The sequence below is a fragment of the Danio rerio genome, chromosome 21, assembly GCF_049306965.1.
Source record: "Danio rerio strain Tuebingen ecotype United States chromosome 21, GRCz12tu, whole genome shotgun sequence".
NCBI classification, from domain to species: domain Eukaryota; kingdom Metazoa; phylum Chordata; class Actinopteri; order Cypriniformes; family Danionidae; genus Danio; species Danio rerio.
This window is the reverse complement of record NC_133196.1, coordinates 30,055,854-30,127,942: the sequence shown is the minus strand read 5'-3', so window position 1 is coordinate 30,127,942 and position 72,089 is coordinate 30,055,854. Positions and strand designations below refer to the sequence as shown.

Sequence of the window (72,089 nt, the reverse complement as noted above, 5' to 3'; positions counted from 1 at the left end):
ATTATTTTGACCTGTCAATCTTTGCAACCCAGGCTCATTCTGATTATGTACCCCAATATACATTTATGGAGAGAGCCAAATACGTCCCAGGAGCTATGTTTTTTTTTTTGCTGGTTTTTGTTTTTGTAAATCCACCAGAGGACGCTATGCACACATTTTCAAATCTCAAATTTCACCTGCTATACTTACGTAAATCCACCAGAGGCCACTGACGACTGACTGATACACTGACTGACCAACCAACCGATAACCCCACCCTTCCCCTTCACTAAACCCAACCAATGGTGTTTTTAAAAGCACCAATTGACCCGCCAACTCCCTTCCCAAAACCCAAGTGCAGTGTTTTAAAAAGCAATCCAGAAAATAAAAACCCTCTGATTTTTACCACATTTTAAGATTTTACCACATTCTCACCATATTATTTAGTCGCTTTATTTTATTTTTTAGCTTTTTGTTTTTATCTTTCTATCTTTCTATCTTTTACCGCTTTCTGGAACCATTCTTCACCAAACTCGAACCCCCTTGTCGTGGTGAACTCTATGCGTTCCAAGTCCGCCGACATACATGTTGAGCTACTGGACTAACTGGTAACAGCGAGAAAGCTGTACATATGGAGGTAATCAGACAGCTGGTAAGCGCAAAAAGGAACGGTGTCATACCGCCCCACAGCGATGCGTAGCTCTGGCTATATAAGTGATATACATAATGATATATATAATGATATACAGTGGATTGTAGTAAAAACATTTTATTTGCTAAATAGTTGCAATGCATTTGTGTGCAGTGTTTTAGCTCCAAAATCTGATTCTTGCTCACTAATCATTCAACTTGTAGTTCGAGATTTTACTATGCAAACTGTGAAAGCACAGAAAATGTTCTAGGGCAGGATTTTCAATCATTTAAATTGCACAGACTCTCAAATTTGATCATCTTCATGCATACAATTCCAACCTTAAAACATAAAAGGCAGCAATTCATTTGTTTTGTTTATTTTTTTTGTAAAAGCATAATTTTTAATAATTCATATTGCAACTGTGCCTAAAATATTATCTTGAAAATATTTAGTTTCCATTAAGTCGCGTTTAAGGCCAACAGTTAGCTCTCTGCACACACTAAAGCTAATCAACAGTAGGTTGCTGCTGGAAGTGATGTTAGTGAGACCAGCAGGGGACGCTCAACCTGCGATCTGTGTGGGTCCTAACGCCCTAGTATATTGATGGGGACTCGAAAAAGAGGGTAAACCCCGACATCCTTGCTAAATTTGCCCACTGGCCTCTGTCCATCATGACCTCCTAACCATCCCATATCAAAATTGGCTTTATCACTCTGTCTCCTCTCCACCAATCAGCTGGTGTCTGGCACAATCTGCTTGTTAAGTGTGACGTCACGCGAAGCGGCTTCCGGGTCCAAGCGCTCTATTCAACTGAATGGGGAGACTCATGAGATGGCAATAATAAACGTTTACAAAGCGATTTAACACTTTCGAAAATCAGTATCGCAATATATATGTCCATGCCTAATATCCGATTGCCAGAAAGTAATTCATTTTTTTATAAGTTGTTAAATTTTTGATATTTGTTATGCAGCAAGCCCAGAGATTGTTGTGTACACTATGATTTTATATAAAATTAACTTTAATGTGTGACAGGAATAAAAGGTGATCATAAACGACTGATTTCTCCACTCAAATGAATGGCGGCTTGGACCCAGAAACAGTATTACATACGTCACCACGGATAAGTGGTGGATGCTGCACACTGGTGATGGATGAGGTGATTCCCCCTTAAAAAATGTGTAAAGCACTTTGAGTGTCCAGAAAAGTGCTTTATAAATAGTTTAAATAAGGAATTAATAGTTATTAAAGTGCTTTAATATTCATTAATAATTACATTTTTCCCCATTTTAATCTGATTTGGATTCGTTTGTTAGATTCAATCTTTTTTATTTCATTCAAATTTTAGATAATCTGTTTTAAGTGTTTTTTAATCACAGTCTTGACTCATTGAACTCACATCTCTGAAATGACCTGCTAGATGGAAACAAATTATCATTCTAACTGTCTACAATGCAGATTTTCGGCTGAATTTGCTGCTCTACCTGATTTGCAAAATGTCTTTAGTGGATTGGGTGCAGACCGTGCATGCAAATAAACAGCTCTACCAGTGGGCACAATTCATTCTTAGGGAATTTTCTGTAAAATCGAGTTCTACATTCTCAGCTCTGTAATCCATACAAACTCTGCACAGCTAAGTTGATTTTCACTGTGTCTTCCACTGACAGGAGACTCTAATGATAACAAACCAGCGGTGGGTGCTGAGGAAGAAGAGGTGGCCAAGATGGGCTGTCCGAGTCTGGGAGAGCACACCAAACTGGAGGTCGTCATAGAAGAGTCGTATGAGTTTAAGGTCAGTGATATTTAAGTACCTAATATCATTAAGTAAATGTTTGAGTATCTATAATTATATGATAATATTAATTTTAGAAAACATTTTATTTTACATTTCATTCATTCATTCATTCATTCATTCATTCATTTTTTTTTCCGGCTTAGTCCCTTTATTAATCACCAACTTATCCAGATTATGTTTTACGCAACGGATGCCCTTTCAGCTGCAACCTATCTCTGGGAAACTTCCATTCACACTTATTTACACACATACACTATGGACAATTTAGCCTACCCAATTCACTTCTACCACATGTCTTTGGACTGTGGGGTAAACCGGAGCACCCGGAAAACAGGACACCCACGTGAACGTTCGAGGTTACTAAAGTAACCCTTCGTTCCCCGAGGAGGGGAACGGAAACACTATAAGTGGATTTGATGTTCTAAATCCACGTATGGGAGATTCAGTTCAGAAGCTACTCGTCTGAAAGAGTATTGAACGGGCCAATTAAGAATGAATTGGCAGCGCAAGCCTGCGCAGGTGTGCGGCATACGCAATCAACTGAGTATATAAGCACACCTGGTGCCAGCAGACGCTATCCTTTTTAAGCTGAAGAGACTTTTAACAGCTAAGGGACAGTCATTATGGCGACGGAGTATAGTGCTTCCGTTCCCCTCCTCGGGGAACGAAGGGTTACTTTAGTAACCTCGAACGTTCCCCTTCGGGGGGAACTCCAGCACTATAAGTGGATTTGATGTTCTAAATCCACGTATGGGAGCCCATTGAAAGCGCCATAATGACTGCACCTTACCAACACCCACCATGAGAGAGCGGTCAGGCAAGCGTGACGCACCCAGATCATGAGAGGCGTGGTCCTCCAACGTGCCCTTGGCCCTAACTTATCCCACTTCAAAGAAGCTTTACGGAATAGGTATATTTTTTTTGGGAGTCGCTAGCGTCTAGATAATTCTAGGAATATACGACCACCACATTAACATGCTGGACCCCCAAACATGTAATGCAGTGATCGTGTCCATCATCCGGAGCCAGGAAACGCCATCCTGAAAAGGACGTGCTGCACGACTGTGTTACTCTTTTAGGATGCTTAGCACCAATACGCACCGCTCTTGGAGGACCGGACCCAAAGGGACGCCAGGCAAGGGAGATACCCAGCTCGACCGTCTGCCGCTGCGTGGACTCGCTCTGGACCGGGATGCAATCGTTCGCTCGAAGTGGCTGTAGATCAGCAGGAGGAACCCTCATGAAGCTCGATCAGAAAAGTCTCTGAAGCGAAAAGGATAGCGTCTGCTGGCGCCAGGTGTGCTTATATACTCAGTTGATTGCGTATGCCGCACACCTGCGCAGGCTTGCGCTGCCAATTCATTCTTAATTGGCCCGTTCAATACTCTTTCAGACGAGTAGCTTCTGAACCGAATCTCCCATACGTGGATTTAGAACATCAAATCCACTTATAGTGCTGGAGTTCCCCCCGAAGGGGAACGCAAGGAGAACATGCAAACTCTGCACAGAAACACCAACTGATCCAGCCGAGGCTCGAATCAGCAACCTTCTTGCTTTAAGGCGAAAGCACTACATACTGCACCACTGTGTTGCCCTTTTTACACTTCAAAATAAATTATTGTATATTTTACTGCACATTATAAATGTAGCAGAGTAAAAAAGTTATTTTTAAACAGTGACATCTGATTTATGAATAAGGTGAATTCTGTCACTTATCTTGTTAAATTGGTTCACAAATATTAACTGCACAGAACAATTTATTCATAATTTGACAGATCTGGTAGCACCTGTTCCAAGTTAACAAGTCAGTGAGTCAAAATCCGCTCAAAGTGAATAATTAATTCACTTAATTTTTATGAAATCATTCAAAACAAGTAAAAAATGAGAGGTCTTTACTATTTTTTTAGTGGTCATGACTTTCAGTTGTTTGTCAAGTAATTCTGTTAAAAAATGAGCTGTGTAAACCAGGGGTGTCCTGGAGGGCTGGTGTCCTGCATAGTTTAGCTCCAACTTGCTTCAACACACCTTCCAGGAGGTTTTTAGCATATCTAGCAAGAGCTTGATTAGCTGGTTTAGGTATGTTTGATTAGGATTGGAGCTAAACTCTCCAGGTCACTGGCCCTTCAGGACCAAGTTTGGACACCCCTGGTGTAAACTAATTATGTAAAATCAATAAATGTGGACAGCACATTTGTGTATTACCGATCAAATCGGTAGGTTCTATTTATAAAAAGTAAACATATTATTTAAATAATGCAAATTCATGCTTACAAGTTAGTTTAAATAGGCTTAAAACTTAGAACTGGCATAGAAATCAATTTCTAATGTCTACATATTTTTATATTTACACACATTTTGTGTTTATTCATTTTGTACTATACTGTTTTTTTTTTTTCATTTAAAATCAAAACAGTTTGCTGCAATTATAAATCGCCCATGTCTCGAGGTAGTTCATTATGATGCGATTTATCTCTTTACTTCTATGAGTGATTCTATTGGACAGAAATCACAGGAATGATTTTTCTAATCCCCATAGACAAGAATAATTGAAGTACTGACCGCAAGTTAAAAAAAAGTAGTGGAGTAAAAGTACCATTGCAGCACAAAAAACGTACTCAAGGTAAAGTAAAAGTACACATTTTTTAAAACTACTTAGTAAATTACAATTTCTGAGAAAACCTGCACAATTACAGTAGTAATTTGTAATTTGTTAATTTACACCACTGGAAACCGATCACCTATATTTCTAACCTAAACCTTTTTAGGGGTTTTAAAATGCTCAAAATATTTTTGTGGGACAATGAGTTCAGTTGTAACATCAGGCATAATCATAACAAAAATTAAGCATTTTAAAACAGAAATGCATTATTGTAAACACCACCTCTTAACTCATACTCACATCTTGATTTGCATATACTTCATCCACCACCAGGAAGAAAAATACAGCTGATGTTCAGTCTGAATCCTAACATCCTCATGCTGACAGTCTCAATACCAGAGGTCTCCCAGGTCAGGGAGCTCAGAGACTAAGAAGAGATTTGGGAAAAACTGTGCTACTCTTTCCACAGTCTTTTAAATGCAAACCAGCGAACGGCTAGGACAGAATGACATTGGAGAAAATGAAAATCTGTGCAGAGACGCCCACTGCCTCACTGAAATCAGTTTAGCAGAGACCTCTGAGCGCAGTGGGCTACGAGACAGACTCGTATTAAATCTTGTCCAAGATGAGGACCCATTTTTGTAGGTTTAGGTTTGATTTATCTGCTTGGTGTTTTATGTATGCTTTTGTGTGTTTTTTCAGAATACCGTGGACAAGCTAATAAAGAAGACTAACCTTGCGCTGGTGGTGGGCAGCAGTAGCTGGAGAGAGCAGTTTGTAAGCGCCGTCACTGTCAGTGCAGGTCAGTGTCTCTGTCAGACTGTCTTCATACATGCTCACACTCAATTCTTTTATGTTCAATCAAAGGTTCATTTGAGTGCTATGACTACATTTTAATTATTGAAGGAAATGATTTTTATGTGATTAATAACATTTTACATTCAAAATTCAAGAATAAATAAGGTGTTTTTTATAGCTGTATTCCTTTTACTTATTACCAATTAAAACTATCTTGTAACTTTTAAAAATTATTGTAATCAAATTAAATCTAAAGCCAAAGCTATTTGCACTGCCAGGGCATTTTAGTGATAGTTGAGGGATCATTACATCAGTGGTTTTCAGTTCTTGTCCTTGCACCACACTGCTCTCAGATAACAAGCTTGATAGATGAGCACTTCATTTATGAATTTTGTTTAGAATTACATGTTCCCTAAAGTGTTCCCCAATCTTTACTAACTTGAGCATGGGAAATCTTTACTTCACTTCAGAACATTCATTCACAGATTTGCGCAACCCCACTGCCTACAGCATCTATTATTATTTACTGGGATCGGACATAGGGAACTCGTCTCAAACACATCTTCAAGTAATTCATCTCAAGGGGAAAATTAGCTTTTTGTGAAAAACATCCCATGAGTAAACTACACCATGTGTTTGGTGTGAACTCAGCATTATTTCCATTACGAATGTTGTCATTGGTTGATACACGTGATGACGTCCATCACAAACGAGTACTGTACAACATCCCACCCCTTCTGTGATCATTGTTTGTCTGTGTGTGTGTACTGAGAACCAGTCAGCAACAGACTTTTAAAATAAAATACGAATAATAATAAAAACTGTTAAAATAATTGTCTACATTGATTAATTAAAGAGCGCCTATTTTACCCCTTTTTAAAGATGTAAGTTTTTATGTATAAAGTTTCAGCTCAAAACACCCATCAGATTATTTAATACACATTTTTGAACATGGGGATTTTCAACTTTCCCATGTGTGTGTCAGAGCCATGTTCCTGCTGCGTTAGATAAACAGCACAGTGAAGACAATAAAGAAAAATACTACAGTAAGAACGTATGGTTATTTGATGTATTTGTTGTGGAGTTAATTAAAGCCTTTGTGTAATGATGAGTCACACACAATGTCGTTACAAAGTTTGCGTAACAACACACACACCACACAGCATGCGTGTTTAACTTTCCACTGTTTTTGCACGGCAAATGTGACAGAATACACATTGATATCCATTGCTTTATGGATATCCATTATGTTAATGTACAAAATAAACATGATCAATCGTCAACCACCCGGGATTAAAGCATCTTCTTTTATAATGCGGCTGTGGTGATGAATTACAATTGGTTATATATATATTACAATGGAGACATGTTAATACGCTGCTGTCAATCAAATCGGTGGGAAAACTGTACTCCTACATCATATTGTGGTGGACCTCAGAATTGCAGGGATTTGGATCAGATTTTTACATCAGGAAATTAAAAAAAGAAACTTATTGGGCCCTATCATACGTCCGGCGCAATGTGGCGCAAGGGGTGACGCAATAGTTGTTTACTAGTTTCAGTTAGAGTCGTTTTGATGTTTTGCGCCACGCTGTTTAAAAAGCATAAACATATATATATATATATATATATATATATATATATATATATATATATATATATATATATATATATTGATTAATTCATTTTCTTGTCAGCTTAGTCCCTTTATTAATCCGGGGTCGCCACAGCGGAATGAACCGCCAACTTATCCAGCAAGTTTTTACGCAGCGGATGCCCTTCTAGCTGCAACCGATCTCTGGACATCCACACACGCATTCACACACACACTCATACACTACGGACAATTTAGCCAACCCAATTCACCTGTACCGCATGTCTTTGGACTGTGGAGGAAACCGAAGCACCCGGAGGAAACCCACGTGAACGCAGGGAGAACATGCAAACTCCACACAGAAATGCCAACTGAGCCGAGGCTCAAACCAGCGACCTTCTTGTTGTGAGGCGACAGCACTACCTACTGCGCCACTGCTTCGCACGTCATTTAATTGAAACATTTCATTTCAGATAGCTTTTAACAATAAAACAAAGGGTTGCATTATATTTTAATTGACAATCTCAAAAAACATTCCCATCATTCTCCATTTCTTCTCAGATGGGATGGTGGGCTGAATCAAAGGCTACCATGTGCCAACTTTGGCCCACGGGCACTAATTTTGGCATCATTGCTCTAGATTTACTGGTTGATTAGGTATGGGTTTGAAAAAAAATGTAATGTGTTATGTGTATCTTATTCTATAAAGGTCTGCTAACACTACTTGCTAATTTTAAATAAAGAAATATATTGTCATTTAGAGTTTTTTTTTTATTTTATTTTTCAAAACAATAATAATTGTTTGAAAATGAAGGTTATTCCACCAAATATTGATTTCTTAACTCTTTGGAAGTTAAAACATTGGTATTGTGCGGTCTAAAAATTATTATATGCATTACTTTAAATTTTTTTGCATTTTTATTTTCATTTTGGGAAAAAATGGCACCAGTGTTTTACAGAATAAAACAAAAATTAAGTTTTACTTAAACAAATAACTGTAAATGATAATATTAGAGAACCTGAGAATTATCATGTGTGTTTTTTTCATACAGTAGCTTGTATAATAACAGTATCATACCCCAGTATACAGTTTATTGATGATGCAATTTATGATAAATAGATAACCAAAAATGACACTTGTTTAATAAATTTAACCATTTCAATATCTTGGATTGTTTTATTAAGTACTCATGACTTCAATTTTGACTATAATAAATTTACCCTACTATTTGAATATCTTTGCAGGAGATGACGATGAGGAAGAGAGCGGAGAAGAGCGCTTGCCCTCCTGCTTCGATTACATCATGCACTTTCTGACGGTTTTCTGGAAGGTTCTGTTCGCTTTCGTACCCCCAACAGAATACTGGAATGGCTGGGCCTGCTTTATTGTCTCCATCACACTCATCGGGGTCCTGACTGCTGTAACTGGAGATCTGGCATCTCATTTTGGTTGTACAGTAGGCCTGAAGGACACAGTCACAGCCGTGGTGTTTGTGGCCTTGGGCACTTCTGTACCTGGTGAGTGTTTATTTGTGCTTCTGATGTCCTTTCTATAGCATGGAGCTGATTAGTAAGGGATATTGAACTAAAAAAATCATTATTAACCAATCAGAATCAAGCATTCTGTTTGTTTTACATAAACATTTAAGGTATTGCTTTTTCCAATTGATTCCAAAAAGGTCAGCTGTTGTGTGAACAGCCCAGTTTGTTTAGATGTCATTTGGATGTGTGGGCTATAAAGAGGAGCATGATTTGCTCTGGAGGCTGGAAGAGATCTGTGTGTTTGTCTTGGTGTTAGCTGCATTAGAGGGGATGGACTGATCCTGCACATGCTCAGACTCTGAATGGTAAATCGTGCTCAAGCTCCAACTCACATAATGTAAAATTTCTTTTGACAAGTGTCATCTGGACCGCTGTGTGATTAAATAGAGAGCAAACCACTATTGTACGTTTTAATTCTGCTCAGTTATTACTAATTTATATAGATTTTAAAATACATTTTGGGTTATATAATATTTTGTATAGTGTAATATAATTCATATAATTAATGTTGTGCAAATCACAAGTTCTGTCAAAAAATTTGTACACTAAACATATACACTCACCGGCCACTTTATTAGGTACACCTTAATAGTACCGGATTGGACGCCTTTTGCCTTCAGAACTGCCTTAATCCTTAGTGGTATTGATTCAACAAGATACTGGAAATATTCCTTAGAGATTTTGGTTCATATTGACTTGATAGCATCACGCAGTGGCTGCAGATTTGTAGGCTAGATGTAGATGATGTGAATCTCCCGTTCCACCACATCCCAAAGGTGCTCTATTGGATTAAGTCTGGATCTGTGAAGGAGATTTGAGTACAGTGAACTCCTTGCCATGTTGGCTGTGGTGTTGTCCCCCACACAATTACACCCCCACCAGCCTGAACCGTTGATACAAGGCAGGATGGATCCATGCTTTCATGTTTTTGACGGCAAATTCTGACCCTACCATCCGATTGCTGTAGCAGAAATCGAGACTCATCAGACCAGGCAATGTTTGTCCAATCTTCTATTGTTCCATTTTGGTGAACCTGTGTAAATTGTAGCCTCAGTTTCCTGATTTTAGCTGACAGGAGTGACACCCGGTGTGGTCTTTTGAGGTTGTAGCCCATCCGCCTCAAGGTTTGACGTGTTGTGTGTTCAAAGATGCTCTTCTGCATACCTCGGTTGTCACGAATGAATATTTGAGTTACTGTTGCCTTTCTATTAGCTCGAACCAGTCTGGCTATTTTCCTCTGACCTCTGGCATCAACAAGTCATTTGTACCCATAGATCTGCCGTTCACTGGATACTTTTTTTCTGACCCTTCTCTGTAAACCCTAGAGGTGGTTGTGCCTGAAAATCCCAGTGGATGAGCAGTTTCTGAAATACTCAGACCAGCCCGTCTGGCACCAACAACCACAATGTCACGTTCAAAGTCACTTAAATCACCTTTCTTCCCCATTCTGATGCTCAGTTTAAACTGCAGCAGATTGCCATGACCACGTCTACATGCCTAAATGCATAGAGTTCCTGACATTTGATTGGCTGATTCGAAATTTGACTAGCACTTTGACAGGTATACTTGTTATAAAGTGGCCGTTGAGTGTACAACAATATTTACATTGTGCAAAAGCTATTAAGACTAATATGACAAATAGAGACACCTTTTTTAGTCTTGTTTTCGGTAAATCAAGGTTTAGGTGATTTTTTTTGTAAGTTTTGCATATGTCTAAAATTAATTGGCAAATGTGAAAATGTACATTTAAATTTTGGCAGACACTTTAATCCAAAGCAATTTACACTGTGTTGAAGGTACACATTTTACAAGTTCTTGCTTTCCCTGAATTGAATTCACAACCTTGGCATTGCAATCACTATTATACTCTGCTATTTGAGCTAGAGAAATACTTTGACTCATTTATTTTATTGCCAATTTTGTCAACTCATTACTGCTCTGAATGCTCTGAATTCATGAAACGGATTCATACTGGTAACTCCTTGACTTGTGAGTGCTTAATATTTCAAATAACCAGCTTATATAAAATTTATTTAATGTGATTCATTCTACACTGGTTACACTGATGTTTTTGTGTGCAGCTCGAGAGGAAGATGCTTTTCTGCCATTTATTTTTTGTGGTCTTTTATCTCATCACATTCAATTTAGATTGAGAAGTCAGATTCATAACTCAAGTAAAACACTATGCTCTGTTGCCCATTCTTGCTGTCAGATACTGTATTTACTTTAAAGGAAAGACTTGAAATCTGATGCTTGCCTCCTCTAGAGAATCACAACAGGTCACACTATATAAACTCTGGTCAGATTTCCCAAATTACCAAGCACTACAATCACTCAGGTGTTTTGAATTGACTTTTTTATTTTATTCTCATGGTATGCTTTCACAGCTGGCTCATTGTTGGGAAACATGGAAAAATGTAACCTTTAACTTTAACTGTTTAAGTGAAAATAGCAATTATGTGTGGAGACATTCTGAAAAAGTTAACGTGAATGTGGTCAAATCTACACAGAATGCAGAGTTCATGACAACTGACGCCATGTATTTACTCTTCACGACACCCTTGCAGAAACATGTTTAATTTTTCCCCCAATCTTCATGACGAGTTGCGTCACATGTTTGACACTGGACACATATTTACTTATGGGTGGGTCTTGGGTGGATAAGATCAATCATTGGTTTTGCAAACTTTAACTACTTTCTCTAAAATATTAAAGTGTTTTAAATATAAATACAAATATGCAGATATCTCCATTCTCACAACAAGTTTCTGAGATCTCTCATTCTTCCAACCAAGTTTGTTTTTCCAAAGTAATCTGGAAACACATTCAGTGCTGCAAATACATTGCAAAAGCCTGTCTTGCTTATTCAAAATACTTGATTAAACAAATTAAATTGAAACTGACCGGTGCAATGGATAATTTAGTCATTAAAAATGAAAACTTCTCTGAAACTGTGAATGTTTCACTTTGATTTTATTTTGGCAAAATTTTATTTTATTTAACAAACCAGTTTGTGCTTTGTCGCTGAAGCGTATAGCGGACTGGTTTTGAATCACTTCACCTCAGATGTTATTTAATATTTTTGTTTATCTAGTAGATAACTGACCAACAAAAATACATTAAAATTAAAATACAAATTACAGTATACCACACACAATTTGTTTCAAAAATATTTTTTTCCAAGAAAAATATAATATTTTTGTTTGTGCTAGCCACTACTCAGCTGTGCGGGTGAATGATTTATTTCATGGAAAATAAGGAATAAATTAGTACTTCACTATAATTGTTGTATCACAGACCTCTGTCATATATTTGCAATTTTTTTTAATATGTCATTATTTTGTCTTGAGCATTTGATTTTTCCTTGGTGCTCATTTGCTTTTATTTTCACTATATCACTTGCGGCAAGTTCATACGAGGAAGTGTTTTTATAAGCAACCCGTGGCTGGAAAATATACATTTAGATTTAAAAGAAAATAGTTTTGAATATTTTGAAATAAATGTTTGATCCAATCAATGTCATAATGTAGCCTAGTTGTCAGCAAGCATCAGTTTTTATTAAGATTGACAAAAAATTAAGAATGACATTGAAATTAATAAGAACACTTGTGACTGCTTTGGGAAATAATGTTTGTTGTAGACGTCACGGGATGACTGATTGTGAAGTAGCATGTAGTCTGCACATTTGTTACCCACGACAAGTCAAGAAAACATTGCTTAATCTGACATAGTTACTTTTGTAACAAACAATAAAAGTTGTGTGGTCTGACCGGAGCTTAACTGAAGCTTTTATTCAGAAGAAAATATTTCAAAACAAATGCTGGTAACATAAATATAACGGCTGAGCATTTATTATTGCTCAAAATGAGCTTTGGTCATTGCATTTCAGGTCTTCAATTTCTACTGTTGAGTTAAATCAGGCATGTTAGATTAGGAAGTGTTTGAAACGTCCTGTCTTTTCCAGAAACACGTTTGCCCTAACCTTAAAGTGAAACCTCTTTTAATTAATTTTTCCTGTGGGGCTCTTCCAGTTCTCACCATCTATCTTTTATCTTTCTCTCTCTGTCTTTTTTTTTTTTACTCTATCCAGACACCTTTGCCAGCAAGGTGGCAGCCATCCAGGACCAATACGCCGATGCGTCCATTGGAAATGTGACCGGTAGTAATGCAGTTAATGTCTTCCTGGGTATCGGAGTGGCGTGGACCATCGCTGCAGTGTACTGGCACAGTCAAGGCAAAAAATTCCAAGTCCCACCAGGGTCATTGGCGTTCTCCGTCACCCTCTTCACCATCCTGGCACTGGTATGTGTTGTGACACTACTGTACCGCCGCCGGCCCTCTGTGTCCGGGGGCGAGCTGGGGGGCCCGCGAACCCCCAAGCTGCTCACCGCATTCCTCTTTATCGTGCTGTGGCTCATCTACATCATGCTGGCCTCGCTGGAGGCCTACTGCCACGTGCCTGGCTTCTGAGAAAGTTCCTAAGACAGACGCATTCTTCGCTGTACAACCCCATCATTCCTCTCCATTTTTGTGTTTAAAATGAGTGTTCAAAGATAATTATTGTTGTTAAAACTGAACTCGCCTCCTTTCACTTACACTGCTTTGGGTATCTAGATAGGTGTCAGTGGAGGATGATGGAGGCTCCGTGTTTTCATGCACAGCTTCTCTTTATAAATGGATTTCTCTTACATGGTGTGTTGCCACCACCTGGATATTCAGACGCAGCAACATTTTCCAGAATAGTCTCCAGAGAGCCCCCTCAGCGTTTTTCTTGCTTCAGTGCTGTCTTTTTTTTCCAGGATGGTCCTTTATGCCTCGCTTCAATATTCTTTCAGAAATCCCTCTTATATCATTCTCTGTTCCCTCCCAGTCGCTGTCAATAGATTCATTCCCACTGCAGACATTTGGGCATGCTTCACACCTCTATCTACCCTCAAGACATAAACACTCTGTTTCATCTGTCTGCTTTTGCCTGTTACTGCAACTCACTGCAGACTTATGTACCACCCTAGCCATATTCATTTTTCTCATCTGTAATTTCTGCTCAAGTGATCTGGTAAGGGCTGACTCTACTGTAATTCGAAATTTGTCAATAACCCTAACTAATTGGACTCAAACCACTGACCATGCCCCGATGATACCTACACCAAAACTTTGATCTCACTTGCAATAATGATACCTCTTCGTCACTATTGACCCAGCAGCTTCTTCATCTCTGAGCCCAAAATTTCAGATATGCCTTTTTGATGTCTGATCTGCTCAATTAATATCTAAACCACACCCATTTCAGTTTTGACTCCACCCATTATACTACCTCTACTACGTCTTCTTTATACTTCACCCCATCTCCAATATTACCACCCTTAACTTATTTATGACCCCACCATTTTTTTCACTGCTCATTTGATCCAAATTATTTACCTTATTCTTCAATGAAGAAGTGCATTCGTTTTTGCGATAGTACTTCTGATACAGTTGCATATGGGGGAAATGACTAGGAATAATATACGGCTGAACAAACAAGTGTGTTCATGACTATACAGGCAAAGCAGTATAATATAATAAGAAAATATCAGTTAGCTACATCAAACAGCAAAAAAAATGAATGGAAGTAAATGAGACCTGAAGTCTCAAGCCAAAGAGATTCAAATGGCTGCACTTGCTTGTACGCAAAGAATAAGGTGAATAGATTTGTTCAACTTTATGTGGCGCTGCACAGATCAATCAAAATCCAAAACGAATAATTGAAGCAGGACATGCCGGTTAGAAAGTTTGACTTGATTTGAGTTGGCAGCCGGTAACTCAGTCATTAATTTGTTTATATAGGGTATTAGGTTTATTTATTATATAGGTCCATAGGTTTATTTTGTATCTTTTTTCATATAGAACTTATTTCTGTATTCCGCTGCATAAACTACAGTATTTACAAATGTTTTAATTAAAATATGGTATTGACCTCCAACTGAAGTGTGGTTCAAGTCGAATACACCTATTATCATGTATGATCCCAACCTTACACCACAGCCTTTTCAATGGGTTATATGCACAGCCAGTGTTTTTCGGCCAATGACGAACTTCCGGTGAAAGCTTTATGTGACTATTTTTAATTTCATACGGGTCCTTTTACAGCATCAATGTTGTAATGTAATTCAAATATAATTTGTTAAATACACTTGAGCATGCATTTGGTTGTTACAATATAAAAAGAGACGAAAGACGTCTAGTGTAAACGCTAGCGTCATCATTAGCCGTAGACTAGCACAGAAACTCCATTGAAAAAGCTGGAATAAATTCATTCATATTTTAAAGACATGGTGCGGAGAAAAAATATAATTTACTGCAGTGCATCTTGTTTGGTCTGATAGCCAGTTTATATTGATCTCAGCCAGCCAGTGAAGATTGATTTTTTTTTTTAAGATATCAGATCTTAAACGCGGCCATTTTGTATAGGATGACAATTCATCTGAAACCCTGGGGCTGGCTGACTGAAATAAAAAAACGTGTGCACATACCACATTCTATCGCATCTTTTTTAACATTATTTACCTCTGACCCTGCTCCATTAGTTCCTGCACCAAACCTTCTTCACTTATGACCTTTATACTACCCTTGTCATTTCTTTATACTTGAACCAACACCATTACTATACATGATTCTGCGCCTACACAATATGTCAAAACATTTTTACTTAAGACCCGGTCTTAAAATAATCAAGAGTTTTACAGCTCCTAAAAACCTGTACTATCTATATCACACATTTTCATAGGTCATACAATAGACCACACTCTCTTCATTTACAATGACATAAACCACACCCTTCATCTGCGGCCCCGCCCCAATATTACCTGTACATTCTTTACTTAAGACCTCATTCTTGACACAACACATCACCCTCTTCATATCTATTTATTTCATGTCAAGTGTTGGTGTTGTAAATCTTTTGCGCTTGTGTTTTTTAATTTATTCATTTACTTATTTATTTAGTCATTTTGACCATGCTACCGAAAGCTAACTATGAAGTAAAAAGGGGGAATGTAAGGGGAAAATATTTTTTTCTCAAGGTTTTCGTTGCTAAAAGCAAAAAGAGGCACACATGTTGCATGGCACAACATTAGTGATAGAAGTTGAACGGAGACCAAAAGAAGTAGTTTAATGGTGACATAAGAACCAAGGTGTTGATGTTTATACATGTGATATTTATTGATATTTATTATTAACTATGTATTATGTGGGGAACAATATTGTAGACCATATGTGTGTGTGAGAGAGCATGTATTTGAATGGGCGAGTGCAAAAAAAATCTGACAAAATGTTGTGCACCAATCCCTGTACAATGTCTTTGTATACTGTATGAATATGAGTGTCCTAATGTATGAAAGTGTGCTATACTAAAGCACAGTGAATTTCGTGTGTCACTGCCACGCTCAGGAGTTCCAGGCTCCCATTCTGTGAGCTTATGGATCTTCTCCTAACATCTATGAATCTATAAATGGCTGCAGATTCTATGTATCACATTCATACCCATGTTGTTGGTCCTAAATCATGCAGAGAGTGAGCGGACTGTCCTGTCACTAAACTGTTAATAATATACAGCTTCACTGTGTCAAAACTCTATTTAAATTTGAAGGCATTGCATCGAGTCATGTGGTTGTGTGTGAACACAACATGGGTGCCTTGATATCAAAAGTACATCATTTTAGGCTTTGAAGTAGGTCTGTCACCAAGTTTACATTGTAATCTGTGAGACAAGACGGTGAGTTCATTTTTCGTTCACGCACACCATATGCATTTTACCTGTGAAATGTGAGCCTCTCGCCTTCGCCGCATTAATTCAGAGCTGTATCTAATTTTCCAAGCGCTTGCCTCTCCTGATAGCATCGCCACTACCTAATTTCTGTTTATGTGTGTGGTTTAATGTATAATGGATTGGATTCCAGTTCAATTTCAGTTTGCTCTCTTTAATCAGTGTCCTCCATCTGCTCCTTAACTAATGAGACTTGGTTCATTTCCAGTTAGCCAAGAGTTATGCTAGCTTAGTTAGCCTTTTTCTCTCTTTCCATCTATCCCGCACTCTTCTTAGCTAAGTGATACAGTGATTCACTTTGCAGATATTACATAATTGTTTACAAGGATTTAACACGTCCCCATTTTCCCAGCTATCAGCCATCTGCTTGGTCCAACCTGGGACACGCTATAAGAAATGAAAAGTTATAGCTGTAGGAAACTCTGGTGTTGTTCACTATTAGGAGCCCCGGCAGACCAGCGCTTCAAACTTTTTAATGTACTAAAAAAGTCATTTTAAGTGAGCGTGCAGTCCCATTATCTGATTTACAATGATGCCAGTGGCCAAATGCACCATTTAAGAATGGTGCTATCTGTTAGGATGCTTTAAAAAGGCTGAGCTGCTATAGCTTTTCATTTTTGTGAATGATTAAACAGAGTCCACCAAATCGAGTCTATGGAAAATGACGCAAGTGCTCAGCTCACTTTCTCTCACAGTGTGTGACGCAAAAAATAGTGGGCGAAACAGATGTACATACGGTCCACATTTGTACCGGCATATGTGTATTTATACATTCCAATGATACCGGATTTTAAAAAAAGCACAGAGCGATGTATTTTTAGTGCTTCTTGTTGCTAGGCGACGTCTCAAAGAGTCATTGTCTTTCTGTCATTATGTTGTCTGGTGTCAGCGCTCTAGGGTGGGTGGAGGTGGGGGGGGGGGGTAGTCTATTGGTTTGTAATTACTTTTTAAGGTCACTCTCGTCCTTCTTCTTGTATCTGGTTGCACGAGGTTAATGAACTTAAAAGTTCCTCCCAAATTCAAAGCCGGCGCTTAATTAAGAACCTTAGAGTTTTGCTTTATATTAACATGAGCTTTTTGGAGAATAGAGGAGTGACTGATCTCCCCGAGGTAAACATATTCCAACAAAGCACCCATAGTTGCATCAGAATAATGAAGAAATATAGAGGACTGTGGTGGTGAATCTTTAAGTAATGCATTGTGGGCACTGCATACTGTATGAGACCATATTCTCTTATGTGGATCTGGAAAGATCATCTTTTGTGGAATAAGTCTTTATGGATGGATAGATGAATTTATGACCAAATAACAGTATATGTGCATAGAAACAACACTATCACAATTACAAAGGCGTAGTTCACTGAAAATTTTAATCTGTCATTAACTTTAACCTTTATGTTTAGCACAAAGATAATGCTTATCTAAATACAATATCAGTGGGGACCAAAATAACATTAAAATTATAGTTATGTCATTATTTACGTACCTCCAAGCCATTTGTTTTGTTGGAATTGTGCTTATTTGTTATTCATAAAATGCAAGTCAACATCTACCAACATTTTGATAGCTAAAATAACAAATGGAGGCAAACCACACTGGTCTGGTGTCTTATGAAGTAAAAAGATTCATCTGTAAGGGATTTTTTTTTTTTTTTTTTTTTTTGCATCAACTGATTGTTTGCTTGATAAGACCTCATTGTATAATCAGGAGTAATGTTGTCTTGATTACCAGTTTTAAGGTAAACCATTGTAAATATTTTGATGGTTAGTCTTAGTTTAAAAATGTCATCATCATTTAAACCTTGATTGCTATTTTGTAAACTTACAGTAAATCCTATAACATTGCAATAAGCTCAAAAATTAGCTGTTTAATAAATATATATTCATCTATTCAGTTAAAGTATGTTGTATTCGTTTCATTTACAGTGTGTGCTGCACGTCATTGCAAATAATATAAATATAATCAATTAATATAATTAATAAATATAATCAAAAAATATAATAGTTGGGAATCATCTGATTGGTGAATGCTTTGCTAATGCAGGACCAGCTGTGGTCAAGCATAAGCATATTATCCTCTTGAAATTAGTTTATAAAAAAAACTTCTTTTTGAAAATTGAGCGACACGGTGACTCAGTGGTTAGCAACGTTGCCTCACAGCAAGAAGGTAGCTGGTTCGAGTCCTGGCTGGACCAGTTGGCAATTCTTTTTGCATCTTCTCCCCGTGTTGGTGCATGAGTGTGTATGGATGTTTCCCATCACTGGGTTGTGGTTGGATTTACATCTGCTGCATAAAACATAGTATGCCAGAACAGTTGGTGGTTCATTCCACTGTGGCGATTGCTGATAAATAAGGGACTAATTCGAAGGAAAATTAATGAATGAATTCTGAACATTTTTAATTAGAATTTTTTTGTCAAATGTCACACTTTTTTGGTTTTTATGAATCTGCTTTATGCCATTTTGTGTAAAACTATGAGGTAGTTTTACAACTTCAGGTTTAACAAACTATACTTTAAATAAGAAAATCGCACCAAACAATGTACATGAATTAATACAAATATAAGTAGCAAATCCAAAATGCAGTGATCCAGGGATGTTTATGTAGTTTTTTTTCCAAAATGGCATAAACCTGCAAAATGTAGTTGTTTTTGTTCATTTTTAGATCTTGGCAGAATGCCTTTAGTATGTCTAATATGTATGATGCAACGTTATTTACCAAAACCATGTTAATACTGATAACCGTGATAATTTTGGTCACTATAATTGTGATTTGAAACTTAAGTACTTCCCAGCAAACATTTTTTGTTTTTAAATTATGTCTAAAAGATGTCTGATAGATGTCTAAACATAGTCGTCTTGGCTAAAACAAAGCTAAATTTGGTCTGTCACTGAAAATCTAATAGACGTTTAAGACCAAAACTAGACTAGTCATCAAGTAAACAGAAACGAATGACTACACATATAAAGTCTGTTTAATCTGTCTATCTGATGACTTGTCTAGTTTTGGGCTATTCTTAGATGTCTGTTAGATTTTCACTGACAGTTTAGCCTTGTTTTAGACGTCTACGTTAAAGATGTCTATCTAACACAACATTGTTTGCTGGGTTGTATATGCTTGTATAGGCTTTTTTTTTTTACTCTCAAAGTGTCAATAACTGTTGAATTGCATTTTATGATTTGCCAAAGACCACAGTGTCAGCTAAAAATATTCTTTAGTTTTCTTAGAAATAAAGAAAGAAATGGCCTAGAGGTGAGTTTTTCTTGCTCATTTACTGTTAAGCTATTTGATCATAATATCAGTTGCTTTCCCAAAACACCCTGGCAAAAACAAAACCACCTTGACCATCTAATGTTCACAATCTGTCCTCATGGCATGCTCGCCCCATTGAACGTCAGAGTGCTTGTGTCATGTGAGAGTCCCGATGTCGCGTGTGCTCTCTTGTGATACTTCAATCTTAAGGCATGTCTTTTCTATACGTGTGCATTCGTCTTCTAATATTGCATTTCTCTTTAATCACAAACATTGAAATATTTACAAAAGAAATGACTCGTGCTTGGTTTTGTATGTATTGCTATTTGATAAATTACTGTTTTAAATGACTTTGTTTTCGTTTTTTAAAGCCAAATGTTCTTTTCTTAGTTATACGACACTATTATTGTCTTGAGATCTGTTCTGTACTGAGACAAATTTATATTTTGGGTATAAAACTTAAGTGCTGCATAAAGTACTTTATTATCATCATCACAACAACAACAAAACGGTTCATGTTCTCAGTGTTGTATCTAATGGTATGTGTGAGGACGAAAGGGTGTGATTTTATGTAAACTCATTAAAGCTGTAACTAATGTGACGGGAAACTTCAGTAATTTGCCAAGCGATGGAGAATGAGTCTCTGTTTGTAATGCGTAAAACTTTGTTTCTTATTTTATTTATTACTGTGTATATTAAAGTTGGAATTGTATATTACTAACAGACTTTTTAACTCTTTATTAAAAGGGCTTTTGTTTTCTCTCCAGCAAATGACAGAAAACAAAAACACCTCTCTTCATATACTCTCCACTGTTTCTTTATTGAACGGTCTTTATATATTCTGCATTATTTAAGATAATAAATTAACTGTTTGCTTCAATATCTAACTGCAAAGCAAAGAAGAAGTCACAATCAAACAAAAAATGCTTAGTGGTAACTTAAATAATCTGTCGGAGCTCTTTGGGTAGGGCATTCATCAGAATAAACAGCAATAATCAGTCCAAGGCACTCGAAAATGTAAAAAAGTATAAACAACATTCCATGCAGTGTGTAACAGCTCTAAGTGAAGTGAAATATCCAGCTAAGGCTTAAATTTGAAATTGTGGCGTGTTTAAAACTATTGATCCATCTATAAAAGTGTCGACTCAGAGTGGTTCAAAGGAATCATCCTGGTAACAAATCTTTAGCCGTGTCGGCGTGACGTTGATACAGAACTCAAGCCGTGCCCAGTTGTTGCGCGCACAGACCCAGGAAAATTGAAACCCCTGGCCCCGCCCAGTTGAATCATGTCATGAAGACGCTGTGCTCTGAAGTGTGAGGGAAAGTTAGTGTTACTTTCCCTACACAAAGATGAGGCTGTAAAGAGTCAAGGGTTGAAGTTTATTTTTGCCAAAATTACCTCAACATTATAGCCCCAGCCTTAAGCTGCGTTCCCGTCATTTTTTTAACGAGTGCTTCAGCAATCTACTTGCTAACAATGAGGAATTCGTTAGCCAATTGTTAAAGGAAGGATCAGAAAAGACTATCGATGTAAGCTTGACAGGAACTTTACAGTACACAGTTCATGGATCAGTTTCAAAAACCAGGAACAAAACCATGAAATAAAAGTTACCATGACCGACCTCTAGTTGTAGCTAGATTGGATAAGGTTGCGGCCGAAAATATTTATATTATTTATTCAATTTTCCATTTATTGTATTTTTTAACGTCTACCCCTACCTCAACCCTAAGCCCAACTGTCACGTAACGTAAACAGTAGTTCCACTGACTATTATTTATGCAATCTATTAAATTAGCCAATAAATCGTATTCTTTAACACCTACACCCACCCCAACCATAAACCCAACCGTCACTGTAAAAATATTCAATATTGTTATACAGTGTCATAAAAAAATGCTACTATATTGATGTGCATATCGCACTTCCTGCCATCCGTGTATCTGATCTAGACTTTACTCTGATGTCTGCCACACAATTTCAGTTTTCCCAGAAAACATAAATCGAATGAACAATCACTATTCAGTTCACTTTGCTATTATGTGCCAAGTGAAAAATAATAGTTAATTGACTCACACAGTCTAATCTTCAAGAGGAGCCCACACTTACCTCTTCTGTCATGTTTTCTGGCTGACTTGGGATCGCTTTGCTTCTGTATGGCATGGTAGCAAGTTTAAAGTCTTATTTTTACAAATTAAAAGACTCATATGTAAAAAATACTTTTATATGAGATTTAAACACAGTAGTTAGACAACAATGTGTGAATATCGCAGCCTCTAATGGTAGAACATTAATTTTATTTTCTAAAATCACACATAAGAACAGTCTAACAAAACACACTTATTGACACTCTCCCTTGGTACATGTTGGCGGAGAGACGCAATAGTGATGATCTCTCCCTCATAGATAGCCCTGAGTGAGAAGCAATCATCCCCCATAAAGCCTCATTCACACTATGAGCGACTCGCAGCAGCAAAGCAACAACCGACTGTTCATTTCAGTGAAGAGTGAGCAACTTCCAGCGACCTCCGTCTACACGTGCAACTGGGACCGTTGGTGAGCTGGTGGACGTGTCGAGCGGCACGACAAAGTTGAAAATGCTTCAACTTTATGCAAATGAAGAGTGACTTTCTTGAGTTACAGCCAATAGAAGCACTAGTAGAGCTCACATGATCCTCTGTCAGCTCGCTCAGAGGCCGGTTGTATTCTCTGAGCTGTAGACCTACACAGACCTGTGTTTGCAGCAGGTTGCCACCAAGAGCTACAGACAGCTACAAAGTCGCTGCTAGTGTAAATGAGGCACAAGAGTTTTCACACCGTACCTGCCCAGGATAATGTTGGAGACTAAAAAAGATTTGTTGTTTTTTTAAAGGGCCTGGAACACAATCTCATTTGAATTAAAGCGACAGTTACCAAAATGGATCATGTTTGAATTGTTCTGGTTTATGTGCATCATATTCGTTGTTTTGTTAGTGTACTGTCTTTTTACTATGCTGCCCCACCTCTTGCTCAACGCTGATGTGCAGGTAAAGCTAGTTTGTGCCTGTAAACACCACCTCTGTGAGGAAGTGTATCACGATTTGTTCAACATTTCTACTGGTTTGAATAGTCACATATTTAAATTGATTTTCAAAGGCCCACAGTAAATCCTTACATCCCTATTTGTGGGGTTTGTTGAGCTGAAACACCACATACACACTCTAGGGACATCCGAGAATTATATTTTATATTATAAAAAAAAAAGTGCATTGGGCAATTCCATCACTTGTTTCTTATGCAATACTATAAAATAAGCATTAACATGGGGTGATGGAAACCTAGCTGTTTTATTACACACTATGTATGTTTATTAAGAAGTTTATATAAATATTTAAAAGAACCTATATTTAATATTAAATATCTTAAATATTTAATTTTAACCTATAATGAAAGTCATTGGGGCACAGAACAAAATGTAAGTCCAAAGCATACTTTGTTTTGTTAGCCCTAATTCAACCTGGTTTTACCACATGCATTGTAAATGTTCCGATCATACATTGTCAGCCTAACCATCACCGTTTTCACCTTTTATTAGCTTGCCAAGTTCTAAATGAACATTGTCAACCTAGTTTACAGATGTAAATATCAAATATTCATTTTAATACAAGCTGCACACAAGCCTTTTATGTGTATGTTGCTTTACACGCACAAATGAGCAGATTTTCATTTCCCAAAGCTTTTTATCTTAAAGGATCGAGGGAAATTAGATTGAATATCATATGACCCCTTTAAAGAATGTACGCTTGAACGGTGACACTTCTTTTCAAGCTTTTGCATTCTCCAGAATGTTTGACAGATGGTTCCTGACTCGGTTCTTTCCCCCTGCAGACCGATGAACAGCACAGAACTACAAAACAGTCATTAGAGGGAAAGAAAGGAAAGGAGGAAGACAGGGGAGAGGAAACGCTGTGGAGTGGAGAATGTAAATTACAACAACAGAACAACACTGCAGACAGCCTCATAGGGGAAGAACAGGAGGCAAAGACGCTTTTTTATTTATTATTTTTTTTATAATGCCTGTTCATCTGAAGAGCTACAAACAAGCAAGAATATGAGATGTAAAATTACCATAGCATGCTGTCATTTATTATTGCTCATAATCTAGATGAAAGTAACATTCTGATAGTTTCGAGGGGACCAAATGTACTTGCAGTTTCCTTTAAATCCATACAGCAAGAGGAAAAATGTTTGTAATAAGACTGGTTTCCCTGTACACTTGTTTGTAACAAAGTTTAACTGCAAACAGTCACAGTCATCAGGAGAATGCATAATTTATGAATTCATTGATCTGGCTAATTGATTTCCTTTTATAATGTTGTTCTCTATAACTTTAGAGTCAACATGAACTGAAAATGCCCCCTATTTATTTTGTGTTAATACATCCATGTATGTTTTATTCGTTTAAAAAGTCATTTTGACATCATTTTTTATTAAAATGCCTTAAAACTTGATCTCCCTGTAAGTTCTCTCTTGCAGCATATACACTCACCGGTCACTTTATTAGGTACACCTTACTAGTATCGTGTTGGACCACCTTTTGCCTTCAGAACTGCCTTTGTGGCATAGATTCAACAAGATACTGGACATATTCCTAAAAGATTTTGTCCATGTTGATATAATAGCATGACGCAATTGGTACTAATGGGCCCAAAGTGTGCCAAGAAAATACACCCCACACCATTACACCACCAGCAGTTTGAACCGTTAATACAAGGCAGGATAGATTCATGCTTTTATGTTGTTGATGTGAAAATCTAACCCTACCATTCAAATGTTGCAGCAGAAATTAAGACTCATCAGATCAGGCTACGTTTTTCCAATCTTCTATAGTCCAATTTTGGTGAGGCTGTGCAAATTGTTGCCTCAGTTTTCTGTTCTTGGTTGATAGGAGTGTGGTCTTCTGCTGCTATAGCCCATCCGCCTCAAGGTTGGACATGTTGTGCGTTCAGAGATGCTCTTCTGCATACCTCGGTTGTAACGAGTGGAAATTTGAGTTACTGTTGCCTTTCTATCAGCTGGAACCAGTCTGGCCACTCTCCTCTGACCTCTGGCGTTAACAAGGCATTTGGACAGGTGTCCTAATAAAGTGGCCGGTGAGTGCATATATTTTATCTCCATAATCTTTTTTTTTTTTTGTAAATCATATTTTGTAATGTTTCCTTGCAAAGTAAATAGTACAAAACAGTTAAATGAGCCAAATTTCTTTCTATCACTAGTGCAAAACTTCTTCGCGTACAGCATTGTCTCCAGAAAATCTTCTTTTGAGTTTTAATGTCAAAACTGAAGCAGTCAACATATTCCTGTAATTTATATATATTATTATATATATTATATATATATTGAGACTTATGACATTCATATTTTCTAGGACATTGCAGAGAGCTAGTGTTTTATGCACTGAGGAAAGTTGAGGGGAAAAAATCCAATAAAAAGAGAAACCTTGATCTTTATTGGAAACCAGAAATAGCAGGAGAAAGCAAAGGCCGGTGTTCAATAATGCATTTAAAATGAGCCACATTTCCCTTATAACGACGTTGTTGCTCTTCGCTTAAGATCCTTGGAACTCACTTGAACTCCTTTCAGCACATTTTGACGGTCAAATGAGAACCGAATTTTCACCCCTTTCTTTTCAACCCCCCTTCTTTGGCTCCTTTTAAAGGTGTCATATAGTGCATTAATACAATAAGGTCAATTGTTCTCTGATAAACACTCACCAGTCCAATTTTCAGGTACACCTTACTCGTACCAGGTTGGACTTGGACCCCCTTTTGTCTTCAGAACTGCCTTAATCCTTGATGGCATGAATTCAACAAGGTACTGCAAATATTCCTCAATGCTTTTGATCAATATTGACATGACAGCATCACACAGTTGCTGCAGATTTGTTGGCTGCACATTCATGATGCAAATCTCCTGTTCTGTCTCGATATGGTGATTGTGGAGACCATTTGTATACAGTGAACTCATAGTTATGTTCAAGAAACCAGCCTGAGATGATTTGTGCTTTATGACATGGTGGGTTATCTTGCTGGAAGCAGCCATCAGAAGATGGGTACATTGTGGTCATAAATGGATGGACATGGTCAGCAACAATACTCAGGTTTGTTGTTGACACAATGCTTAATTGGTAGTACTGGGCCCAAAGTGTGCCAAGCAATTATCTTGTGTTGTGCATTCAGAGATGCTCTTCTGCATACCTTGATTGTAGCGAGTGGTTATTTGAGTTACTGTTTCCCTTCTATCAGCTCAAACCTGGCCATTCTCCTCTGACCTCTGGCATCAACAAGGCATTTGCAGAATTGCCATTCACTGGATATTTTCCTTTTTCGGACCATTCTCTGTAAACCTTAGAGATGGTTGTGCATGAAAGTCCTTGTAAATTAGCAATTTCTAAATTATTCAGATCAGCCTGTTTTGCACCAACAACCATGCCACGTTCAAAGTCACTTAAATCACCTTTCTTCCCCATTCTGATGCTCAGTTTGAACTTCAGCTTATTTGCAGTCATTAACTGGACCCAATATGCTATTTTTGGTTTTGACCTTATTTGGAAGAGTCATCCCTATTGCTCAGACACACACAGGCAGCGTGGTTTACTCTAAAATACACATTTGAAAAATACTTAAACTGTCAAAAAATTATTGAACAAATTGAGTAGATTCCTTGTGAATGACAATCTTTTCAACTGAATCGGTGGAGAGGTTTATTTTAGCTAGAAGGAGTGAGTGAGCTATCTCTTATGCCACCAGCGTAGGCTTTATGTACAGACAGCAACATTGACTAAATGATACTTGTTTACATGGATCAGTGAAAAATGTATCATGCATGTTAGACCATCCATAAGATGGTGATGGTCTTGGGATCTTATGAAAGTCACAGGATTGATTCCCGAGACCAGCAGGTATTGTTTGTGGGAATATACATGGGGAAAAACCATTGTGATGTAAAATTCCAATACAAACACATAAAAGTTTTCAGCATTAAGCTGAAAGCAATATCATGTAAATGTCCCCTCAAGTCTTACCTGTCAAGCCTACTCTGATATTGATTAGTACTTCAATTTACCTTCACAGAATCATCTTCTTCAATATGCTTCAAAAACAAGAATCTTCCTGATCGATGAGGAATCAGATGTCTGTTGTTTTCAGTGACAGTCTTTCTCACAATCCACATCTCTATTTTCAGATCACTGGGGAGATGGAAAAAAAAGACACAGCTGCAGTGACAAACATTACAGTGGCAATTTAGTGTCATCAATCACAGCGGCCGCAGCGAGAGACGGGGATGAAGCGAGGTCAGCTCACATCATGCTTCAGAACTCAACTGCAGTTGTTACTGGAAATGGATTTCACTCGCCCAATTATAGCCGTCATGTTGTATATCTCAACCAGATTTGACTTTGGCGAGCTAGGTGGGATTGGTGGGAGGGCCAAGTGTGCAACAGATAGTTAAGAACACCTAGGCGAGAAACTAAACTACATTACCTATAGCACACGACGTTCATCTCAGAGACGTCTATTAACATTTTGAACGTTCATACAGCAGACCTTTAAACCTTTATGTTTTGTTGAGAACATTTTCATCCACTATGGGGTGCTGTTTAGTCTTCAGTTGGCCACAACTTTTTCTGTTTCATCAAGTGGAATAATTTTTGGTGACAAATCTTATTTTGACACATATTTAGGAGAGAATATGTGTCCATGCTTCCATTATAACAACATTGTTTTATTGCAAAGCCATGACACCACATAATTAAGCATTCCTGATTATTGGTGGTTTTTCCTGTTGGGAAGAGATGCTATTTATAATTTTTACTGTTGATTATCAGCTCCACTGCAACAACAGCTTCCTTCTTGACTTTTATTTGAAGTATTACAGTAGTATTTGGAGAACTACTTGGAGTGGACAAAAACAAAGTAAATATATTTATGCAGGCACACTATCATTTGGTGTTACATCCCATATAACTCTAGATAAAAGCCAGAAGCTATGCTATTTTTGCACAACACCATATCTATAGGGTTCATGTGCCAACTGTTGATTCTTACTCTTCAACAGTAAGAAATGACACATTGTACCTGTTCCTAACAGGGAAAACCGCCAACAATCAAGAATGCATGATTGTATGATATCATGGCTTTGCAATAAAAAAAATGTAATTATAATGGACATCAATGTGGAAAAAAACTGAATAGTATGAAGGAGAACATTTGTAAATCTGATGCTGCACAAAACTGACAATACATTAAGGCCAATGTTGTGACTAATATTTCACATATCCAACACTGTTATAATAGTTAAAAATATATTCAGTCCATAATTACCTTTTATATTGAGTACAAGTCATTTTGTACTTTTGTTTTACCAAGTAAGTGACATCATGAACTTTAAACTGAGTCATAATCCTGGATTAAAAAAAACAACAACAACATTCACCCCCTGTAACGCCGGGGAGTAACACCACAACAGAAGGTAGGATCCAATATGCAGGTTTATTCACAGTCAGGCAAGCAGTGGTCCATACGGGAGCAAACAGGTATGTGAGGACAATCCAGAATCGTAGTCAGTTTAACAATCAAAAGGTCGAAAGGCAGGCGGCAGACAAGGATAACTAAATAAACAAGGCTAGGTTCAAAACAGGAAAACAAGACAAGGAAAACGCGTTGTAATGCTACTATACAGTGAACAAGACTCGGCAACATGTGTGTGGAACAAAAGGGGTATAAATAGTCCAAACAATAATTGTGTAAGTGGCTTCAGCTGTGAGAGTGCAATCAGTGTTGATCTGGAACCGGTTGTGTGTGTGTGTGGCATGACTGGGTGTTGTAGTCAATAACATGGCAGATATGTAGTTCAATGAGTGTGAATGTTTGTGTGTGAATGTTTACCAGCGACATCTGGTGGTTGTTCGCTGGTGAACATGACAGAGCCCCCCCTCTAAGGAGTGGCTTCCAGACACTCCTAATACTGTTCAGGCGGGAGGTGGAGCGGAGGCCGAACTGGGGGAGGGATGGAGGGCCAGGACCATGCAGCGGGGGCAGGACTGGAGCGTGGAGCTGCGGAGGGCCTGGAGCGTGGAGCTGCGGAGGGCCTGGAGCGTGGAGCTGCGGAGGGCCTGGAGCGTGGAGCTGCGGAGGGCCTGGAGCGTGGAGCTGCGGAGGGCCTGGAGCGTGGAGCTGCGGAGGGCCTGGAGCGTGGAGCTGCGGAGGGCCTGGAGCGTGGAGCTGCGGAGGGCCTGGAGCGTGGAGCTGCAGTGGCCCTGGATCATGAGGCTGCGACCATTGAGGAAGCTTAGGAGGCGGTGGCCGTTCAGGTAGTTCAGGCGACGGCGGCCGTTCAGGGAGTTCAGGCGGCGGCGGCCGTTCAGGGAGTTCAGGCGGCGGCGGCCGTTCAGGGAGTTCAGGCGGCGGCGGCCGTTCAGGGAGTTCAGGCGGCGGCGGCCGTTCAGGGAGTTCAGGCGGCGGCGGCCGTTCAGGGAGTTCAGGCGGCGGCGGCCGTTCAGGAAGCTCAGGAGGCGGCGGCCGTTCAGGAAGCTCAGGAGGCGGCGGCCGTTCAGGAAGCTCAGGAGGCGGCGGCCATTCAGGAAGCTCAGGAGGCGGCGGCCATTCAGGAAGCTCAGGAGGCGGCGGCCATTCAGGAGGCTCGGGCGGCAGCCATTCAGGAAACTCAGGAGGCGGAGTCGACTCTGGTTGCGGCGTCGACTCTGGCTGCGGCGTCGACTCTGGCTGCGGCGTCGACTCTGGCTGCGGCGTCGACTCTGGCTGCGGCGTCGACTCTGGCTGCGGCGTCGACTCTGGCTGCGGCGTCGACTCTGGCTGCGGCGTCGACTCTGGCTGCGGCGTCGACTCTGGCTGCGGCGTCGACTCTGGCTGCGGCGTCGACTCTGGCTGCGGCGTCGACTCTGGCTGCGCTGGAGGATCTGGCAGCGCTGGAGGGTCTGGCAGCTCTGGAGGGTCTGGCAGCGCTGGAGGGTCTGGCAGCTCTGGAGGGTCTGGCAGCTCTGGAGGGTCTGGCAGCTCTGGAGGGTCTGGCAGCTCTGGAGGGTCTGGCAGCTCTGGAGGGTCTGGCAGCTCTGGCGGGTCTGGCAGCTCTGGCGGGTCTGGCAGCTCTGGCGGGTCTGGCAGCTCTGGCGGGTCTGGCAGCTCTGGAGGTGGCGGTGGCAGCTCTGGTAGTAACAGCTCTGGTGGTGGCATCAGCTCTTGTAACTCAGGTGGTGGAGGCCATTCTGGTGGCTCAGGTGATGGTATTTCAGGAACTAGAACAGGAACTATGGCAGGAACGGACAAGGAACAGGAAACCATCTTGTGAGCAGGTGGCAGATTGGCGCTTACCACATTGTGAGCTGGAGGGCTGGTTGTGACCACATTGTGAGCTGGAGGACTGGAGTCGGCCATCTTGTGAGCTGGAGGACTGGAGTCTGCCATCTTGTGAGCTGGAGGACTGGAGTCGGCCATCTTGTGAGCTGGAGGACTGGAGTCGGCCATCTTGTGAGCTGGAGGACTGGAGTCGGCCATCTTGTGAGCTGGAGGACTGGAGTCGGCCATCTTGTGAGCTGGGAGTGTGGTGATGGAATGAGCAGCAAGCCCCGTTGCCAGCGGGTCTTGCTGTCCTTTGCCCCCCCCCAAAAAATATTTAGGGGTGTCCTCCACCTCTCCTACAGTGAAGGGGGACCCACTCATTTGAAGTGCAAGATCAATATAACCTTCTAGAGTCACGTGGGGGTCATGCAAAGGCATTGTGGAATATAGGGGCTCAGAAAGTCCTCCATGAAAGAAAATCATTAGGCATAAGTCATCCAAAGATGTTAAATGGGCTACCTGGATGAAGTCCTCCACGTATTCCTCTATAGACCGGGCTTCCTGACGCAGACACATGATCGTGATACCCGCTGAATCCATTGTGTGGCCGAGTCTTCTGTAACGCCGGGGAGTAACACCACAACAGAAGGTAGGATCCAATATGCAGGTTTATTCACAGTCAGGCAAGCAGTGGTCCATACGGGAGCAAACAGGTATGTGAGGACAATCCAGAATCGTAGTCAGTTTAACAATCAAAAGGTCGAAAGGCAGGCGGCAGACAAGGATAACTAAATAAACAAGGCTAGGTTCAAAACAGGAAAACAAGACAAGGAAAACGCGTTGTAATGCTACTATACAGTGAACAAGACTCGGCAACATGTGTGTGGAACAAAAGGGGTATAAATAGTCCAAACAATAATTGTGTAAGTGGCTTCAGCTGTGAGAGTGCAATCAGTGTTGATCATGATGTGTGTGTGGCATGACTGGGTGTTGTAGTCAATAACATGGCAGATATGTAGTTCAATGAGTGTGAATGTTTGTGTGTGAATGTTTACCAGCGACATCTGGTGGTTGTTCGCTGGTGAACATGACACCCCCGGTTTCACAAACAAAGTTAAGGCTAGTCAAGAATTAACTGCATGTTTGAGCTGTCTCAACTCAAAATAACTAGCAGTGAGAAGTCTTAAAATATGCCAGTGTCTTTTTTTGTCTCCAGGTGCACACCAGTAATATATTTTTCTAAGGCCATTTTTATAAATGTGGTTTAAATAGCCTTATTTAACTAAGCCTTAGTCCTGGCCTAATCTAAGCCCTGTTTGTGAAACTGGGCCATAGTAGTTTTGATCAAGACTGAGGTTGATTACCAGATGTATGCAAAAAATAATAATAATAATAATAATAATAATAATAAAATAAAATAAAATAATATTTATCTGATACATTTTTACAGCAGTTTAACTTGGTGGATGTTTTCATCTCAAACATAACTAAAGGGTAGTAAATTTGAAAGATAAAAAAGGGTTAAGGATCTTTGTCAGAGCTTTGACTACAGCAGATGTTTTCCAGATGTTAAACACTAGAACTACATAGACAAACTACAGAGATTAAATTTGTCATTTAATAACTTTAAGATAAAACCAATATAACAACTTAACAAGTTATAAATTAAGGTCTGAGCAGGTCCAACTTGAGCTTCAAGAGGGCTGTACAAACCTGGAGTTTACTTATTTAATGTCTTGTACATGGCATAGTCCAATGTTTTGCTTTACAAATGTCTATATCTACCCCAACCCTAAACCCAACCTAACAGTAACCTGATCTGTTTTATTAACGTCTACTCCAGCAACAGTACGCCACCTAAACTCAGCCTACTTGTGGCATAAGTCTTTTTGCTTAGAAGTCTCCAGGCTGCAGTGATACCTACGTGCATATGACTATAGCCCCTTGACTGCTCCTAAATGTCTGTATATTTTATATAATTATTTTTTGTACTTGAATAAGGTCCCACTTTATATTAAGTGACCTTAACTACTATGTACTTACATCAAAAATATAAATATAATGTACTTAAAGGGCACCTAGGTTACCCCTTTTTTCACATTTAATATAAGTCTTTTGCGTCTCTAGAATGTGTATATAAAGTTTCAGAACAAAATACCCATCAGATTTTTCATTATACCTTTTACAAGATGCTGTTTTAAACTGATTTCCAGCAGGGGGTGGTTTTGTCGTACTGTGCCTTTAAGCCGAGTTCTGCCCGCCCACTATTTCTACATGCCTCCTCCCTCAGCTGCGTCAGACAACAGACAGACTTAAAGGAAGAAGGTCTCACGTAGCGTTTGTGAGATACTTACTAAAAGCGTCTTCTTTTATAATTGTTCTGACACGCGGCTGTGCTGATGAAGTAAAGCTGAAGTAAAACGGTGTAATTAATTACACACATACTCTGTTTTAAAACACTTTAAACATGTGAAACTTACTCTTAATCACATTTGATGATGATTGCTGATCCTAGCGAACTGAACAGAGCTTTTATTCCCGGTTGCTTTGCGTATGTCTGGTCTTGTTGACATATACACATGACTACTGGAACATGTTAATGCGCGCAGCTGTCAATCAATTCGGTGGGCGGGGGGATTGGTGCGTAATGGTGCGATCGATTTGAAAACAGCTCCAATTGGCCGACCCTTTTTTTGTAGTTAAATTGAAAAAAAAGGACTGGGTGTGTTCATATCACCCCAGTATGACGGTCTATACACTATACCAACACACAGATCTGTCCAAACAGCTTGAAAAGTAGATTTTTTACCGTAGGTGCCCTTTAATGTCTTCATAATTGATCGAAGAACACTTGTGTGAGAGGGTTAGCAATTTAGGTGGGATACGGGTATTGAGACGGATTTGGTAATTATGGGTAGGTTTAAGGGTGGATTCAGGTGTAAGGGATGGTCAACATTGTAATTATACATGTAATAACAGAAATGAATTACTGATGTAATTATGTATATGCATGTATTTAATTTAGCATACGTAAGATATAAAAAGACATTTACACAATAAGTACATTGTAAACACTGTAACAAATGGCCAATTTAACTTAACCAGCACTCAGTTACAGGGAATTACAACTACCTAACTTCGAAGAGTGACAGTTCTTGACCCCAGTGAGCTAACACATTACTGGTAAAAAGTTTGGGGTCAGTAGGATTTTAAAATGTTTTAAAATAAGCTTATTCTGCTCACCCAGGCTGCATTAATTTTATCGAAAATACAGAACACATTGTAAAATTGTGAAATGTTATTGCACTATAAAATAACTGTTTAAAAATAGTTTATAATTCAATTTAACAATTTATTCCAGTGATTACTCCAGTCTTCAGAGTCGCATGATCCTTCAGAAATCACTCTATTATTATGATTATTATTTTTATTATTGATATTATTAATATTATTATTATTGTTATTATTTTTTTTAAAGGCAATAGTAATAAAAGCAAAAATGAATGGAGTAATAATTTCATTTGAAACTACATACAATGAGTAATAAATAAATATTTAATAAATAAGTATTGAATATTTTTTACATTTAATTAATTCTGCCTTGATGAACAGACTAATTTTATTTAAATTATTAACTAAAATTGATTTTAAAAAATAACCCCAAACTTTTGGTAGTGTTTGTTGTAAAGTACCTTGAGCTACCCTGATCCAGTTACTATGACCATTTATGTGAAGCTGCTTTGACACAATATACATTGTAAAAGCGCTATACAAATGAAGGTGAACTGAATTGAATTGAAAGTGATGAGAAAGTAAAATTGTACTTTGTTCAATATTAGTTTTTCATATACAAACACAGGAAAAGATTTATGTAATAACCTAAACAAAAGCCAAGTGTCTTGTGAGTTTACAATTTAAATTTGATAAAGAGAACATGCAAAATGAGATTTCTGCTAAATGTGTTCCGAGGCTACATCAGTGTCTTTCTCTTCCTCAACGTCAGAGGCACTTTCTCAAAAATGACCTTCCCAAACTAAAACAGTAACAGTTGCTAAATCATTCCGTCTACATTCGCAGGTCATGTATCTTTGTAAAGAAGACACTTTGAGCTTTACTATCTATCATCTAGAATTTATTATGCTCAAAACGAAAAAATATACATATTAGTTAAGGCCAATTACTATAAAGTGTGACCTTGGAGGAGTCCTAAGTATTTCTACCTTGAATAGTTATATTAGTGAAATTGACTGCACGTATTTAAATGCCTGCTACTTTTTCCCCACGCCTTTGTATGTGAGCCTCCATTGACTAGCAACTCTCTGACTAGCAACTTTCTGAAAGTAAAAACAAAACTTTACTTTATACTTGCCTGTCAAAACAACATTTTCACTGCTATATCGCTTGCCGAGCAAGGAGAAATATGCATCTTTACTGACGATCTAATAACTTGTTGATAGGAAGATCAAATTTGTCAGGTAATGACTTCATAAAATATGATAACAGACATTTAAAGCTTAATTCTAACTTCAGTTTGGCACAGTCACATATGAACTGACAGAATCACCAATTTAAGTGAAGTTTATTTATAAACTAATTTCGAGAGGATCATGTGCTTATGATTGCTAGCAACTGGATCCGCATCATCCAAATCTCAATGCACCAATCAACGACTCCTAAGCTACTACAAACACCGAGTTACGTACCACCGCAATCTTCGTTTTGAAGAATCCCCCAATCCAACCCTACTCCTCCTTCTTCCTAGATGGGTGACACGGTGGCCCAGTGGTTAGCACTGTTGCCTCACAGCAAGAATGTCTCTGGTTCCAGGCTTTACCAAACCAGCAGACATTACTGTGTGGAGCTTTCTCCACATGCTCACGTGGGTTTCCCCCGGGTTTCCCGGTTTCCTCCCACCGTCCAAAAACATGCAACTTAAGTTAATTGACTAATCCAAATCGGCACTATAGACATGCTTCTAGTAAGTAGTTTTCTCTTAAGAGCAAACACTATCTGTTTATAAGTTACTACAGCAGGGGAGTTCTCAAGATCTACCTGAGCTCAAACTCCTCTCTCGTTTTGAAATGGGAGGAAGCCCCAGGCTCGAGGATCTTATGAGCTCAGGGCTCTCTCCCGGGACAGCATGCCAAAGTAGCTTATAATTAATCATCAGCTGAATGTGAACTCTTGAAGTCTACAAAAAAGTTCTGTTAGTTTCAGTGTTGAAATATATTTTTCAGATGTACATAATGCTCTCTGGGTTTGTGTGTCTTACAAAGCAGTGGAACCGCACTTAAAGCACAGGCACAATAACTGCTAATTCACAGCTAACAGTCTCATTTATCTGGGAAAATATGACTAAATTAAGCATTAACTTGAGGTCACAGTCCTTGACATCTAATCAACATATAAACAATTTGACTAATTTAGCTTAACATCCCCCTGCGCTTTGTAGAAAACAGGGAAAAAACTCATTCTAGTAATAATAAAATAACACCTTTCCTTTTATTCAGAGTCTGTAATTACTTGTACAATGTTCGCTTTCTGTCTGCCAGAGAGCCCGAATGTCACCCAAAGAGGGGCGGAAATGACTTGAATTAAAACGATGAAGAAAGTGGAAGTGAGGTGGGAGGAGAGAGAGAGATAGGATGCTTGTTTCATGAATCACTAGCTTAGGCAAGTTAGTCATCACATAGTGTCACTTCAGGGTGAGGATGATTCACTCTTAGTGCAAACTAACACTGTAGTCTTGCTGAACGCTAGCTGAGCGTTCTAATATTAGAAAACAGTGAGAAGCGGAGCATCACTTTGCCTGCTTTCACAGCGGCTGCTCCATCTCACTGCAAACAATTTTCTCTCTCTGCGAGTGTATTTGTATTGGATAGAGTGTGTAAGCATTGGACAAATTGAATACTGATACATCTACATAGCACTTTTGTCACACTCAAAGCACTTTACAAAGAGAGTAGAGAAATCTCTTTTACCTGCATGATGGGATGATAGCTACAGCTCACACATCAGCAGAGCGTAGAAAAGCCCATGAGGTTCATCCAGATACACGGCTATCATTCAAAAACAATTGAGTGCCGGAGGAGTCAATCCCCTCACTACATGCACACTGTGTAAGTTGCATTGGTTCCCCAAGCCACCAGAGGGGCGCCTTGCTCTCAAAGAAATTATATAATATTGTTGCACTCACAGGTGTGGTGTGTGTCTCTCCTCCCCGTGTGTGCTCTCTTTTTTCTCTCTCTCTCCTGCTCTTTCTCTTTACATAGGCCTCGCTCTAACTATGCCAACAACTTGCCCTGGTATTGGCTGGAGTGGCCCAGGGCATCTTTAAAAAAAAAACTGGAACGGGCATGGAGCTGGAGAGGGAGTTGGTTGGTGAGTGTTTGGCGTCTGATGTTGTGAAATATATTATAGTTATATTATAGTTAATATATTATAGTTGCAAGTGTATTTCTGATTGTGTGTTCCCGTGTTGTGTGCATGTGCAGATTTTGGCTTTGGTTTGTTGTTTATGCGTCCCCATTTTGGGGTTTGTTAGTTGTATTGTAAATATTTTACTATATATACATAGTTAGGAGCAGTAGTTGGAGGAGTTGGAGGGGTCTCTGAGGTACTGGCTTCGCGGTTTTTGGGAGTTTATAAAAAAGAAAAAGAAAAGACAAGACAAATAAACTGACCCGACTGCAAGGGTTTACAAAACAGACTTTTATTTGTCAATTGACTTTATGTTACGCCCTAGACCAGGGTTGTAACAATGTAGGCATGGATGTACATGATAAAGAAAAATTTTAATACATTAACAAACACTCTCAGACATGCACTTTCACTTCATTACACCACTGTAATGCGTAGGGTTAGGGCTAGGGTAGGTCTAGACATTAAAAGTACATAAATGTACCTGAGAGTGCAAGTCTGAAATTGCTTGTGCAGTAATTCTGCAGCCAGACCCTTCTCAAAAATAATAAAAACAAAACATTATGCTACATATTTTTTTGGATTACATTGTCATTGTGTTTACTACAGCCATACAGCTCCGTTGAATCTAATGCTAAGCGCATCAAATGTGAATGTTTAAGTATTCGCACAAGTAAATCACATGTAAAGTCAATGCAAAATAGCTGAATATGAGCAAAATTCCACCATGTGGTGTGGATGACATTGAATGAACAATGCATTTGCTGCAGAAGCATATGCCGGAGCAATTGCCTGATAATTCTGTGTGGGAAACCCTGATAAAGAAGGGACTATGCCAAAGGAGAGTGAGTGAGTAATGTAATGAAATGTAATGTAGATATTTACATAGCGCATTTATTGTGTGTGGCCATACACCCAAAGTGCTTTAACAAATCATGAGGGGGGGTCTCTCCACCACCACCAGTGTGCAGCATCCACTTGGATGATGCGATGGCAGCCAAAGGACAATAGCACCACTGCGCTCACCACACAGTAGGTATTGGTGGAGTGGAGAGACAGTGATAGAGCCAATACAGTGAATGGGGATGATTAGGAGGCCATGTTGATAAGGGCCAATGGTGGGAATTTGGCAAGGAAACAGAGCTAACACACCAACTCTTTATGAGAAGTGCTATGGGATGGGTGAGTCAAGACAGCATTTTAAAGTTTCATCCGAAAGACGGCGCCCACTGACAGTACATTGTCCCCCTCACTATACTGTGGCGTTAGGACTCACACAGACCACAGGTTGAGCGCCCCCTGCTGGCCTCACTAACACTACTTTCAACAGCAACCTGTTGAACCACCCATGTGGTTTCCCATTCAGGTACTGACCTGGCTCAGTCCTGCTTAGCTTCAGTGAGTAACATGTTTTGGGCTGCAGGCATTAGGCATAAGGGAGTGTATTTGATTTCTTTTCTGGTCTTTAAAGATATTGGGACTGTTGCTTTATGAAGGATGAGAGAACTCTCAAATGTTTTTAAAATATTTTAATTTGTATTCCAAAGAAGAAATGAATGTCTCAGACAGTGAATTTGAATGACATTAGGGTGAGTACTTATAAACAGGCATTTTAAATTGCTGACAGGGTCCCCCTCACAACGTTGTGTTTAGGGCCCCTAGAAATGACATTTCCAAATTCCTTACAAGAAATACTTTGGATTTTTAATAGATCCACCTCTTTGATAGATGATTATCGCAAATATCTAATCAGCTAGTCACATGGCAGAAATTAGCTTAGAAAACTAAGATTGGGATCATTAAAATTTGACATTAGAAGACTGGGAAAACCTAGTATAAGGATTTTTATTTTTTTGCTGGGACGTTCATATGTCAGTCTACCAACATATTTATTTTTGTTGAGCAAGTCTATCTCTTCATGACCACAGTGAACCCAAATTGCCATGTTACAAAAGCTCCAATCATCTTTTTCAATTCTCAGTTCACTAAACTCAAACGGCCTCGACAGTCACCAAAACTCAATCCATTAGAGCTCCTTTGAGATGTGCTGGAATGAGAGGTTCACATAATAGATGTGCAGTCAATAAACCTGCATTAAATGTGATGCTCTCAAGTCAATATCATCCAAAACCTCTGAGGAATATTTCCATCATCTTGTTGAATCAATGGCATGAATAATTAAGGCCGTTGTGAAGGCAATACAGGGTCCAAATGCTCTTGCAATGTGTACCTTATAAAGTGGCTGATAAGTGTGTAATGACCACACAGCTTTTCAGGACCTCAGTTTAACATCTCGTTTATCGAGAGGGTGCTCGCTGCAGAGCCATTTGAGGAGAGGTGAGCTCCAGAGAGGGGGAGCATGAGCTGTCGCTCCTCCTCCTGTAAGCTGTTTTAATGCGTACACCAACCCCACCCCTAACCCTACCCCCAGTGACATCACTCGTAGAAGAAGTGCAAAAAAGGTGGAGCTCAAGCTTAAGCTCCCCCTCTCTGGAGCTCACCTCTCCTCAAATGGCTCTGCAGCGAGCACCACTTGGGTTTATCACACCTTTCACTATGGAGACCAAGCGCCCCCTTCTGGTGTTACCAAGAGCTTTTCCAGCATCAGTATTTAGGCATTGTTTACACCTGGTTGGTCCAGATACAATGCAGTTGGTAAATGCTTAACAAACAGAAATCAAACCTGCCAATTAAACACAGAGATTAACAAAGACTTTAGAGAGAAAGTTCATCCAATATTTCTCATCCAAATATTTACTCATTCTTTACTTATTCCAAACCTCTTCTAGTCTGTTTTTTGTTGAACAATAAAGAATATATTTTCAAGTAAGATTGAAACCTCTAACCATTTACTTCCATATATTTATTTTTTCCTACTGTAAATGTCAGTAGTTTCAGACCACTTCTGGGTTTGGAACCTCTTTGAAAGTGAGGGAGAGTAAATAGTGAGTAAATGTTCGTTTTTGGGTAAACTATCCCTTTAAGTTTAGCTGGTCGTATGTGTGTTTGGAGAAGCTGCACATAGATATACAATGTCTTCGACTTTGTAATGGAAGACTTTAAAGATATTTAGCTTAAAAGAATTCATATGGGTGCCGATATTGTAGATTTGGGATTGGTTTTGCTCAGTAAGAGGAGAGTTTTTACCATATTAAACAAGGCGTCATGGTGGCACAGTGGGTAGCATGATCGTTTCACAGTAAGCTGGTTCGAGCCTTGGCTGGGTCAGTCAGCATTTCTGTGTGGAGTTTTCATGTTCCCCCCGTGTTTGTGTGGGTTCTCTCCAGGTTCTCCGATTTCCCTCACAGTCCAAAGACATGCGGTACAGGTGAATTGGGTAAGCTAAAATTGTCCGTAGTGTATGTGTGTGAATAAATGTGTAAGGATGTTTCCCAGTGACGGGTTGCAGCTAGATGGGCATCTGCTGCATAAAATATATGCTGGATAAGTTGACAGTTCATTCCGCTGTGGCGACCCCTGATTAATAAAGGACTATGCTAAAAAGAAAATAAAGGTATGAATGAATATTAAACAATAAAGACATTTTTGCACAACCTTTTTGACTCATATTTACCAAGGGTTCCAATATTACTCAGAGAACAATTACTTAACGGACTTGTAATAAACAATAATGAATATTTTTAACAAATAAATACATTTGTTTTTATTTTACTTTAACATTTCAGTAACTTACTATGAATTTGTTACAAATACATATTTTTTTACAATTCAATGCTCTATGTATTATCTTGCACAATATTAACAAAAAATATTAGATTAGTGCCTTTCTGTGGAACTTTTAAGTAGAACTTACTTCAAATTTGTAATTCAATTTACATTTCATTAACATCACAAAGCAACTTAAACGTGAGGTTCCTATGAAAATAATTTTGTGAAGTACCAGGCACTTCTAGATATTCAAATGCGAATAGTTGCATGGAGAATGACTTACTTATACTGGTCCTCACTATTCATCCTGAATATTAATGTCAGGTTTAAACATGTGTCTGACCTGACCAAGTAGACTGGTGGCTGAAGATCTGAGTATTTGGGCGCTTTGAATGGTCAAGGACAGCCTAAAATGCTATATGATTGACAGGTTAACCAACCAATCATGTTTAATTTTGTGCCACATCATGCTTAGGGGTGTGGAAATGTCCACATAATAAGCAGTTATTCATTTACAAATATCTTACAACGGAGCATCAATAATTGAAAAGATGTGTCACCAAAACACATTTAGTCCTTATTTTTGTCCAAACTTACTTTCATTCAGACTTGTTAAGATCGCTGAAAATTCGACTCCCTGAAATCTTGTATATTTAAACCAAAGTAAAATTTCAAATCTGCTGAAGTGTTTCCAAAAAAAGTGTCATATGCATCAGATGTTTAGCCACAAATGTGTTACATTTGAGGCAGAGACCACATATTTTCACATTTTAGACAAATAACCCAACATTTGAAGAACAGACCAATTTACTTACCTAATGAAAAAGTCAGATGATAGACAAATCTTTGTTGTGAGGTTGAAAGAGGCAGCAAAAACGCTAGTAAAATAGCTGCAAACAAGTGATTTATAAATCCTTAAATGGTCTGGCACCTCCTTATTTATCAGATCTCCTACACCAATAAAGACCCAGTAGGTCATTAAGGTCATCAGATTAATATTTTCTGTCTGTGTCAAGGACCCAATGTAAGCGAAAAGGAGATCAAGCTTTCACTGTTATCGCTCCAAACTGCTGAAATAAGCTACCTCCTCATATTAGACACACTCCTACTTTACTTGTTTTTAAAAACCTTGAGAAATTGCATCTTCATTCTTTAACATTTGAGCCTTTTGAATGTTGAGGGGTTTGTTTTTATGTTTTTGTTGTTATTTATGTGCTGTGTGATTTGTTATTTTAATTAGTTTTAATTGTGTTCAGCACAACACAAATGATTGTGTTTGTAAAAATGTGCTATAAAAATATACTACAACTGCTACTGCTACTGCCACTACTACCACCACTACCAAGTAAGTTTTGTTAAGTAATTTTAGATCTATTTTTGTGTATGCTGTATTTAAAAAAAGGAAAGGTAAGGTATGTGTAACCCCTCTGATATGACATAAATAGTCACTTTTCTGTTCATACTCAGCAGGCACAGAACATCAACTTGACATCAAATTGACGTTGTACCCCAATGTTGTGGGGAAGTTACATTTTGTTCGCAAATGAAAATCTGGTTTACATCAGAACCCAACTTCGGGCTGACGTCAATGTCCAACGTAAAATCAACCAAATATCAACGTTACCCCTATGACGTCAATCAGACGTTGGATTTTGGTTGCCATACCTGACGAATAAATGTCAGTATTTGACGTCACTATGATGTTGGTTTAAGATGTTGGCTTGACGTTGGATTTTGGTCACTTTCCAACACAACCTAAAATCAACCAAATATCAGCGTCATTTGATGTTGAATAATGTTGTCCTTAGACGCTGGCTAGACATTGAATTTTAGTCATCTCACATCACAGCCTAAATCTAACCTAATATTAACGTCTTATGATGTTATCTGCCTGCTGGGCAACCGAAAATTATTAAACTCAAGCAAAATTATTTTCGCAAATTTTATGGAACTTCAAAAATGCAAAGGCTTCTGTATGTTGATATGTACAGCACTGGACCTCTGCAGTTTTTTTCTCAGTTTTTTTCCAATTAACCACAAATTTTCACTTTTAGCTTGAAGGCAACCCTGCAGGGTAGAAGTTGCTGGCTAATTTCAGTCAGGCCTTTACACGAATGTCTTGAAAAACTCCACACATACTGTAATGCTGTTATAGTGGTCTCCATGACCAAAAGATCCTCAAAGGAAGAAAACACGGCCATCGAAACAGATGAGAAGGACAAAAGACACTGCTGTGAAAGATTTCCCATCATTCCCCTCCCAACAGCTTAGACTCACTGAGGGTAAATATAGAGGGAGAACTGAAGGCTCGATTTGAACGCTATCCAATACTTTAAGCCAACGAGCCAATGACAAGTGGTTATGCAACATTTCATGTTGCGGATGGATTGTTTGGAAGGGCTCTTTCATCTCAAACACTAACATTAAGCTCCATTATAATCCCAAGCGGTTTGGAGAAGGCAACATGTTGGTTTTGGTTGGTTTTGTTGTGGCAGTAGAGGAGCGGGTGTGATTGAGGCCCACAGAACCCAGAGCTCATAATCCAGAGCCGCTGTGTGGCACTCAGGGGCCACTGAACCAATTACATGCTGCATTAAAAAAGAAGGATAACTGCCTCTTTGGCAGCAATTTCATACGGGATCTGCCCTGGAAGCAGCAAATCAGAGGAAATGTAAAAACTGATTAACAGAGCCTTGAAGTCTACAGAGGATCCTAGCCACTAATTTGTGCATTTGCTTTTTACAGCTGTTAAATATGTTCTGTAAGCAGAGGCTCGAGTGAAATCCAAGCCGATGATTCTGGTTGTTTTTTTTGTATCCTATTCGTTGCAAATTAGTTTAAGTGCATTTGAAGTTTTCAAATTGATTTTGTTGTTCTTAATCTGCATATGCAAGATGGTTTTCTTGTTACATCTGAGAATGACATCTTGGTCAAATGGCTTTCTCGTTTGTAAAATAAGCATCTACTTTTTCAAACAAAAGACATGCATTACATAATGCTCATTCTCAGCATTGTGAATCGCTCGACACCCTTCACTGAAATAAAGTGATCGCAGACTGCCATCTAGTGTTACCATTCAAGAACTAGAGCTCAGTATTTATTTATTTTTTTTAATAAAGTACTTTTGTTGATGGATTTCATTCATAAATGTGAATCTGAAGATATATATATATATATATATATATATATATATATATATATATATATATATATATATATATATATATATATATATATATATATATATATAAAAACTTTTTCAATAAATGCTCAAATATTGTAGTCAAAATTATAAGCCCCAATGTTTGTGAATATTTAATTCCTTTTAAAGTATTCCCAAGTGCTGTTTAGCGGAAACATAATAACATAATAATTTCAAACAACTAATTAGCTTTGTCTGTCATGATGACAGAACATAATGTATTATTTTGCAAGGTATACGAGTACTGTGCTTAAAGTGCAATTTAAGGGCTTAACTAGATTTATTAGCTTATTTAATTAGACATGCTATTGAACAACAGTGGTTTGTTCTTTTGCGAATGGGGGGGGGGGGGATCTTAAATGGCTAATAATGACCTTAAAACTTATTTCACTTTTTTAAACTTCCAGGCAATCTAAAAGAAATACGACATAGCCTGTTCCAGAATAAAAAAGGAAGTACTGTGAACATCAGTACACACTATTTTGAAAAATAATATTTTTACCCATTTCTCAGGGATAATCCGTAATATATTTTTGGTGCATTTAACAAAACAGATTTAGAAATATATTTGTATTTAAAAAATGATATCTCTTTATTCTCTTTATTTTTCCTTTTTTTTTTTTGTAAAAAAAAAAAAGAAATTTATTCAATATTTTCCGCTAACATATACATGTGTTTTGGACGGTTGTTGTAAGTTATTTTGTTAGATAGGCTCCAGATTTGGCATTAATACTGACTAATCTAATGTATGTGCACAAACATAATTTCGTATAGCATCTTATAGAAAATATTCATTTGAAAGATAGATTTCTGAGAGGTGTGTTCATACGGTGTTTAGAATAAATAAGTACACCCTATTTTGAAAATGATTATTTTTATCCTTTCTCAGTGAACATAGGCAATGCATTTTGGTGCATTTACACAAACCAATTTATTTAACAGATTGATTTATTAAAATAATACTTTAGTTATTAAACATCTTTTAAAATGAAAAGATAACACATTTAAATTCAAGCAAAATATAGCAAAAACATTTTACAATTTACACTCTTTCAACAACACTTTTTTTGCTTCTTTGAATTTTTCCTCTTTTTTTAAATTTGTATTTAATATTTTTTATAACATATAAATTTGTATGTATTTTGGTTAAATAAAAAAAAACAGATATATTTATTATTATTAAAATTTTATTTGTCAACAAACATAATTAGAAATTGAAAGATAATACAATTAATAACATAAATGTGGGTGTACTAGTTTTTGGACCGTTATCGTAAGTTATTTTGTTAGAAGCTCCAGATGGCTTCAGTACTGACTAATGTATATACACAAATATAATATTGTATAGCATCCTATTAAAAATATGAATTTAAAAGAGAGATTTGTGAGGGGTTTACTCATAAATGCTAAGCTCATATGCTGAGCACTGTGTTTACAAAAACAAATTGAGCAGTTTTCAATAAGAATTATTGAACAGAAAATCAATATGTTACAATGAAAGTTGAGCTTTGCATCACATGAATGAATTGCATTCAGCTTTATTACAAAACAGTAATTTTAATATGTGACATCTGACAATATTTAATTATATTTAACTGTAATCAATTCAAGTTTTAGTGAGCATAAGTGACCTTTTCCTTTCACAAAAAATAACAAAAACAGGATTACTCCATCTATTTGAGGAGGTCTCTGTTTATTTCAGCTTTTTGAAGATCATATGACAGTAAGATAATATTAAAATAACTCAAGTTTAGAAAAGGCTTAATAGTATGTAATAATGCATCATCAAATGTATTAGCTTTTTCTTTTAAGTACAACAAAAAACAAAATATTTATTCATTTTATTTCTTTTCTGCTTAATCCCTTTATTAATCTGGGGTCGCCACAGCGGAATGAACCGCCAACTTATCCAGCATACTGTATGTTTTATGCCGAGGTTTCCCTTCCAGCTGCAACACATCACTGGAAAACATCCATAAACTCTCATTCACACACATACACTGCTGTGAGGCGACAGCCCACTACGCAACCGCACTACCCACACAATAATTATATTGTATCAAATGATTAATTTAAATATAATAGTTAAATAACAAAGTGAAGCCACGTAACAGTAAATGAAAAAGGTTAATTGCCCCCAAAATCAGCTTTTACCATCCTGACATGTTCTGCATTTAGAAAGGAAATTGTGCAAATATGTGTTCAATGCTGAAAGTTTAGCAAACCGTGATACTTTTATCTCTTTGCTCAGAAACAGGAAGGCATCAGAGGTTGTGCATGGCACAATTATTCATAACACATTAGTTGGAATGACACAGCCACAATTAAAAATACAGACTCTATTAGAATATTTCGTAATTTACACTTTAAAACATTTACCACTGCCTGAAGATAATTTAAACAACAAATAAACAAAACACAGCTTAAAAAAAATGATTGATGTATGTTTGATTTGAAGTGCTTTACCAAAAATGTGCACATTTCAGCCTTAAGTCCCATTGTTTATTTTAGGACAGACAGTATATTTTAGTCATCTTATTTATCTTCTAGATTTCCACTATAATGTACAGGTATACTGACCTATTGAAATATTAATACTCTTTTTTTTTTTTTATCTCATAATTTAGAAAAAATAAAATTTAAAAAAATTAGGTTGGCTATAACAATTACAGCCTGCTAATTTCGCTGCACGTTTGACCGACTAAACATTCATTCAATTGAATACATTAGTAAGGATTAGCATAAACATTAGCAATTTTACCACGCCCTTAAGTATTTTCACATTTTTAAACTTAATTTTATACATTTAAATGTAGTCACTTCACTAAACACAGTTATGGTGCTTAACGTCAAAAAGGAATTACAGTAGCCATGCATGACCATAACAGTAAAATATAACCCAATCAAATAAACATAATAATAAAATAGTCATAAAAGAACATTCTAAATGGACAATCAAATTGCCCGAGGGCTGTTGAACCATTCAAATTCAGCTGATGCAGAAATGATGGCTATTTACTGAAGTGAATGAACCAATTGTGGTTGAATAAATTACATAACGTTGGATGATTTTACGATTAAATGAGACAGTCGGAGGGTCACTTGGTTTGCACAGGCGCAATGCACAGTGTAAGTGTGAGAGCGAAGGAGATTTGGTTTAGATGGAAGAGTCCACATAAAAAAGAGGGGTCGCAGACAGCATCTATTATACATGCATAACATAACAATAATGATAAGGTAACTGTACTTGACATAATTATATGTGACTTTATATAAACCGATATTAATAATTAATCTATCAACTTTAGAACCACAGACACAGCTACATAAAAAACTGAGGAAACGATTAGAGGTGGTAATATTAGTGATGGAGGTCCGACTCTTTCGCGAATCGGTTCTTTTGAACTGGTCTTTTCAAAATAGTGGTTCAAATGCCTTTTTTGTGATATTGATGCATTCTCCATTAAATAACAATTAGAGAAGATTGCTGAAATAAGTTTTAATTCTAATGTTACTGGTCGCTGCATGGGCATCAACGCATGGCTTACAGTTTTAGTAAAACAGTCAAATGATTCTTCATTACTTCAGATTAATGTGTCTGTCTAGGCCTAGGTGCAAGCATAGACTGCAAAAAAATAAAAGTGGTGCTCACTGCAGAGCGAGCAGTGTCTCCAAAAATAGGGTGCAACATATTGCTATTTCTGCAATAGTGTAAAATACACCTAAAGTAGCATAAATTAGTAGTAGTGGCTGTTTCTGCAACATTAAATAAATAAAACAAACAAACAAATAAATAAATATAAATAAATAAATAAAGGCATTGGAAGATATAAAAGTTGAGGGGAAAAATAATCAGATTTAAGTTTCCTCTTTATATTAAATAAATATATGAGCGCTGAGGTTCTTAGAGATACACTTCTTAGAGATAAAGTCAAAAGTGTGACATTCATTCATTCATTTTCCTCCGGCTTAGTCATTTTATCATGTGAGAATTTTAAACTTGAAAATGTATTTATTTGTGACAATTTGTTTTTAAGTCAGAACTATAATACGAACATAAGATCCAGAAACAAGCTTTTATTCACGATTGCTACTCTGAGTCATTTTAGTGAACTCTTCAACTGATCCACTTAAAAGAACCGACTCGAACGACCGATTCATGTGCGGCATCCCTGGTATTTGAGCGCGGACACTTGGCGGCGCCCACAAGCTGTTCTGTGACAATTGATGGAGCGATTTGGGGAAGATGGACTTTGATAAACCGCGGCCACACAATTAGTCTAATGAATTCTTCAGTTTTCTAAGCTCTTTGTATGCCCGATCTCAGTCTACCGTGGCGGACTCCTTGCAAACTAAAGGTCTGTTCCATTTAAGAAAAGGGGGCCTGGTACTTTTTTTCAGCAACATGCAATGGATGTGCACATGACCAGCTGTCTTTTGAATTGATGCTCTTATTAATCAAGCCATTAAATCCACCTCAGCTTTTTTATTAGGGACAATGGCAGCGGTAACGAGTCCGGAAACAACACCTCAACCCCGGGTCTATTTTCAAACACCTCCCGGTACCGAAGAAGAAGTGCCACAGAAGCAAGGACGAGTGACCGTTAAATATGACAGAAAAGAGCTGAGGAGGAGGCTGAATTTGGAAGAGTGGATAGTTAGCCAGTTAATGAATCTGTACGACTGCGAGGTAGGACACAAAACACTGTCACTGCTTTCAAAACCTGCAATCCTTTGTTGCCAGGAATGACAGCTCTTTCTTTCCAGCAGCACTCGTGCACCGGTATTCTTCACGCTCCATTTGTCATGTCCATTTAGCGCGATAGTTGACTAATAAATAGCTTGCTTATTAACTTCAGCATGTCATCTTTTATTTATTTTATTTTATTTGTGTTGACTTTTAATCGATGCTGATTTTATGGTTTTGCGTTTGCACATGGAAGGGCGTGGCATTACAGAACTAACAGACAAAGCCATAAAACAAAGGTGAGTCTTATGGACAGGTGCTGCGAGTACAGAAAATAGACATATATTCATAATGCAGTCTTTAATCATAACGAATCCATTCATTTTTCATCGAAACTTGGGCTTGCCTCGTTTATTAATGTGACAGCTCTATAACAGGATGGAGCTCTAGTTGCAGGAACAAAGACATAGATTTCAATTCTAATATTTTTATATCTACACGTGCACAAATCCCAAGATTTCTCTGAATGGGGTTATCATGTCTATTTAATATGCATACATATACAGTAGGTCAGGATGCATTTTATTATTTCTTAGTTTCAGACCCCTGGGATGTTTGGAATCACCCTTTTAGCCATTGTGATGATGTCATCTGTTCAGACATGCAAAGCATGCTTCACTCTGAGCTTGACTTAACCTCCAGGGCTAATATAACTGACCTAGATTATATGTGGTGTAAAACTAGGCAGCTCTTGAAAATGAGATTTTTTTTTCTCCTGTGAATGCTCTCTTCAGCCCAGCGGTAGGCCTCATCCTGAGCTAAAATCTCGCTTTGTCTGATTGACATACTGAATCCGTTGGATTTGTTTAAGAGCCTGCTGACTTGTGATAAGTTTTCCACTGACAAATGGTTTCTGATGTCAGATTATAGCCCAACACAGTATGGTGACATTTCAATAATGAGGAGGAAGAAGAAAATAAAAGTATGCATTGTCGAACCTGTGAAATGTCATCTGAATCCCACAGGTTATGCGTACATTAATGTGGCCTGACAGCAGAATTTTCCATTATATTGCATGTTTGGTCCAATTATGCTGATGCTTTGAGAGCAGATCTGAAATCACAATAGCCCTCAGCCAAAAAAAAAACCCGAAGATAAATGTTTGTACCTAAGAGAACAGCGATGCTTTGTGACAAATTACATAACTTAATTTAAATCTTTTTTTGTTGTAGCTTCTTTTCAGAGTAGTGGACAAAGATTGGTTGAAATGTATTTTTGATTAGATATGTAGCTTTTCAATGTTTCCAACGCAGCACTGAAAATATTATATGTGTGTTCAAGTATATTTATATAGATAGATTTGCACATTTGCTCATTGAGCATAGAGCAGGGAAAGAAAAACTACATGGTAGGCATGGGCCGGTATAAGTTTCTGATGGTATGAATATCTTGGATAAAAATATGGTTTTACAGTATCACGGTATTGTGATTACTGCTACCAAATAAGTTATTTTTAAATGTCTGTGTAAGAAAACCTTTTGCCCCATTTAATAAAATACATTTTATTTTAGGAAACATATTATTTTGGAACGGTAAATATGTCAGGATAAATAATTTAAATAAATCATTGACCTGCTGTCTTCATTAGTTTCAAAAAACAGATTTTTTTTGCAAAACGTTTTAAAAAACACATTGAAAAACCTTATAAATACACCTTAGGAACATTATAACAGAAAACTTAAGCAGTTTTAAAACCTTGACTTCTTCAAATGATGTTTAACAGAACAAGGAAATTTTCTCAGTATGTCTGATAATATTTATTCTTCTGGAGAAAGTCTGACTTGTTTTATTTTGGCAACAATAAAAGTTAAAAATAAAAATTTAAAATTTAAAATATTTTGTGTCATTTTGTATAATATAATTTTAAAGACAAAATTATTAGCCCCTCAAGCAATTGTTTTTTGATAGTCTACAGAACAAACAATTGTTATACAATAACTTGCCTAATTACCATAACCTGCCTAGTTAACCTAATTAACCTAGTTTAAGTCTTTAAATGTCACTTTAAGCTGTATAGAAATGTCTTGAAAAAATCTAGTCAAATATTATGTACTGTCATCATGGCAAAGGTAAAATAAATCAGTTATTAGAGGTGAGTTTTTAAAACTATTATGTTTAGAAATGTTTTGAAAACATTCAGAAATTGGGGGAAAAAAAATATATATATATATATAAACAGACTGACTTGAAATATGCACACTATCATTCAAAGGTTTAAGGGTCAGTAGTGTTAATTAATGCTGTATTTAATAAAATCTAATTTTTATAAATATAGGTACAACTAAATAGAACAATACTGTGTAATATGTTGACAGAAGTTCAAATGTTTTCATTTAAAATTTTTAAAGGTCCCATAAAATAAAAAAATAAAAACTTAGATGTTAGTTTCAGTCTGTTAGTTTTAAGGACATCTATATGTTGATGTGCTCCAAAACATTGACAAAATTAGCATTTATAATATATAAACCAATATAAACATGTAAAGCTTGCAGTTTATCACTTTGGCTAAATCAGGGTGCCCAAACTTATTTCAAATAAATGGCAAAAAAACAAATATTATTATGAGCCGTGGACCGGAGGTAAATATACCAAACTGCATTACATTACATGGTATTACAAGTTCATTCATTAATTTTCTTTTCGGCTTAGTCCCTTTATTAAACTGAGGTCCCCACAGCGAAATGAACCGCCAACTTATCCTGCACATGTTTTATGCAGCGTATACCCTTCCAGCCACAACCCATCACTGGGAAACATTCACACACACTCATTCACACACATCCACACCTGACAATTTAGTCTACCCAATTCACCTATACCACATGTCTTTGAGCTTGTGGGGGAAACCGGAGCACCCAGAGGAAACCCACGCGAACATGGGGAGAACATGCAAACTCCACACAGATACGCCAACTGACCCAGCCAAGGCTTGTACTAGCAATCTTCTTGCTGTGAGGCGAATGTGCCACCCCCTGCATCACCGCATCGCCCTGTATTACAAGTTGCTATAAATAATTTCATAATTTATTGCATAATATATATATATAAAAAACATTCCCTTAAATTGTGTTAACTAATGCAGTGTAACTTTTAAAATGATAACTTATTGCAGTAAAAACATAACAGTGAACAGTGGGGTTCAATGCTGAATACATTAGTCAAACAAAATCTTCCATTGCCTAATTTGCTCAAAGTTCAAAGCTTCAACACATTTGCTTCGACTGTTTCAGTGTTTCATGAAGCCTCACCTTGCCCACTACTATAAAAGGTTACATTAGATTTGTATGACTATCTCGTAACCAGGGGTGACCAACCCTGTACCTGGAGATCTACCTTCCTGCAGATTTTAGTTGCAACCCACATCAAACACACCTGCCTGTAATTATCAAGTGCTGTTCAGGTCCTAATTAATTGGTTTAGGTGTGTTTGATCAGGGTTGGAGTTGAACTCTGCAGGAAGGTAGATCTCCAGTAACAAGGTTGAGCACTGCTCTAAACCATCCCCATAAATCTTACTCTCTTCTCAGTTGGGATGGTGGGCCAAATCAAAGGTTACTATGGGCCAGCCCGCGGGCCCTAGTTTGGGCATCTCTGGACTAAATAAATCAATGTTTTTTTTCACATCACCTCATACTTCAGTTTCTCATCAAAGATTGACTATCAAATGCTCTCTAGTGTCTGCCATGTCATGCACCCTTTAAAATGCTTCTCATTTACTTTTCATTTGATTAACTTGAGCTCAAACCCACTCATTGACAGAGCTGTGATTATTAAATATTATTATTGGCTGTTTTTTATTAAAAGGGGGAGGAGCTATTATACATCCTCTTTTCATTTTTCAGTTGCGATTACGTTAAACATTGAATAAAAATGCACATTTCAAAGGACTTCACGGGACCTTTAAGAATGTCGGAAATGCGGGATTTTCAGCATCATCCCTTCAGTGTAACATGATCTTTCAGAAATCATTCTAATAAGATATATGTACTCTAGAAATTATTATTGTTATTATATTATTAACAATGTTGAAAAAGGTTTTGTGAATTATTATTTTCTTGATATTTTAAAAGTCTATATTATTTTAAAAGATATTTTAAAGCTATCCAAAATCATTTGCAGCATTATAAAAGTCTCACTTTCATGCACCTTTGTGTTGTTTTTTTGGTCAGTACTTTCACAGCTAAAAGACAGAGAAGTTTAATTAACAGATATTATTTTAGTGGTAATTAGTTATAATATGTGTGCATTACATGACAGGTCAAGACATGAAACCGATAAAGTTATACTAAATAATGGCTATAAATAAACACTTTCAGTCAATAATAGCAGAGGCACTAATATGCCCCCTTTAGTGGACATCATTGAGCCTGTGACCAGCCAATCAGAATCCACAATTCCAAAGAGCAAATATCATACATTTCTCAGTCCCATTATGGTCTCTTGAAGTGCTACACAAGTCTGCAAATGCTAAATGAAGGTAATGCATTGACCTTTCTCATCTCACTGTGCTCAAGTAATAGATGCGAGAGAAAGTGTTTTAATTTTAGGCTTTGGTCAGCTGTGATAAAGCAATATGGGTCAGCGAGAAGGGTTTCGTAACAGACCTGCTTTCTCAACGACTGCAGTGGCACATATACTTGAAGAAAAACTTGTGACAATTTCTTCTATGGCAGTTTTCCTCCCCCGTCTTCCCTCTGCACACATAAACCCACTAATGGGGCCTAATAGCACTGCAGGAAACAGCAAAATGAGAGTGAATCTTTGATGAAAAGAAGCGTGACTGCAAACTAGCCGCAATAAGACATTAAAATCCCTGGTTTTACACAGCTTAAGCGAAAGCTGGGGTTCAACATAAAAACTATCAGACTGCATTGTGTGGATAGACACACAATGTTGTCTTTGTAAGCTGACAGGAAGTGAATGGAGATTGCTATTTTTACAAGCAAACGTACACAATAAATCGCGCATGGAGATGAGGATCAGCCCATCCTGTTGTGCAGAGAGGATATCATGCACAAAGGCCACAGATAACTTGATTTTTATTTACATTTTTTTTGCAGTCTTGAACAACATCTTGTCACTGGGATTGCACCATTAAAAGGGCAACTTTTTAACTTATGAAATGACCCCTTTAAAATACTACTATGAACCATTTCACAGTGTGAACTGAGAAACTCAAATTTCCTTGATTTGAATTTAATTCCTTGTTTTTTTTTTTTTTGTAGTCTGAGTACTAAAAACATTCTGTTAGGATCAGAGCTCTTTGTTACTCTATAAACTGATTTTATAAAATGCCGTCTAAGAAATGGCATTCTGTTGAGGGCTTAAAACAAGACAGAACATAGTCAATTTACTTTTATAAATAATGTTTTTTTTTATGTTAATGATAACATGATAACCTCAGAGAACAGTACAAAATAAAAAAAATTCATAATCACTTTTAAAGGGATAGTTCACTCAAAATAATAATTTTGTAACATATTACTTTCTCTTCACTGAAACACCTGTGGGCACCTAAACAGTTTTGGTTCACCTTGACATCTGGTATTTGGGCCTAACTACAATGCAGACCTATAGAAACTGAACCCAAAGAGTAATTATCATTATTCCTAGGCCCAAACTCAATAGTATCTGGCTGCAGACTTCCACATGCACAGAGAAGTGCAATCATAGACATAAGGCACGTGCACACATAGGGCTCAACCTGTATTGTGTGTCCTTTTTAGTCTTGGATAGAAAGTGCCCTTCCAAAATGATCTAAAGTGCCCCCGCTATCCACACGGGACTGATAGACATGCAGTCTCAGAAACATGCATTCAATAGACCTGGTGACATCACAGTGAGGGGCAGGGTTAAGTGTATGCATAAAAGTATTGCAAGCATTCTCAGCTTGCATGTGCACCTGTTCTGCAGCCAGATACGTCTTGCCAAGTTTGTATATGATTTAAAAAAAAAACTAACTTAAAAATGTGTAATGAATTTATAAAATTATAATAATAATATTAAAAAAACATAATTTATTAGTCATTGCCATACCTGATAAACTGGATCACTGATAAAAATGGATGATTTTCGTTTTAGTGCAATTGAGGTAAATATTAACATGTTAAAATGTTAAAATGTGTTAAAGCCTTCCTTTAATGTTTTGAAATGTTATGCCATTGTCAGTTTTTTTTTTTTTTTTTTTGGGAAGTACTCTACTCATAAATACATAACATGCAATATGAAGCTGCTTTTGCATTTTTCTGAAAAACAACACTCGATAGACTAGAGGTCATTCAATTTCAGTGTTCAAACACACTTTCTGTAATATAACAGTTTGATCAGGGTTTTTGTTACTGTATGTGTGTGTTTTTTAGACATACTGTATTTGGTCCAATTGTTTTGTGTGCATATATTCATTACAATATATGTTAATATTAATATATGTACATATATTAATTAACCAATTAGTGCAGCAATCCCATTTAGAGATAAAAGAAAACCTAAGACATTTTTTTCTCTCCTATATATTTTGTATCCATTGAGCTTTTACAAATGCAGTATTGGGTAGTAAGTTACTTTTGAAACTAATATATTGCAATCATATGCTTATCTTAATCTTTAAAAAAAATAATAAAATAACAGCACATACTTTCACATTACCTTACGCAAGTAGTAAAACATTTAATTACTTTTCAAATAAAAAATGACTCAAAATTGAAATATTCATTTTGCTTCGGCTTAGTCCCTTATTTATCAGGGGTTGCCACAGCAGAATGAACCACCAACTATTCCAGCATATGTTTTACACAGCGGAACTGGAGCACCGGAAACACATGGAGAACATGGAAGCTCTATACAGAAATACGAACTGGCACAGCCGGGGCTCAAACCAGAGACCCTCTTGCTGTGAGGCAACAGTGCTATCCACTGAGCCACCTAAAATCTTAATACTAAATTACTTTTAAAATTAACTTTACCCAAGACTGTGCACCTCCAATGCAATCCGCTTCAAAAGCTTGCCCTTATCATGCTATTTATACACTTTGTGTATAGACAGGGCTTGTGCTGGCAGATTCATAAATCTGTACATTAGATTCATTTTCTTTCTTCTGTTGAACACAAAAGAGGATATTTTGAAGAATGTTGGTAATCCTTTTTTCTTATTATAGATGTCACTAGTTTCCAACATGCTTCCAAATATCCTCACACTTTTATGAGTGTAAATTGTACACATAATGGTAAATAATAGTGCAAAGTTGTCTCTTTAAGGGCAGTGCTTCAGTGATAAGCCGTTATATCTATAAAAAAGTAAAATTTTCCACATTTTAGCAGAACAAATACTGTAAGTCAGCCAGCTGCCTGAACTATGAGATCAGCCGGAATGTTTGTCTGATTGATTTCACCATCCAGCTCTCTGCATAGTTCACGATCTGATGGCCAGTCTGTGGCTTGTGAATTATTCACACTCACCAACATTAACGTCTCCCTCATCTGTGTTTTACAGGAGGATGAGGTGCCTGAGCTGGAAATAGATGTGGATGAACTTCTGGATTTGCCCAGCGACGTCGAGAGAGCCATTCGAGTGAAGGTCTAATCAGATCTTTAACACATTTACTTGATTCTGCTGGCTTCAGATATCTTCCCTTTAAGACTATTAACATCTCCCTTCACGCTTCTGAAGTGTGCTGTAGTATCCCTCGTCTGCAGGTGGTTTGACAGTAATCCTTGCTCTTTTTGAAGGCTGAATTTTCACTAGGAGATTTATTTCAGTGCTTTGCGTCAGCTTTCATTGGTGCACAGCTGGAAAAAAATAACACGCAGATTAGCATGAAAGGCATTCATTTTGCTTCCATTTCTGTTTTTCAGATGCTGCTGGTCGACTGTTATAAGCCTAATGATGTAAGTGGCATTTTGAATATTAATAGCATTAGCAATTACCTTCATTACAGGCAGTGGGGTTATTCTCAGAGCCGCTCATTACAATGCGATTATGGCTCATTTAATCACACTATTCTGCCATAATTCTTAGGGCTCCAGCAGTACACAAAGTCACAGTTTGGCACTAAACATAGCATAAAATGAAACACTCAACATTTCTCTAGCAAACGAAACAAGCTATGGAGAATAAAAGAAATGTAATGCTACACTGTAAACTGTTTTACTGATGTTTTTCTACCACTCAAACAATAGCTGGGTTAATGCACACAAGTGATGGAACCTTAATTAAACTAGTTATGATCTGTGGGTAGTGATGTCTATGAAAGACTAGTGATGTCTAGTGTTGGGGTAACGCATTACAAGTAACACGAGTTAGTTTTAGGGTTTCTGCAGGCTTCACCAAGTCAAATGTAAGATCTCTGTAAGACCATCAGGAATGAAATTTCAGACAAATATAGGGTTAAACGCTAAGGATTTTCCAGCAGAAAAAAAATGTACTTGCCCCATCAAGCAACAAATTCTAATTGGTAATTTTTGGTTACATATTTTATATAATGTCAAATCAAGCAGACCCTAGTTGTACACATGCAAACTTTTTATTTTTGCAATTGCCTTTCAGCAATTTTATGAAAAGAATTATAATGTTGTGGATATGTACTTATTTGACTTTCATTTTTCATTCATTCTTTATCAGTTTTTTTTGAGCCTCTCTTGAACATGTGTTGAGCAAGTCTGCTAAAACACCTAAATGCATTTAGTTCGTCCAGTGTAATTGTGATGTCCATATCAAATAAACAATCAATAAAATGATATTAGTTATAAATAGTTTTTTTATAAGTTTAATTGAGATGTATTTGTTGCTGATTGGATGCGTGTTGGATGAATTGGGTAGTTTTACATAAAAGATGGCTGCACCCACTCGTACGTGTAGAATAAGGTCAATAAATGCTGGGGTGCTTTTTATGTTTTTTAAAGGTAAATGTAGGTTATACAGTGTATTGATAATTGCAGAACTCCTCTACTAAAAAAAAGTTCTGAAAGAGATCAAGCCAGGTGATAAAAAGCAACTCAAAAGTAACAATGCAAAAAAGTAACAAAAAAGTAACTCAATATTGTAATGCATTACTTTCAAAAGTAATTGTCCCCAACACTGGTAATGTCCGTGAGAGACTAGTGATGTCTGAGAGAAACTAGTGATGTGTTTGAGAGACTAGTGATGACGAATAAGAGACTAGTGATGATTGCTGAGAAAAACTATTGATGTCTGTTAGAGATTTGTGAAGTCTATGAGAGACTAGTAATAACTAGTAAGAGACTAGTGATGTCCTGTGAGACAAGTGATAACTGTGAGAGACTAGTGATGACTGAGGATGCTTTCACACTAGCACTTTTGGTCCGCCCCCAAAGTCGTTTGACATCAGAGTGCAGTCTTCTAAACTAGGTTGCACACCCACAAACCGTGCCCCAGTCTGTCTAAAAGTCATGGTCTGGGGTACGGGTCACTTCTGATATAAATGCAACTGTACCAAGTGAAGTTTCACAAACTATTTTCGAGAAGAGCACGTGATATGATTGATCGTGGCTGGTCCCTCATCATTAATCATTAGCTAGCCATCGGATTATTCCAAACTCCACATAAATATCCTGCCTGAATTTACTCCCTCATCTTCGTTTTGGAAGATTCTCCCATCCACCCCTTCTCCCTCCTCCTCTTTTCTAGTTCAGTCCAGGATTGGGCGACACAGCAGCTCAGTAGCTATGACTGCTGCCTCACAGCAAGAAGGTCACTGGTTCAGTCCTGGCTTGGCCAGCTGGCATTTCTGTGTGAAATTTACGTGTTCTCCCTGTGTTCATGTGGGTGTCCCACAAGTACTCCGGTTTCCTCCCACAGTTCAAAGACATGCAGTATAGGTGAATTAAATAACAGCATCAGTCACAAGCACTTTAGTACTGAGCTTCTCTATGCGAGTTTGAACTGGTGAGGTTGGCGCTTTATTCCTATAGTCCTCTCATTGTTAATCATGAAATAGACCAAGCGAATTGGGGGAGCCCTCGAGAACTACCTGATATCGTACCCCCTTTCATGCTCATTGACCAGGTGGGAGCTGTGAACTCATCTATCTTCGAGCTCAGGGTTCTCTCCCGGGACATCATGCCAATCCATCTAATGTCGTCAAGCATTATCTAAGTGTGAACTCCTTTAATAAGAGAAATGAACCGCCAACTGTACAACAAAGTTTAGTTTTCATAACATTTATTTGTATGTCTGTGCATCACCTACCTTGGTGACAAGCGTGACTGACCTATAGCAAAGACAGTGATAACGTCTGCTCATCTCCTCCGAAAACAACTTCTGTGGACATCGTGTGACTTTTTCATTCTTAATATTCTTTGCGACTGATAGACTTAAGTGGCTCTTTTTATTTTGATTTTGATAACAAAACGCAAAAACATTTTGGTAACAAAACCAAAAGATACAGTAAAAGCAGAAAAACCGTGATGTGTGTACGTCTTTCCATTTTGGCACCTTTGCTTTTTTGGCCGTCACTAGCAACAGCTGTACACACAACAGCAGCTTCAAATGCAAGCTTACCAGGGTTCAGAAAAAGAAAAAAAAAGAACACAAATCAGCCAAGAAGCTGGCAAGGGGGGATAATCGAACTCTGGTTCGGACTAAGCAATCAAACCAAGTGTGAAAGCACCCTGAGCGACTATTGATATGCTGTAAGAGATTAGTGATGACTGAGAAACTATCAATGAGCAGATAAGAGATTAGCGACGACTGTGAGAGACTAGTGATGACTGTGAGAGACTAGCAATGACTAGAGACAAGCAATGTCTGTCAGAGGCTAGCAATGACTGTCAGACACTAACGATGTCTGTAAGAGACTAGTGATGAACAGTACGAGTGATTGTGATGTCTAGATGTCCTGTGGGAGACTAGCAATGACTGTTAGACTACTGATGACCTGTAATGACTGATGTCTTACATGTGCTAAACCAAGGGTGTCAAACTCAGATCCTGGAGGACCACAGCCCTGCACATTTAGTTTCAACCCTGCTTCACTACATTTACCTGTAGGTTTCAAACATGCCTGAAGGACTCAGTTTGATCAGGTGTGTTTGTTTTGGGGTTGAAACAAAACTGTGCAGAGCTGCGGCCCTCCAAGAGGCCAGTTTGACACTTGTGTTGTAAACTCTTGTGTAACCTTCAGACATTCTAATCATAGTCTTTATTCTCCTCTAATGTGGATTATTGCGTTTTCCACAAATAATTGGTTGTTTTGTAAAACACTGTTCTGTCTGCACTGTAGCCTAGTGGTTAGCAGGCTGTCATATGTTGCAGTAGCACATCAGGGCATCTCAAGTTCGATTCCAAGCCCGAGGACATTTACCAACCCTTCCCTCTCTCTCTCTCCAAATTTACTTCCTGTCTCATTACTGTCCTAACTAATAAAGGCAAAAAGGCCAAAAATGAATCTTAAAATAAAACACTGTTGTTAGCATGGTAAAGTCACAACTAAAACCCTGTACATTTTTGAACAATAAAGATTACATTATTTCGACATCATTATTATAAAGCTAGATTTATAACCAAACTGCATTTCTACAATATAATTGCACCTCAAACCAAAACATCAACAAACAAGAGTTACCCATTAATACTTCACACACCGTGTCCGCTTGCAGGATTTTGTGGCAGCGCTGCTGGAGAAGGTGCGGGGGATGCAGAAGCTCAGCACCCCTCAGAAGAAAGGCGATCTGACACCATGAGTTCACCACAGCTCCTCCAAACACCACCAAACCAACCGGTCACTCCAAACCCAGAGGAGCGATGCAGGCATGCAGACCCAACCACTAAACCACAGCGTCTGTCAAATGAAGATCAACGATACGAGTCCAGCCAAGCCAATCTCAGCCGCAGGTTGACCACCCCGAACTCTTTTTACTTCGTCTTAGTACTGTTTCAGCATATATTACACGTAGAGAGTGTGCTAGTGTCCCCCCCTTTAGTCTAAAACTACCGTTGTGATTTAGGGCAAGGAGTCGAATGGTTGATGTTACACTGTTCACTAATACACTTCTTTTTATTTTCCGACCACGTGACTTGGCTTGATGTGTCTGTCTGTAATCAAGTAGGAAATTAGAACAAAGCTGATTTCTTTTCACCCTCTTTTTTTTTTTGGTCAGTCACTCACATCAGCTGTCTTTCTTGAAGGCGAAATGATTTTTTTGCAGGCCAGCAAATAGTTGTAGATGTGGGGATTCAGCTTTTGGAGCGTGTTGATGTATTTTGGGTAGGGGAAGGGGGGATGAAAATTGTGAACTTGTGTTTTGTAAGCCATTTTTAATCTACCATTTTTAGAGAAAAGAAGAAAAAAAATGACAGTTCTGTGCTTAGTACTACTGCTTTTAGGAATCATTTGACTGAAGAAAATTAAACTAGATTGAAGTTCTTTTAGGATGAAGAGCAGCAATACTGATTGAGTGGATTTGCCAATTTGTTACATCTGATATTTTTACAATAAAGGAGAGTACGCCGAATTGTGATGAAGGCTATGAATGATGATGCGTTAGTTGTGTAGGCCAAGGTTAATGCGAAATCAAGCTCAAAGCCAGAATATCTTTTGTAAATAAAACGTTTATTCAATTTTAAGATTTGAGATATGCGTGTTACTGATCAGAACTTCTTGGAATGACAGAAAACTTGTACTTTGTGCACTCTCACAACCAAATACATGTAGTAAGGCTCTCAAATAAAGAATGGTGCTACATACATGTTTGAACATCTGTGTTTTTTCTTTAAAAAGGAAATAAAATGAAGTAAGCTTATTCTGATTGTGTAACACCTGAACTTACTATGCAGATTCATCCAGTACAGCAGCTGCAGTTGTTGCTCTTGCAGCAAACACACTGATTTTAAGTGTTTAAGACTGACAGGCTCACCGCTCTGTCACTATAAATCAGATCTTCTCTGTATGTTCAGCAGCTCTACTTCAAAGATGAGCGTGGCACCACCTAGTGGGAAAACAACAGATTTGCACAGTGACTGACGCAACCACAATTCTATTTATGTATAAAGGGGAAGGGCTTCAAAATTTAAATCTAAAAAAAAAATGGGACACCACTACAACACCTGCACATGTCATCGTATGCCATCACAATCTCTTATTTCATATGAAATCAACAACGGTGACTGCTGTAGTTATCCCAGTTGCATTATTTTTTGCTATATATCTTCAGGAAATCACTGAAGGCAATGATATAATGATATAATGTGGCAATAAGCTCGTAACTATACTGTGCATTTACACCGTGGCCATATTAATCTATGTAAACACAAGAAAACAACATTATGTTATACCAGACACTGTAAAGAGGTAACTGCCAGCCATTAGACTTCTGACAGGGTTTTTGAGTGACAGATGTGAAAATATGTTGTGGGACTACTACACAGGAGTTATTAATAGGGATTATAGATAGTGAAACTTTTTTTTTAAGCGGGTTTTTTTTTAAAGCATGATCGTAAAAGATGAACGGCGTTATGAATGTATTAAAACACATGTCTGCTTGTTGTAAAAATTCATAATAATGACAAAAAATACTAATTTGTGCATCTCCTGACTTGCATGTGCAGCCATGCTGTTGTTGTAGATGGTGTATTCTGAGAAATTTTCGTACCCCTTGGTTTCAAGGGCTGTCTAGCCCTTCCCCTTAGCCCTATGCTTTCAGGCTCAAGAGAATTGGGACACTTTTGCCCCTTCACGTGAATGCGCAAAGGGGTGGGGTAAGGGGAAGGGCTAAGGCAAGGGTCACCAATCTTGGTCCTGGAGGGCCGGTGTCCCTGCAGGGTTTAGCTCCAATTTACCTCAACACACCTGCCTGGGTGTTTCAAGTATACCTAGAAAGACCTTAAGTAGCTTGTTCAAGTGTTTTTGATTAGGGTTGGAGCCAAAATCTGCAGGACACCAGCCCTTCAGGAAAAAAGATTGGTGACTCCTGGGCTAGGCATGGGACGATAACTGTTCAATGTATACCATAGCTTGGAAAAGTCAATGTTTTTAAACCATTTGAGTTTTTAAAGGTTTGAGTAAGATTTTTTATTTACTTTTTTTTTGTTTAAGACTACAGTATCTCCAACAGAAATCCAAAGATACCTTTTTCAATTATAAAGAAAAAAAAATCTGTGTTTCTGAAACTAACAAAGACAGCAGAAGTCCATAATTTATTTGAATTATTTAGCCTGACAAGTTTACTGCTCCAAAATATTTTAAATGTTTCTCAAATTAAAATATATTGTGTACAAAGAGGAAAATGGTTTTGTTTTTTACCCAGACATTTAAAACATTATATATTATAGCAGTAATCTTAATACCGTGAAACCGTGATATTTATATCTAAGGTTATCATACCGTTAGAACCTTATAACGGCCCATGCCCACCCTAGACTAATGGGTGGAATTGGGCCAAAGTGGCACAAGCAGAAGGTCTAAGTTTTATTTCGGGAAGGCCAGATTTGTACAATTACAATTGTCAAATCACTGTCCTATTGATGTAAGGCAAGATATTTCTTCTAATATAACTGTGATCATTGTGACAAAGCAGTTTTTAATAAAACTAATTATAATCTTACTCTTGCAAACATTATGTTGCCCCTTTAATTTGTTGCAGTTATTAAAATGTTGGTTATACTGTACAACACGTAATAGTTTGCTTTCAATCACATGGTTCTGGTGATGTGTGAAATTTAGATGGAGGGCAAGAAGTAGAAAACGACAGAGGAAAGTCAGTATTTTTGCGATTTATACCATATATCAAAGGAGATATAAATAGACAATAACCACATATGTTGGGCATGAAGAGGGCCGAGTTTTTACTGAACTAAAATATATTTGCCTGCCATTGAGGAGGTACATAATGTATGCAGTAAAGAAATAATTTAATAGGCTTCAATTCCTATAATCACACACCATCTTAATGCACCACAGTTTACACTATTGTTACAGTATTCATTACAGTTTACCGTGCTACATTATTCAGTAGCATTAATTAACAAAGAGTTTTACACTTTACTAAGTGGTTTAAAAACATGTTTATTATAAATTACTATAGTTTTTCCCCCCATGCGGATATCTTCCAGACATCACAAAATAACAGATGAAAGCTTATAAAAGCATGGACGCACAGTCTACATTATTATTTCTTTAGTTTTGTAAGGGGGAAAGTGCTCCACAATAATAACCATCTAGTTTTGTTGCTAGGGTTGCATTTCTTTTTTGTTCGGTCTATGATCTTACCATCAACAAACATTGACCACTGCTGCACATATAGACATTAACGTTTCGGTTGTTTTTTTCCATTGAAGAAACCGGGAAAAGACTTTATTGATTTTATAAGACTTTAATATTTCTTTTTTTTTTGGTAAATAGTATAAACACATCTAAAATCAGACTGTATGTTAAAAACGAATGACTGTGTATTATCTTACCTGGAATTTTAGGTGGTGCTCCTCTATCGCCATAACCTATAGTTCAGAAAACAATCACATGCTCAACATGTGATCTGTAAATCATTTTCTATTTAACAATTTTAATAACTCAGCTTTCATTACACACTTACCAAGCTCAGAGGGAATGACCAGTTTCCTTTTCTCACCTTCACACATGCTAAAAGAAACAAGTAGATCACATGCTAAAAGATCTTTTAAATTTTCTATATAAATCGAGACATCAATGATATGACAGGACATAACTAGAGAGAAAGAATAAGATATCAAACTTGAACCCTAAATAGCACACTTATGCCAAATATATTTGCAGACAGGGTGCGAATTACAAGAGGGGTTTGGAATCAAGCATTTAATAAACGCTTGATCCCCCCTGAAGGACATCAAAACAAGATGCATGGGGGGTTTGTCTTTTAATAGTTAAGAAATAGTTTGCTCTGATCTGTCTTAAATCATATTAATATATAAAATAATAGATGACTTCAGTACATTTCACCACCCGTATAATGGTTCATACCATTGTGAGTGTGTGTGTGTTTGCAACAAAAATATTAATTAATTGGTTGAAAACCAGCAAATCTAGAACACCAACAGACAGCATAACTGGTCACAAAACATGTTGCTTTAAATAAGGCGCTTGTAGGCATCTGTAAAACTAGATGCATATGTTGTATTTTATTACACACTGCCTCGCACATGGAATTTAAACAGTAAAATAAAATATATGTGCAGTCTCCCACGGTCATCCACTTGCTGCAGGAAAGCCTGTCACCATTAATTTAAAATCACAAATGTCACAGAGAACCAATAAATATCCCTTAAAGCACTGAAAACATAATAACAAGTTTGATTAATAAATTAGATGTAATTCAATTAAATATATAAATTGGGTTCACTGAGGCCCCCCCGATCGTCAATGTATAATTCACACCCTGTTTGCAGACCATCAATGAATGCTAATATATCTGCACACCATCTTAAATCTAATCTGCTAATTCCTCTTCTTAGTGTAGGGTTCATCTCTTTAAATCCTAATTCAGACTAACATGTGAAAAATAATCTGAGCTTATGTGTGAATGCAGTAATGCCGCTGCTCACCCCAACAAACCCTGATCCCAGCCCTTGATGACTTGTCCTGTGCCAAGAGTGAAGGTGAACGGCTGATTCCTCGGTATACTGCTGTCAAACTCTGTCCCATCCTCCAGTTTACCCTGCAGATAAAAACAAAACAAAAAGGTAACACAAGACATTTCTGGCATGAATAATACTTTGGTGAGAGCAGTCAAACACATACAGTGTAGTGCATGTTCAACACGTCTCCCTTTCGAGACTTAATGGGGCAGTTGTCCACTCTTTTCTTGATTCCAATCTGTAGCTTCTTCTTTTCGGCTCCCTGCACAAGTGCCATGGGGATGGACACCAGAGTGACCGCTAATAGCAAATTCAGCCTCATGGCGCTGTTAAAACAAACAGAAATGGCAGAAATTAGTCGTGGAAAGCTACTAAATAACGTAGATTTCTACGCATGCGCAGGGTCTCTACACATAAGTACACGTTATCATTTAAATTAATATAGTAAATGGTTATATTATCAGCAACATGACAATTCATTAGCATAAGTGATTCTATAAGGTGCATTTTAAGTAGCAAAACGCGTCCATTATTATTCAGTTTTGTGGTGTGTTGGATTTATTTAAGAGGAAGTTAATTGGATGAAGGCTTTGGTTTTGTATTCAAGCATGCTGATTGGGATTTTTCGCTTAACATTACAGCAGTGTTTTGATGATTCGGTCGCATTTTAAAATTACATGGAATATTTATCTATTGCAGCGAATAACAGAGAGATTAAAATGCAGTTACCTGTTTTAAGAATAATATTCTTGTTCCTCCTGAATCTCAGAATGATTCGGTCATTAGGAAGTGACGTCACGTCAGCAGCAGGCCTGCCTTCCTACTAGGTTTCAAAATTTCAGTCAATGTTTAAGTTGATTATAAAATTAAATAAAAAAAACTACATGTATTTTGAAACATGTAAATCTCGAATAAGTATATAATAATGAACAAATCTACACTCATAGGAAAAGCTGTCATATTATATTATTATAGCTTTGAGTAAATACTGGCGTGGTAGATTGTGACTTTTATTTTGTTTGGTGCTACAGCACCACTGATCTAAAACAGAGACACACGAGGGCGCCATATACTCACGAATGTCTGACTTATTTTTGTCGTTCAACAGCTAAACTGAGGCCAAACATTAAGGCAAGTGATTTTTTGTGTCCAGTCTTCATCAACAATCAGAGCCAGACTATTCTTATACAATGTTAGATAAAACTGATAGAATTATCTTGTTTTACAAAGGAAAAACTCTTTGAGAAACGCTTTCTTTTACATCATTCATAATTTATAACTCAGTCGTCAATGTAACTTATTGTATTACATTACTGTATAGCCTTATGTTTTCACTTCCACAGTGAAAAATACAGAGGTATTGTCACAATACTGGGTATGTAGATATCATTTTCCTAACTATTATTATATTGTGACATATATTATAGTATTATGCGATAACAGCCAATACGACAAATTAGCCAGTATAATTGGATATTGCATAATTTGTGTAAATTTGTACATATAAATACATTTTCCTTCCCTTGTTGTTATCTCATTATTATATCACCAAAATTGTCATAAATACCTGATGCATTAAATATGACAAAACATAAAAACTATTTTTTAAAAGTTTGTATAAAGGTTCACTAATTCACACAACCACAAATTGCATGCTAAATACAAAAACAAACCAAAAAACTAAACCAAGTCACGTTTTATAATACCATGTGAAAAATAGTTTTGAAAACGGATCAGATGTATTTATGTTTAAGCATAGCACTTTTTTGTCTTATACTGTAAACTACTGATGATGTTCTTTTAAAATGTAAAATTAAGTATATATAAGTACTTATAAGTATATATAACTTGATATATAAGTGCCATGTTTTCAGCTTATGAGCAATTTATGCAAATGTCAAAGTTCCCATGAGAAAAAAATGTTTAATACCCTTTCCACTGTTTGCTTAGGCTTGTATTTTACAGTACACTCAAAAATGTCTCAGTCAATATTCTCAAACAATTATATTTGATTTACCAAAGTCACACAATTGCCAAATTCACATCTGTCACATCCATAACAGAGAGATGTCACATCCATAAAGAGGCTTTTTCAAAAAATGTAAAAATGTAAAATAGAAAAAAATCAATCATTTTTGTTCTATAGTGAGCCAACTCTTATCCTTTTGATTAGCATTATTTCTTTTGGATTGTGCAGTTCAATTTCTACAAAGTATGTTGTAAACTGAAAACTCGCATACTTTGTCACATTCATAACGCATGTTTATTTTCCTTGTTTAAAACTTTGTAACTTTAATAGCTAGAAGAAAAATTCTTATAGAGTGGAAATCACCAATGCCACCTAAACTGTCACTTTGGCTTAATGATGTAATGCTATTTTAGAAAACATGAAATTTTTTTTAGATTTTCTCAGAGGATCAACCACAACATTTTATAAAACATTGGAGCTTTTAATTAATATTGAGACTAATGTACTCCTCATACCATATACCCCCCAAACCCTTTCATATTCATTTTCATTATGTTTATTTGGCTCTGTCAAGTTAGTTTGTGGTTAAAAAAAAGGGGAAAAAAAAATAAAAAAAAAATAATAAATATAAATGAATAAATAAATAATAAATGAATAAATATATATATAATGTTTACAGATTGATATTTAACTGATTTCATATCTCTGTGGTTTTGGAAAATATAAACAGATGTTTCAATGTAATGTTCACATAGTAGTCCACATTTTAAGTGGATCATCAGATTTCTTCAAATTTGTCCTAAAGCTATTGAACAACACCCATTTTTCCCTCCTTTGGATAGTTTTGTAGCAATATTTTTACCAACTTCAAATGTTGACTACTGTATACCTTCTTTGTAAATTTATGTTTTTACTACAAGTGTCACATCCATAACGCTTGAGTTGGGGGGTGATGTTTGGGCAGCTCATTCATTCATTTTCTTATCGGCTTAGTCCCTTTATTAATCTGGGGTCGCCACAGCGGAATGAACCAACAACTTATCCAGCAAGTTTTTACGCAGCGGATGCCCTTCCAGCTGCAACCCATCTCTGGGAAACATCCACACTCACATTCACACCATACACTATGGTCAATTTAGCCTACCCAATTCACCTGTACCGCATGTCTTTGGACTGTGGGGGAAACCGGAGCACCCGGAGGAAACCCACGCGAAGGCGGGGAGAACATGCAAACTCCACACAGAAATGCCAACTGAGCCGAGGTTCGAACCAGCGACCCAGTGACCTTCTTGCTGTGAGCCGACAGCACTACCTACTGCGCCACTGCCTCGCCGACTGTTTGGGCAGCTTTTATTTATAATTTGGAGAAAATGAAATCAGGTTTAATATCTGAAATCAGATATTAAACCAATATCTATTAAACCAGTCATTTTCAAGTGATCTTAATTCATTTCAAATGTGCAAAGAGTAGGAAATGAGTGTAAAATATGGTTTCAGAACATTTTAATGGTGTACATGTGTAAATCCCATGTGATAATTAACTGCAAAAAAGAAAAAAAAAAGTTTCTCCCTTGCTTTTAGCCCAAATATCTAAGAACTTTTAAATGTAGAACCGTTTTCTAGAAAAGTAAAAATATTTTGTTTTCAGAAATACTTTTCTGTAAAATATTCTTCTGTAAAACAATCTGTAAACAAGATTAATTGCTTAACGCAGATTAACGCATGTCTTTGGACTGTGGGGGTAACCGGCACACCCCAAGGAAACCCACGTCAACACAGGGAGAACAAGCATACTCAACTCAGAATGGCCAACTGACCCAGCTGGGACTTGAACCAGTGATCTTCTTGCTGTAAGGCAACAGTGCTAACCCTTGAGTCATTGTGTCGCTCCAAGCCAAAAACAGTATTATTTTACTTACTCCACTGGCAGCTTATTGTGATTGTTCTAATGAAAACTAAAATGAAAACTAATGATTTATTTCTAAAAACAAAACAATATTTTGACTTGTGTAGTGAAAATGTTTGATTTAAGATCATTTACACTAATAATAACATGATTCAAAAAATTTATGTCTGTAAATCTTTTTTTTTCTTCAAATTTTATTGACTATCATTTCTTATATGGATCTACAGGGTTAAAACTACAAGTGTCAGAAATCTTCTGAGGGAGTGTGGCACATCTTCAACCTCCACCCCGAACAAAAGCATCACCATAATCACTTCATTCATCTCCGTCTGAAGGTTTCTCATTTCAATCCCATGAGTCACATGTGACTGTACTCTATGTGACTGCAATAAAAAAAGGTTTCCGTTGCTGTGGGTGACCAAAGGTAGGCAGACAGTCTTCTTCATTCTGTCATTTCTCTCTCTCTCTCTCTCTCTCTCTCTCTCTCCAATGACTTGTTTCAGTTCAGAGTCGGGCTGAATGTAAATGAGTCAGCTGCACTCCCCCAAAATCATCTTCTCTTTCCCCATTCAACTGTCTCTCACTGCCCCGATAAATCACAACAGACTCTGTCCATGGGCAGGGGTGTTACGTTTGACCTTAAATGAATAAATTATCACAGGCTTCAGCAGATGTGCAGTAATCATGCTGTGCCTACCAAATGTTGCTATCACAGATTGTTGGTTAAAATTAATTGAAGGCTATACGTTCCCTCGGCAATGTGTTCATGTCTTATTTGAGAATTAAATGCTGCTCTACATGAGGCATGGAGTTTGAGGGCTTGTGTTTAAAAGTGATTGATCAGATTTGACAGGTACAGTCGGTTTACTTGAGAAGTTTTTGTGGTGTGTTGTTCCGCCTATTGAGCGCAACAGCAAACGCCCACTTTTTACATTTTTTTTAGGTGTTTTTCAGCATTAAGTAATTGGGAAAAAATGTTTATGTAATAAACCTAATCAAACAGATGGGATTAATCACGACATGCAGACTTTGATTTGAAACCAAATTGCGTTTAAAAATGTAAAAAAAAAAGGATGAACCCAAAATCCTACATAAGACTAGCAGATGGTGTTCCCACCATGAAAACAAATAAGGGTAATAATAATCATAAAAATAAAGTAATGTAGGGCAAAAAGTGACAATTTTACATATTTTTATTTAAAGGGCACCTTTGATGAAAAGCATGTTATGTAAGCTGTTTGGGCAGAACTATGGATCTATCAGTGTCCACTGTTATTTTGTAGTGATAGAAACACAATAGGTCTCATTTTTCAAATTTCCTAACGTTAAAATCGGATCCAAATCCCAGTGATTTTGAGGCCTACTGCAATGTGCCGTAGGAGTGCAGTTATCCACCACCCACCGAACTGATTGATGAGCTCCATGTTTCTATAATAACATCTCTGTATGTCCACAGAACATGTTTTGCAAAGAAACTGGGATTAAAACATGTTACAATTGTCTATGATCATCTGCAACTCATTAAATCTGTTTGCAAGTTTAAAACGTTTCCAAAAACAGAGCCTGTTTGAAATAAAGACAAAAAGCTGCGTGAGGTTAGTAAACGAACATATGTTTGTTTGTACTGCAAATGGCATTTGTGTGAGACTCATCGTTTTAAAAAGGCTTGAATAAACTTCACAAAAAATACATCAAATAAACTTGTTATATTAGAGTAATGAGCTGCATTTCAGCTTTATTCGTATCTGTCTCTATCACTGACTGCTGTTTATCCGAGGTAGCACATGAGAAACAGACACGCATGTCAAGCAGTGGGTGGGGAGAAGCAGCTTATTTGGATTTAAAGCCACAGTCTACAAAAACATCTACACTGTATTCAGACAACAAAATGAGCAGATTCTACATGATATAAAAATAATCTGATGGGTACTTTGAGCTGAATCTTTACAGACACATTCTTATCTTACATCTTGTAAAAGTAGTAAAATAGGTGTCTTTAAAGTCTCTCAGAATTGTACAGTAACAGTATCTTGTATAATATGTTATATTACGCTATTAAAAAAGTTGTTATATGAACTCAGAAGTGCATGAAAAAGTCAGAACTGCAAGCAGGCTTATAAACTAAACATTGACTTCACAGCTGTTTGATTTACAAGCAAACTGGCCATCTGAATCATTCATTCATTCATTCATTCATTCAGAATCACAACATTCCATCTGCAACCCATTACTGGGAAACATCCATACACACTTATTCACCCATAGCGCATGTTTTTGGACTTGTGGGGGAAACTGGAGCAACCTGAGGAAACCCATACAAACATGGGGAGAACATGCAAACTCCACACAAAAACGCCAACTGACCCAGCTGGGGCTTGAACCAGCAACCTTCTTGCTGTGAGGTGATTGTGCTCCTCACTGCGCCACTATGATTAACAAACATTGACAATTAACAGAAAAAATGAAGAACATATTGTCATCTGAGACTTGCGATGCAGACAGCAGGTATAAAGAAAGGCTGGCCAATATACAATTTCACCCTATCCGCGAAACCTAGAGAAGAGAGTGAAATAGATACGTTTATGTGGACGGCCTTATCACCATTAACTGCCAATCAATGATGTTGAATGAATGACTCAAAACGCAAGCACTGGTGATATTTTATAGAGATACGCGACTTGTGATGACAACCTGAGGACTAATGACAGGTGGTGAGATAAGCTAACTTTAACTGCAAAGCCTGGAGACCCAACAACGTGTTAATCTTTACTGTCTCCATTTCATAAATGCATTATAGTTTTGTCCGGTTCAAGATGCCACTATTTGCATGTGTTTTTGAATTAAGTTAGAAAATCAATACGTAACATTTTAATTATATTCAAATAATCCAGTCTGTCCATCACTATGCTTGTAGGCTCGCATCCTGAATATGTCCCTCACATGCATATTGTAGCCCTCCATGTTTGCTCCTGTCTGAAATTCTGTCATTTTTCTAAAAATCATTGAGTATTTCCCTGGGGAGTCCACAAATTGATAGGGGAGCGACATGCGAAAGGTCAATTGCAAAAAATCAAATGTCAAAATACAAAAAAAAGTCAGAACTGCAAGTTCTAAGCTCAGATATAACCTCAGATCATTTCCCCCCAATTGCACCAAAACTAAGCTACAATAAGAAAAGAAAAAAAAAGAAAATAGTTTGACAGTGCAATTTCTGTATTTTTTAACATTGATGTAAATGTAACATAATAAAATGTAAATGCAAGTTCATAAAAATGTTAAACATC

At 37.5% G+C, this 72,089-nt stretch overlaps 3 protein-coding genes across 7 annotated transcripts in view; 2 read left to right on the top strand and 1 right to left on the bottom strand.

Moving 5' to 3' along the window:
- Nucleotides 1-18,153, top strand: part of slc8a4a (solute carrier family 8 member 4a) — a 126,451-nt gene extending 108,298 nt beyond the window's left edge. For 2 of the 3 annotated variants that reach the window (XM_009295486.5, XM_073934880.1), the window contains 4 exons: nt 2,281-2,405; nt 5,710-5,809; nt 8,645-8,917; nt 13,032-18,153. In XM_009295486.5, coding sequence (XP_009293761.2) covers nt 2,281-2,405; nt 5,710-5,809; nt 8,645-8,917; nt 13,032-13,411 — 878 coding nt within the window. In that variant the 3' untranslated portion in view covers nt 13,412-18,153. 3 annotated transcript variants of the gene reach the window in all.
- Nucleotides 18,154-47,830: 29,677 nt separating this feature from the next.
- On the top strand, nt 47,831-61,069 carry ppp1r14ba (protein phosphatase 1, regulatory (inhibitor) subunit 14Ba). Of its 3 annotated transcripts, none has more exons than XM_005161356.6 (5): nt 47,831-47,981; nt 48,105-48,313; nt 55,859-55,942; nt 56,221-56,253; nt 59,983-61,069. In XM_005161356.6, the coding sequence occupies exons 2-5, from the start codon at nt 48,122-48,124 to the stop codon at nt 60,064-60,066; spliced, it is 393 nt and encodes a 130-aa protein (XP_005161413.1). In that variant the 5' UTR covers nt 47,831-47,981; nt 48,105-48,121; the 3' UTR covers nt 60,067-61,069.
- On the bottom strand, nt 60,915-65,757 carry fkbp2 (FKBP prolyl isomerase 2). Its single transcript, NM_001004677.2, is given in 6 exon segments — nt 60,915-61,311; nt 63,782-63,817; nt 63,913-63,959; nt 64,898-65,010; nt 65,094-65,256; nt 65,660-65,757. Coding segments are annotated over 5 exon segments (417 nt in total). The 5' UTR covers nt 65,253-65,256; nt 65,660-65,757; the 3' UTR covers nt 60,915-61,249.
- Between the last annotated feature and the right edge of the window lie 6,332 nt (nt 65,758-72,089).

Bases quoted from the DNA above. Each gene is read 5' to 3' on its own strand.
- ppp1r14ba (XM_005161356.6), top strand. From the start codon at position 48,122: ATGGCAGCGGTAACGAGTCCGGAAACAACACCTCAACCCCGGGTCTAT. The intron at 48,314-55,858 runs GTAGGACACAAA...TGTGTTTTACAG, and splicing joins TGAATCTGTACGACTGCGAG to GAGGATGAGGTGCCTGAGCT. The intron at 56,254-59,982 runs GTAAGTGGCATT...GTCCGCTTGCAG, and splicing joins ACTGTTATAAGCCTAATGAT to GATTTTGTGGCAGCGCTGCT.